Source organism: Haemaphysalis longicornis, unplaced genomic scaffold, assembly GCF_048455015.1.
Source record: "Haemaphysalis longicornis isolate Haplotype H1 unplaced genomic scaffold, Haemaphysalis longicornis Haplotype H1 scaffold_12, whole genome shotgun sequence".
Lineage (NCBI taxonomy): Eukaryota > Metazoa > Arthropoda > Arachnida > Ixodida > Ixodidae > Haemaphysalis > Haemaphysalis longicornis.
Genome location: NW_027526225.1, coordinates 6,524,123 through 6,594,959, shown reverse-complemented (window position 1 = coordinate 6,594,959; position 70,837 = coordinate 6,524,123). Strand labels below are relative to the sequence as shown.

The 70,837-nt window shown below is 48.3% G+C and overlaps 4 protein-coding genes across 5 annotated transcripts in view; 2 read left to right on the top strand and 2 right to left on the bottom strand.

Annotated features, from left to right (window-relative positions):
• The window catches only part of LOC144162224 (uncharacterized), a 21,041-nt gene extending 20,883 nt beyond the window's left edge, over nt 1-158 (top strand). Inside the window, exon 4 of the mRNA XM_077692688.1 lies at nt 135-158. Coding sequence (XP_077548814.1) covers nt 135-158 — 24 coding nt within the window. The remainder of the gene's footprint in view (nt 1-134) is intronic.
• A 25,014-nt stretch (nt 159-25,172) lies between these two features.
• LOC144162342 (uncharacterized) lies at nt 25,173-45,626 on the top strand. Its single transcript, XM_077692835.1, has 11 exons — nt 25,173-26,067; nt 26,676-26,837; nt 27,327-27,480; nt 30,397-30,511; nt 32,007-32,246; nt 32,365-32,535; nt 35,261-35,447; nt 36,401-36,643; nt 39,481-39,652; nt 41,878-42,026; nt 42,374-45,626. The coding sequence occupies exons 1-11, from the start codon at nt 25,578-25,580 to the stop codon at nt 42,592-42,594; spliced, it is 2,304 nt and encodes a 767-aa protein (XP_077548961.1). The 5' UTR covers nt 25,173-25,577; the 3' UTR covers nt 42,595-45,626.
• On the bottom strand, nt 45,595-47,973 carry LOC144162345 (uncharacterized). The gene is made up of 3 exons (XM_077692839.1): nt 47,489-47,973; nt 46,522-46,740; nt 45,595-45,777 (listed from the first exon to the last, which is right to left on the bottom strand). Exons 1-3 carry the CDS (start codon nt 47,656-47,658, stop codon nt 45,621-45,623), a joined length of 546 nt encoding a protein of 181 aa, XP_077548965.1. The 5' UTR covers nt 47,659-47,973; the 3' UTR covers nt 45,595-45,620.
• An 18,323-nt stretch (nt 47,974-66,296) lies between these two features.
• The window catches only part of LOC144162343 (uncharacterized), an 8,604-nt gene continuing 4,063 nt past the window's right edge, over nt 66,297-70,837 (bottom strand). Inside the window, exons 6-8 of one of the 2 annotated variants that reach the window (XM_077692836.1) lie at nt 70,659-70,837; nt 70,079-70,227; nt 66,297-68,720 (exon numbers count right to left, since the gene is read on the bottom strand). The exon at nt 70,659-70,837 is cut by the window's right edge and continues 5 nt beyond it. In XM_077692836.1, coding sequence (XP_077548962.1) covers nt 70,714-70,837 — 124 coding nt within the window. In that variant the 3' untranslated portion in view covers nt 66,297-68,720; nt 70,079-70,227; nt 70,659-70,713. The remainder of the gene's footprint in view (nt 68,721-70,078; nt 70,228-70,658) is intronic. The other variant, XM_077692837.1, reaches the window with a different exon arrangement.

Below are 70,837 nucleotides of genomic sequence, written 5' to 3'. Positions count from 1 at the left end.
GCTTTTCGACCGCGGTGTCTCCGTCGCAAAAGGCATTGCGCGCTTTAAGCAACGCCAATCCCACGTTTTGGTCACTAATTTAACGGAGGAGTACCAGCATTTAAACTAGGGAGCTGCAATTGCGTTCCTCGAAGGAACGCAAGAAGCAAGTGACATGATCGCGGTCACCGACTTTTAACGCGCATCTGGAGATACCTTCAAGCTTCCGCATCCCTTCGACGTGAACCCGGCGCTACCCCAAGAAAAATGGAACAAATTGAATTTGCTGCGTCGCTACAGCGAGTGTTTTTCGTCGAACTCAAAATTGCGTCAGACAGCGCTAGCGAAGCATAGAATAATAACCGAAGATGGAGCCCGACCTACCCGACAGTCACAGAACCGCGTCTCTTCACACGAGCGGGAAGCCATCCGGACCCAAGTCGACGACATGCTCAGCAACGACATTATACAGCCATCGAAAATCCCCTGGGCTGCGCCGGTCGTACTGGTGAAGAAAAAAGACGGCACATTAAGGTTCTGCGTTGACTACCGGCGACTGAACAAAATCCCCAAAAAGGACGAGTACCACCTGCCCCGAATCGACGACGCCCTCGACCACCTCTGCCACGCAAAGTACTTCTCATCAATGGATCTAAATACAGGCTACTGGCAAATAGAAGTGGACGAGAGAGACCGAGAGAAGACTGCATTTATAACCCCAGACGGCCTTTATGAGTTCAAGGTGATGCAGTTCGGGTGCGCACGGCACCAGCAACATTTCAAAGATTCGTGGACACCGTGCTAGCTGGCCTAAAGTGGCACACCTGTCTCGTATACCTCGACGACGTTGTGGTATTCGCGTGAAATTTCGACGAACACCTTGCAAGATGGGAGTCTGTACTCGAGGCTATTCGCACGTCGGGGTTAACGCGAAGCCTCAAAAGTGCCGCTTTGCGTACGAGGAACTCAAGCTTTTGGGCCACGTCGTCAACGCCGCGGGAGTCCTGCCTGACCAAGCGAAGACTTCAGCCATAGCGGACTTCCCAAGACCAACTGACAAGAAGGGCGCGCGAAGATTTCTCGGGCTGTGCGCATACTACCGGCGCTTCGTCGCAAGTTTCGCACGCATTGCAGAGCCACTAACGCGTTTGACGAAAGATATCACCCCTTTCAGCTGCGGAAACGCTCAAGAAAAAGCATTCTGCGAGCTACAACAATGACTGCAAAACCCGATCGTGCTCGCTCACTTCGACGCAAATGCCGAAACGGAAATGCACACTGACACCAGTGATGTAGGTTTGGGTGCCATCCTCGTCCAAAAGCAAAGTAGTTGCGAAAAAGTAATCGCCTTTGCCAGCCGGGGTCTGACGAAGGAGTGGAAAAACTACTCCGCCTCTGAGAAAGAGTGCCTCGCTATTATATGGGCCATTTATAAACTTCGCCCATACGTGTATGGTAGACCGTTCAAGGTTGTGACAGACCACCATGCGCTGTGTTGGCTCGCCAATTTGAAGGACCCCTCTGGGCGTCTTGCCCGGTGGAGCTTGCGCCTGCAAGAATTCGACGTTACAATCGTCTATAAATCCGGCAGGAAACACTGCGACGCCGATTGCCTGTCCCGCGCCCCCGTCGACCCACCACCACTTGACTCCGATGAAGACAGCGCGTTCTTTGGAGTCGTGACGGAGAGCAACCTTGCCACCCAGCAGCGTGCCGACCCCGACTTACGCATCATAATAGACTACCTCGAAAGACGCAACGTTGCCGTGCCTATAAAGCGTTCAAACGCAACTTACCAACATTCAGCCTGAAAAACTCCGTCTTCGTGAAGAAGAATTTCAGCCCCGGAATGAGAACAAATTACTTTCTTGTCATCACCGCGGGCCTTCGTGACGAAATTTTGGAAGCGTGCCACGAAGACCCGCGTCTTCCGGACATCTCGGCACAGCTCGCACTTGTGGAAAAATCAAGGCGAGGTACTAGTGGCCCCCGCCTTACCTTCAACGTCACCGACTACGTCCGGAGCTGCCGTGACTGCCAGCGACGAAAAACGCCGCCCGACAAGACCCGCCGGACTTCTGCAGCCGATCGCCGTCTGGGCCGGTTCCCTACGTCACGATCCGAAAACAAGTGGATTGTCGTAGCGACAGACCACATGACACGCTACGCAGAGACGGCCGCTCTTCCGAGGGGACTGCACAAGAGGTCACCAAATTCTTCATAATGCAAGTTGTGCCGTGACTTGTAGCCCCTGAAATCCTAATCACGATCCGCGGAACGGCCTTCACTGCGGAGCTGATGCAAGGAAACTTACGCTACAGCAATACGGATCACCGAAGAATGACGGCGTACCACCCCCAAACGAACGGACTTACGGAACGTCTGAACAAGACGATCGCGGATATGCTGTCTATGTACTTACGCCGACGTTGAACATAAGACTTGGGACGAAGTCCTCCCGTATATGTCACGTTTGCGTACAACACAGCGACCCAGGAAACTACGCAGACAGCACCGTTCAATCTTGTCTACGGAAGACGGCCGACTACGATGCTCTACGCCATGCTTCCGCACGTTGAAGACGACGACCTCAACCCCGACGTCCAAGGATACCTTCAACGTGCGTAGGGGGCCCGCCAGCTAGCTCGAGTTCGTATAACGGACCAGCAGCTGGTGGATGCCGGACGCCACAACCTCCGACGCCGAGACGCCCAGTACCACCCTGGGGATCGTGTGTGGGTTTGGACTCCCATCCAACGACGCGGACTCAGTGAGAAGCTTCTGCGACGGTATTTTGGACCCTACCGGATTCTACGACGTGTTGGCCAACTTACCTACGAGGTGGTCCCCGATGGTGATTCCGGCACATCACGACGACGCACGCGGCCCGAAGTAATCCACGTGGTTCGCCTCAAACCTTACTACACAAGATGATGGACATTTTTTTGTTATTGTTGTTGTTTGTTCGGACTGTCATTTTATTTTAGCATCGGGTCGATGCACTCTTAGAGGGGGGGGGGGGTAATGCCGTGAACCATGCGTTGGGCTTGTTTATTTATGGCTTGCTTTTACTGCCCGGCTGCTCCCGGCTGTGTTATCTTTGTCCCAAGCGAAGCGCATGTTCTATTCTTTATTTTTATGCCGCATGGATTATCTCATTCGGATAAGGAGAGCGTTTCGCCCTAAAGTCACTGGCCTGGAATAATCTTCTTTGATCTACAATATTCTGGGTGTAGATCGATGGTTCGAGAAACACTCGCGCCGAAAGATAAAAGCCTGCAGAGCAGACGCCGCTGTATTCAACTCGCCGACGCTCTCCTGCACACGTCGCTTTGTTGACTGCTGCTTCGCCGCCTGTGTATTCTGTGAGTTGTTATGGGAGCACAAGTTCGCGCCAACAAACGTGTTTTCCTTCAAGACAACTGCATCGTCTTTGACTTCGTGACAATATCCGCTTTAAAGCGGCCATGTAGACAAAATACAACTTTGCTCAATTCGAAAGGAGTATATTTTAGTAACTCGCACAGCTCCATCGCAGCCACAAGAGACGTTTTCGAACTGAGAAAATGCAAGAAATGTTGGAAAGTTTTCAAATTTTGCGCTGCAGTGGTAAATTATGGCCAGGAGTAAAGTAATATGGGCCAGAACTAAAACTTAGTTTCAGCGTGTTGACTGAACGGTAGCACTGCAGCAATACGATCAAACAAAACTAGAGGCCCCGCTGCAATCGCCCTGTCATGTTCTAAGGCGGTGGCATCGGTCGGCGCCCGCCAATCGCACAAACAAGATTTGGTGACGTCATGGAGAAATTGCCGGAAAGTATCTGTGGTGTCGCGACTGCTGAATCTGTTTTGCCTAATATCTCAATTAATTATTTTAAGTTTGCGATAAAATTGATATCATTGTTGTCAAGACGAAGCAGGTGTTTAATAGACCAAACTTATATTTTCTCTTTATGGTCTACTAGCGAACGATCGCTTATAACAAAGTCAGTTTCCTGCTTTGATTCGATGACGTCGTTGTAACAAGGGTTTATTGCTGAAAAATAAAGGACATTTGTCGGTTTAGAAGTTCACAGGATTTACACCCTCCTTTTTTCTGAATTTGATACATAAGCGCTCGCCCACAATTATTTCTTTTTTTTTTTTTTGCTTCAAGGAAGCAAACCATGGCCAGGATTTCGGGACACGGCGTCGAGTTTCGAAAAACTGACACCACGTGGCGTCGCGACCTGAAGACACAATTCCTTCTCTCTTGTTCTCTCCCCCGCGGTGCGAGAAGCAGGGCCTTCACACAGGGTCTAGCCGCTCGCGACGGTTTCCCAAACAGGCCAGCTTTTCGCCTTTGAAATTCGCCGAACCAGGAAGGAAAAAAAAAAAAAAAAAAAACAAGAGGGGAGCCATCACAAAACGACCCCGCATGGGCTGCGGTTCCCCCGTGTGTAGGGTGCCTCGATGCGCCCCCGCTCTGCGGGCGCGCATCGAGGCACCCTACCCGTGTGGACGGGGAGGGCTCGCCCCGCTCGGACGCCTGCTTTTTTCGTGGCGCTCGTGCCGCATTTCTCACTCGAAGGAAAGAGCCGGGTAAAATTTTCTTTCGACTTGTGAAACAATGTGCGTTAGTACGTATCGAGCAGGCTCGGGTCAACTGCAGCGTCGCTAATGAGTTAACTTTCGCCAGTGTCGTCTTGTCGTCTGCTACGGACGCATCGTCTGCTCACCGCGCCGCTCGACCAGCCCGGTGTCCTGGCTATTTCACGGAATGAAACGTGTTGTTGGGGGACGTCGGTTCCGAAAGCCTTTCAGGTCCCATGGGTCACCTTTTCGACATTAAGGGGTCATCTGTTCAATTTGTCACAGGGCATTTTTATTTCCTTCCGCTTGCATGATACTTGTTCGCACTTGGCACATCCCGAACTTTTTTTTTTTTTTGCTGTTGAACAACTTGCACAAATTGCGTTGGTACATTGATTCGTACATTAGAATTAATCAGGTGTCTGATATGTGGGCGTCTTTTGAAGACGTATGCAATTAAACGAAACGAGCTTTTCTTTTTCTGCTCGCTTTTAATTTCTACGCGCGAACATTCACACCCGAATTCAGGAAAATTATTTTTCCTATGCTAATATCTGCATTGACAAATAATTTGCAGCACAAAAACATTTTGCGTTATTGTTGCAAAGCACAAGCGGTAGAGCAAGATCATAATCTATTATTTCGGGGTTCATAAAAAACCAAAAATCAAATGCCTCAACCCTTACCTACTTTGCGTTAAGGTTGAGGTGCAAGTATACTAACATTATGAGTAACGGAAAACAAAGAAATACGCAATTAACGCGACAGTGTCAAAACAAGCAGATGAGCATATGCAAGTCTTCGGCAAGTAAAAGAAAAACACGTTATGAATGTTTTCTATTGCGTGGGACGCGTCCGCTCAACGGGCTTTCCGGTGCCTCCAAAGCTAAAAAAGACGCACGCCGGCCCGACGAGAACGCTTCTGAAAAGAGCACGTGCTGGATCGACTTGCACGCGCTAGCCCCTGAGGCAGCTTTGCTCAAGAAGAGAAAGGTGCTACTGATTGCGGGTAGGTTCTTCTTTTCTTTTAGACGTACACTAAAATATTTTAATACTCCCCGCCCCAACCACCGGCTAGTGTGCGACATGATCAGTGAACAATATTCTTGGACTAGCGCTCTTACGTGAAACGCCCTGTCCGTCATACTACCTGAAATGGGGTATGCTACCGTACTGTAAGTAGTATTTTTATTTACAGTACGTTCCCCGGGTATGTGCCGAGTCATAGTCACGAGGAGAAGATAAGAAATTGGCTGCGTATCTGGTTGCTTCGCTGCAAATGTATACCATAGCCTTCGGCCGCCCCCGCCTCGTAACATCCTCCCCTCTCCCCCTCACGCTGTTCTTCTCCCCCTGCCTCCCCCATAATTAATGAAATTGAAGTTTGATGAATTCGATTCAATTTTCCTTCGTTTTCTTGGTTCGCGCCCCACCTGTTGGGACCTTTTCTTTCAATTGTTCTTGGAACAGCGCCTCAAAAACCTCACCCCGCCTGGGTTCCTGGCTTCTCTACCTACGCTTCCAAGAGCTGCTGAGGTATTCGTGAACAAGTGCCACTCCCTAACCAAAGCTGATCTGCACCACCTCATTTGGTTTTGCCCCAAATTAACTCGCTATAGAAATTTCTCTGCCCCCACCAACGACCCCGCGATAGCCATAGACCCTCACTCCGTGGGCACTCCCATCCTTCACAAGATTGCTGTATTCGCAGTCACAAGCGGTCTAGCACGAGCTGTATAGAACGGCCGGTCTGCTCCCCTTCCTTACCCATTCCTTTGATCCTATTCCCCCAACAGGCCTAGGGCCAGCCTTGCCCCAAATAAAGGTTTCTCTCTCTCACTCTTGAGGAGACATCTTTCTTTTATTATATTTACTTTTATCTGGCCTGTTTTTGACACCGTCTTTTACCGCATTTTTATTAAAACCAATCGCACGTCTATTTTTGAATAAAAGAACGCTGCTGCGGCCAGTTATGCACTAATGTTTTGCCTCAATTATGCCTAATGCTTTTTTAAAGACGATAGTCTTTCTTGGGCTACTTAAACGCGATTGATTGATTGATACATCTTTATTTGGCGAGCATGAAGCGCAGATGTTAGGGCGCCCGCCCGGTGGACGGCACCGATTCAGCCACCGGTTCAAAAGTTATAAATATTATTAAACAAGACGCTTATATACGCAAAACCGTTCCAAACTTCTAAAACTGCCAAGATTTGTCATACATGTCCCAATAATATGGCGCGAAGGAAACCCCAGGTAAATTTGAGGCAAAATGTAAGCACATAACCGGGATTACGCGCGTTCTTTTAAATAAGCATAGACATGGCCTTGGTTTTCACGATAGCAATTCAAAAAAGAGGCGTTAAAACAATGGTTTGACCAAAAAATACGAAAAGAAGCTGGCGCCCGAGCCTCGAGCTCGAGCGCAACCCTAAGCCGAACAGTAGCAAAGGTTCCAACAGATGGCGTGCGAGCTCTGCAGCGCGGGAAAAGTGGATTTAATTTAGCTAACCTCCATCGCGTCAGACGCGCGAGGAGTGAGAGAGGGGGGAGGAGAATGTATGAGACGGCAGGGGCTGCAGAAGACTATCGCCTTTCGACGACATTTGCAGCGAAGCGAGCAGATACGCGGCCAAGTTTTTCTTCTGAACAATATTGACACGTAGAAATATATGCACTCCGCCAGGTTCAGTAGCTTGGGATGGTTTTGCCTATATATACTCCTTGTTCCAGCATTGTTTCATGTTTGGCCCAGCGTCTGAATCGAGTGACAGACGGACAGATAGACAGACAGAAAAGAAAAAAGGACGATTGAGAGTGCACGTTCGGCAACTGGACACTAATGCTTTCACAATCACTGTATCATAAAAAAGTGCTTAGGTGTCCTCGGAATTTACACCTAGGAAAGAGAGCTGCAATTATTGTGTGTGGCACCGAAGGGTGCACAGAAAAGGCACAGTTCAGAAGCTTGGTGCGCAAGCTTAGCAATAGACGTCTTTTTTTGGAAGTGCCTACGTTTGAGCAAGTTTTATTTGTTACAAGTCTTAATGAAAACCGTTTCTTCAGCTCATTTACACAAAGTTTCATGAACGACAGCATAAAGCTTTAAGAGCTGCATAATTTGTCCCTTTCGACGTCAGTGTAACATTATATGTGCCGTAACATCGTTAAATATCTCTTTTTGCGCAGATGCAAGGCGCCACACAAGGCGGCAAGAAGCTGCTCTTTTTGTGACTTTCTGAACCCTCGCCCGCGCCCCTAGAAAAAAATAAGATACATAATAATTGGTATTGCCTAAAGGAGTTATTAAATAAAGCTCTAAAAAATCTTCAATTCTGACCGAAAACTTTCAAAGCATAAACACAAACGATGCAATTAGTGCGTAGACAGTCATCCATAACCTAATACCTACGCAAATAATAAGTTGCCGAAAGTTTCACACAAATAAGCACACAAATCCGTTCGCAGAAAAGTTGGCGTACGAAAATGTCGGTGCACCGGAATGCTTGCACCGTAACATCCCGCATTGAAATGTTCCAGTACATCGAAATGTCCTAGACCCGTCTAAAATGGGCCGTTCATAGGCGTCTAAATAGTAGTAACTTGGAATCCCAAACATCAATGCTCAACATTGGGGTTAATTTCAGGTGCAGCGCTACCATTGCGTTCGTATAATTCACGACACTTTAACTGTAACAGTGTGCTGTAAATGTATAATTGCTTCCATTTCGGTTAAGCGCCATTGACTTTTTCACGTATATGTATGCTTCTTACGGCGTCGTTTATACTTTTTATAACCGTTTTTAACGCATATCAGTTTTTAACTGGTGCTGTTCTGATGGAAGCGCCTTGGAAGCAGTGGAGCGCGGCCACAATTTTAATATTTACAATTAACAAAATATCAAACACATTCTCTAGAGCGCACACAAGAATGAGAAAATTCGCAAAGCTTAAAGGCAACAAATATTGAACAAAAAGCTGCGGGAAAAAAACTGCGAAACTACGGCAATATACTGGGAATTTTTCAAAAGGATGAAAAACAATTAATTAAACTTGAACACACCTCTAATTAATATATTCCCTCTGGTAAAAAGCGTTTAAATAGCATTGGGATGAATGGTACATAAATTGAATAAAATAACAATTTAAACGAAAAAAACCAACGAACATTGGTGAATTTATAAACCGGCATTCGAGAAAACGATTTTTGATAAAACGGACGCCGCTTCGATATAATAGCGTTAAAAAAGCGGCGCTCGTTCAGCTCTTGGCAACCCCCCTTGCGCCATAATTTCAGTCTCAGAAACTTGAAGATAGTGCTTTATTTTTATTTATTTACTATTTATTTCATACTTCCAGCCTGAGTGCCAGGCCTTAGGCATGAGTGGGAATAGATATATACAGTAACAAGTACGGCATGATTACCTGTATACATAAGAAAAACACAATACAGCAAAAGAAGAGAAAACGCTAAACAGATTACAAATACATTCATACTAATCCGTATGTAAAAAAAGACAAAATGGCATACCTGCGCGCAAACATATACGTTTTACACCATTTAACGCATCACTGCAGGAAACCGTGCGGATAACTTATTTTCACATTTGACACCGTACTAACATAGCGTTATTTGCCACCTCAGAAAAAAGAAAGAAAACGAAGAAGCAAAAACTGTACACAGTAGCGCGTGTGGACACGTCGTAGGTCCTTCAGGCACAGTTCTTGTGCTGGAAAGTCTTCCCCCCCCCTCCCCCCCCCCCCCCCCCGCGCGAAAAAACCAGGGGAGCACGCTTTGTTTGCTCTGCGCAATCTAAAAATGAGGAGGGGGGACAGTCAAGTCAGCCAAACCTTTTCAGTGGCAGCAATTATCTCCCCCACTTCCTTGGGATAAACCAGGGGAGCAGGCCTTGTTCGTACTCGTGCACACTACCGACTGCCTCTTTGTTACTCTCAGCGACAACAGATGGGAACCCTCCCTGGTTCCGCTGAGGAGAGGCGAGTGTTCGGGTGGAGACGGTCCTCCTCTCCACTCCTTCCAGGAAAAAGGAGGGGGACGGGGGCGCCACGTAGCGTCAGTTTTTCGAAGTTTGTGGGGATACGCCTCACCCCGGGCATGAAAAGTGTTGCAGGGAACCTACACAAACAACGTTGCAAAAAATCTACAATAACAGATTTGTAGCCCACAACCTGAAGTACTCAAACCCGGGAGTCGTTTTTTCTATCTGTTTTCTGAGCGCCACAATTTTGTGTTAACTAGTGCGGAACGACCTGAAATCCAGCCTGTTCTCATAGGCCGCAGCAGAAAAATTTTAGACGGCCCGGGAACCTCGTGAGTTAGTCGTACAAGCCCAATATTTTGCCACGGCATGCCGCTAGAGCCGTGCTACGGATATCCCGGAGTCGCTTTTTCTAGCTGTCTTCGTTATTAAACGGCGGCCGTTTCTTTTTTCTGCCCCATTCAGTTACGCCCCGGACGGGCGAAGCGCCGGGAGAGGGGCGCAGTCAGGTTTCCGCGGCGCGTGTCCCTCAATCCTGGGGATGCAGTTATGAATAACACCAGGAAAAAAAAAAAAACTCAGTTCAAAACTCGAACTCAGGCCAGCAAACACACTGGTCAGGTGTGTAAGCCCGGTGTAAGGTCCACTTATGAGATTAGCGGCCAGGTGCCTGTGCTGCGCGTGAGAACGCGCCGCTCTGTCTGACGACGTAGCACTGCCGACACTGCGCTGCAACCACCGCTAATTCGTCGCGGCGTGCGCGGGAGACGGATTGTCTGGCCCTCCGCATTCCTAAAGGGTAATCCCCCATTGAGGAGGCAGACTGCGGCGCCGGATTCCAGGAACGCCTGCCGGACCCGCTGGGATTACCGGCGTGTCTCTATTGTTGTCGCGTCCTGGTCAGCATGACGCACTGTCGCCGCCTTTCGTTTTCACCCCGCGGTGTCACCCGAACTTGCTCGTCTACGAGCGTGCCGTTGACCTGAGATAGCGGCGTCTCATTGGATATTCCGTGACGTGCTGAGTGACAGCTGTCTACGTGAATTCGGGCACTCCCATACGCGTGCACGAACGCTACAGGGGCGTTCCCGAGAGAGGGCGATCTCGAGGTTTTAAAAGGCCGAACTTGGCCGTTGGAAAGGGTTCTTGTCTGAGCGCTGAGCTGGCAGTTCCCGGCGAGACAAGGAGTCTCGACCGTTAGCGCTAGGTTGGGATTTGTGAGCCCCCTAGTCGAGGTTAAGATCGCGTCGGAGGTTAAGGGTGCAGCGCCGCACCGGGCAACTAGACGGATCTTGCGGCGAGACAGGGTCTCGGCCGCTGTTTCTCGAGCGGTTTGTGTACGCTCCGAGAGTAGGAGAGTTAGACGAAGCTGAGGAGCTCGAGTGATTTGTGCGCACTCGGAGCTAGCGTCTAGCTGAAGTTTGCAGTTTTTCTTTTATTATTCATGTAACCAGTTTTCCCACTGTAAATAGCTGCATATAAACCATTCGTCTCATTTAATCAACCCCAACGCCTTGAGTTCGTCAATTGGACCGCCGCCTCCAAGAACTTCAACACCATCACCCAGCCAGCCTCCTGCCAAATCAACCGGAGCCCGGGCGATTGGGTTCCTGATCGACACCGGACTTCGGGGAAACGATCTTCACTCCCGGTAAAAGGAGGTGTCAGGTAAACGACATTCCATTTCGTCAACTGTACAGAAGTGACCCTTCCTGCACGGCTCAAAACATCAATTAGTAATTATAAAAGGCTGCACGCTGCCCCCGAAGCAACGTAAAACATACCACATTCATTTTACGAAAATAGGTACAAGTATTCGTTTAAAACATTTTTACAAGAACATTACTCGACTTAAATTTATTTAGGACGGTTGGGGCTAGAAATCAGGCCGTTGAAATAGGAACCACAGATACTACCTCAAAGCCACAACTTTCGAACCGTGGGTCTTCTTTAGCAGTTGGCAAAAAGATTTTTTCTGGTGTTGAGAACGAACCAGTAGATGGCGTTAGGTGCTTTCAGTTCTGTACAGTCTAGGAAGCAGAATTTTGCGTCCGGTTTCTATGGCTATACTGTAGATGCGCGATATCGCTAAAACCGCCTGCGCTGCCTACCCCCGCCGCCTCCTGTATTTTGTCAATGCCAAACACCTCAGGCCCGATCGCTCGACCACATCCTTTCCTGCTACTCCTCCCCCTCTCACATAATTTCTAGCCTTCCCAGTGCTTTGGTAACGTCATTAGTGAGGCTTGGAGCGACGCCTTATGAAAAGCGGCATCGTAACCATTTACGCGCTCCGACACGGCGCTGAGTTTTCTATCATTGGCCAGAGCGCCGCTACTTCGGCAGTCTCGAGCATCGGTTGCCTTGCCAACCAGGCACAAGCCGCTCTCGGAATCACGGATGGTCGCTTTAGCTTAGTTAGGGTTGCGGCCCCACCTTACGGCATGTGAGAGAAACAGGCGTCTCCAGCACTCCCATTGTTAAGCGGACGATGCGTTTAGCATTGAAAAAAAAAATTAACAGTGTCTTAGCTCGGCTATGCCAGGATATACGTAGCGTGAGCTAAGGTTCAACAATCCAATCCAATCCAATCCAGTCCACTCACTGCTCCCCGCGCATGCGGAGCACGGATCTCCAGGAGCCCCGCGAAACGGCCATCAAGGGGCTCCGGCGCAGCGTCAGGCTACTGCGCAACGGAGGCGCACAGCTGGGCACGCGTCGGCGCCAGTGCGTCTGCCGCAGCTATGACGTCACTCCTCAGTAATGCGCAGACCGGCGAATGCGCAGACCCAATTCTCTACACACCCGTACTCCAATTGGATAGGATTTCCACTCCAATCCAATTCCAATCCAAATCCAAGCCAAACCTGGCCAAGCCAAGACAATCCAGTCCAATGCTCCTCGCGCTCGCGCAGCACGGCCCTTCAAGGTCCACGCGAAACTGATCAACCTCGGCCAGTGTAGCTACGCTACAAAAATACACAAAGCGATGCTAACACTTACCAACGCATTGTGCGCGTCCCTGTCTTTGTAGACATAATCAGGCTCGCCTGATTTCATGATGAAACTTTGGTGGCACAATTCTAGTAAACAGGACCCGATGTCATCCTTCTTTGCCTAATCCGCATCCTCATTTTTACAGCAAAGAAGAAAGTGCGACTTTGAGCGATGGCAGGTCAACGGCGTTACGTGTAACGCTCCCGGAAAGGGTGCATCACTGCAAAAAGACCACCATAGCGGCGAAGCACACTCGTAGGCCTTCTAGGCACTCGTAGTCGTAGGCGAGCTGAAGCAGAATGGTGCGATCGCTATCATGGCCTGTCCCAGCTCGCCTACGAGTGCCTAGAAGACTGTGGTTGGGAGTGGCCTTCACAAAAGCCTACTCCTTCCTCATCCGGATGGCCAGCAACGCCCACCGTGACGCCTGTGGGGCGGAAGAGACTATAGAACATGTGCTGTGTCGCTGCCCTGAATACTCGTCGGAGAGGAGCGTGCTTGCCACCGCGCTCAGCCGACTGGACAATCGGCCATTTACAGTGGAAACTATTCTAAGTCATCGGTCTTTACCATCGACCTCGCAGAAGGCGACGAAAGCCCTTTTACGTTTCCTGAGTGAAACGAACTTGCGTGGAAGACTATACACCATTTTCCATAAGCAGCCGGGAAAGGGGGAAAATACTCTCAAACCAGTTCTCTCGGCGGCCGACCAGCGTTGCCTGTGCGCGCTGGGCTGTTAAAATCGCCCGGCGCGGTGTGCTCCGCTGCGTAGTTCAGGAGTATTTCGCACCGTTGGCTCAGTTTTTGCGGAACTTTCAACTGTTTTAGTCAATGCTGCGATGCAGTTCAAGGCGCAAACGTCGCTTGGCCAGCACTGCGCGGTGGTGGGTTATTGAACAACCAGAGAAAGCGAGAAACAGTCACTGACAGCACGCATGTGCACGACACTGCCTGGAGAAAATGCACTGCGGTCGCGGCATGTTTTTGTTGCATCGCTTCCCAACGCACACCGAGTTGAGATATCGGTGGATGCCGTTGATAAATCGCAACGACTTTGTACCAACGACCAACTCCAGGGTTTGTTGGGTGCACTTGGACGGCAAGCAGACGGAGCAAAATCCATTTATTACACGCAATGCTCCGACAGGGAACGGAACCCCCTGAAATGTTAGAAGCAACTTTATCTTTTACAATACAGCATTGATTGATTGGTTGATTGATTAATTTATTCATTATGGTGTTTAACGCCCCAACGCTTCATGGGTGATGAGGCGCGCCGCAGTGGAGGGCTCCGGGTTAATGTTGACTACCTGGGGATCTTTCACGAGCGCCGATACAATACAACATTACAATAACTTCTGGTTCCTTGTAGTCAATTTAAAATACCATATATTGTTTGTCATTACAGCCGATTGGCATTAAACAATCCCCTTTTCATTTAATCTAACCTTTAAAATCACGGCGTTTTGTTGACTTTTTTTCAGGCCAACGCATTACACTGCCAAACGATATGAAAAGATAACTTTCTCCATCGCACACTGCTGGTCGATAGCAGGATAAGCAGGCAGCCCAATGTGGAAACGCAGCTCGAGATACGCGTGAACGCTGCATTTGGAAAATAGCTCAACCTGTTCACAACGCGGTCAGAGGAAAAGCTTCTACTCCTTTTGCGTTGGCACGGCATCTAAAGTATTACAATTACAAAACAGTTACTGCTGCTCGCGTAAAGCATTTGTGGTGCAAGCAGCGGTTTTACAAAGGTGGGCTCCGAGAGACAGGCCACATGCGCTGCGCAGAGTTAGGTCAATCATGATCACGATCATGATCAACCAATATTAACTCGCCCGAACTTTGACCCTTCTGCTCAACCTTCGAATAGTAAGTTGACTGGTTGTGCGGTCGTGTTATTTTTCCGCCCAGGTAATTTCGTTTTGTCAGTAACCTTCATAGGTCTAGTTAAGAAAGATTATATTGCATTGCAATGTCAACAGCGTAGCAATCGCCTCGTCGAAAGTCCATCGCGAGCACGGATCACCGTGACCCACATATGCTGTGCGCGCTCCGCATTCGACGTCCGCGCTTCCGTAAACATGACTAATCGGTGAACATAACAAGCGCGGTGGCATTGAAAACACGTATTTACTCCCCGATATCGATTTCAATGTCAGTCGGTGCCATACCGGAACGTTTGCATCGCGGAACGGCGGAGCACCAGCGGCACCACAACCACACTGCTACTACTGCTTGCAACAGCCGGAGTCGGCATTTTCCACTCTGGCAGCACATTAGGACCTAAAATCCGTACGCAGATGCTGAAAACAAAACAGAACACACACACACACACAAGCACTGCAACCGCTAACTTAACGCCAAACCACTACGGTTCACTCGGTAATGCACGGGTACCGAGCAGACGCACGCAAAGAACGGAGCACTTAACAGCCCAGCGCGGAGGTTTCGGCGGTCGCTTCATAGACGGCGCTAGCGGTCCGGTCAGAAAAAGCAAATGGCGGCGCCCACCTCTAGAAAGGAAAATGGTGTATAGAGAGAGAGAGAGAGAGAGAGAGAGAGAGAGAGAGAGAGAGAGAGAGAGAGAGAGAGAGAAAAGACTTTATTGAATGTTCGCCTGCAGGAGGGACGAGCAAAGGCTCCGCGGAGCCAGCCCGTCTCTCAACGCTGCCTAGGGCGTCCTCGAAGCATTGCCCCGCAGGCGTCCGCCGGTTCGGCACGCGAGGGGCCTTCGGGGATGTCCCCTCGAGACCTCCGTCAGCGCCTCCCGCGCTTCTGCCTGGCGAGAGCCGCCTCGAGCTGCTGGACGGCTTGCAGCTGCTCCGTCAGGTCCGGATCCGGCAGCCGCCCCTGTGGCGCGGCCGCTTCCGTTGGGTAGCGAGAACAGTCCCATAGGATGTGGGTCAGAGCTGCTCTGGCACTCGCGCACACACTGCACACGTCACTTTCATAAATGTCCGGGCACACGTGACGCGCGAGCGCCGGCGTGATTACCGATCTGGTCTGCAACTGCCGGAAGAGCACTGCCTGCGCTCTCGTCAGTCCCGGGTGGGGTTGCGGCATATCTTGCCCGAAACGGGACTAGAGTGCGTACTTCCCCACTCCTATCTCTTCCTCTTCTCCCGCCCTTTTATTCCCTGAGCCCCATTCCCCCAGTTCCGGGTAGCAAATCGGGCTCTACACCTGGTTAACCTCCCGGCCTTTCCTTTCCTTTCTTTCTTTCTTCTTCTTCTTCTTCTTCTTCTTCTTCTTCTTCGTAGGGGAGCTTAAAGGGACACTGAAGTGAATTTGTCAAGCTCCCGTTTTTGCTTGCACTGCGTAGACTGGCTCAAATTAGCACACTTTTCATCGTTTATCCGGTTGACAAATCGGTAATTATTTTACAAAGCGCGAAAGAAGAAAAACTACCATGCGCGGTTTGCGGCGGCCGCACCAACTAAGGCTGTGACGTTGAGAGGAGGGGCGCCGTGATTGGACGATGCCCAAGGTTAGCAATCACACAAGTTTCGGTTTCGGTTCTGTAAAACATAACCAATGGCTTTGTTGGATGGGCATTCTCAATATCTCAGTAATCATCGTACCGCGCTTCTGCCATGTTGTCGGCTGTAAAATGCACAAGATAAGCCTCCCAGGACGGCTTGTAGTCGTAGCATTCACTAGCCGAGACCTACGCAGTGCATGAACGCCCTCCGCGTACCCGCAGACGCCCAAATGTCATGCGCTTTTCCCCCATATTTGGAGCTTGCCTCCCTCGTGCCTGTATCGTAAAAAGCGTGTTCGCACCAGGCCAAGGGTCTGTTCATTCTGGCCTGTGCCCACTGCCTGCAAGCAGTCGGTGCTTATGGCAACAGCACGCCAACGAGAACTCGCTAGCGCGCCACTGCCAGCCTGCGCGCGTTTTGTGAACTAGTTCGTGTAGCCATGAACGTTGCGGCCCCAAAAAAGGTGAACTCAATATAGAAAACATCGGCGGAAAACAAAAAAGTTAACTTACAAAAAAAAAAGCACGTACCCGCGGGGATTCGAACTCGTGACTCGCAAAATATTTGCGGCTAATTCCTAGCGCCCCAGACTGCTAGGCTACGGACCGGGACGCGAATGCCTTGCTAATATAGGGTATATATTGTACAACCGGTTTACACTTTTATTTAGTTTTGGCATTTCAAGCCGCTTAGGTGACTATTTGTTGTACTGCGATCGTGCAGTAAGCGTCGCCCGAGTTTCCACAGTAGCTCACGTCTAGCAATTGCATTTCGTAGACGGAAAAGCGTTCGCAGATGCGTAGTCGTGCTGCTGACCGCTGTGCTTGTTCGCCCAGCGCAAAAAAGTGCTTCCCGCGCCCTAGTTTTACGCTGTACGGTAAAAATATCAGTTGATTTTATTTGCCTAGTACCTATATTGACTTCGCTGACTCTTCTCCCGCCTTCAAGAGGCCTTATATTTTCCTACTGGCGTACCAGTCAGCGAAGCGTCGCATGTGCAGCGCTTGTGTGAAGCGACCTTGACTTGGAGTTAGATACAGTGTACAAACAAACCAAGTAAAGAAAGGCACATTCTTCCATTCACAAACGTGTCCTGGCTTCGTTTCAACTAAGCGAACGAATTGCGACCAAGCAATTTTTTTTTAACCTCCTTGATTGCGACGACCCGCCGGCGGCCGGCGGACGAAACGCTGGGCCGACTGACTCTGTCGGCCGGGGAGCCGTGCAGTAGCGCAGCCGTGGCGCAGCCAATTGCCAGCTCATCCCCTCCTGACGTCACACGAAAACGCCACAGAAAATGGGCGAGCGTAAAGAGAGGAGGACAGCGTTTTCGAATTAGTTTTTCTACTAAATAAAATCGCGTAAACGCGCCTAAAGTGGTCGAAACATGGCCTGGGGACTCCGGACTACAATTTGCGCTAGTAATCCCGCAATGTTTACATATCACTTCAGTGTCCCTTTAAGTTCTTTCTGCTGCTCAGTTCTTTCCTGAATTTAAATACAACCCGCGACAAACAATGACAGAGAAACTTTAAAGGATATCCGTCAGCCAAAAACAAAAATGGCAGCATCTTCACTCTGTGGATGTTGGCGAGGGTGCGAAGTACGGGGACTCGAAATGACATCAAATTTGCGCCCCGAGTGACATCCGATTTGCGCCCCCACTGCCACTCGATTTGAGCCATGAGTTGCATCTTGATTATTCCCCAAATGAAACTGCAACTAACGGCTCAAATTGAATTTTGCTTGATCATTCGCTTGATGGTGGTGTGCGCACGGATGGACGCAGACGGACGTTGGGAAGTCCTAAGGTACTCCGCACCGTTACAGGCGAGGGAGTAAGCCGTTTGACTCTCGGGTACTAACTCACGGTCGCAGCCCAATGGGTAAGACGACTCACACTGTCTGGTCTACCAGACACAGGCTCGAATCCTGCCGGTGCCTGCGTGATTTCTTGCGATTGTATACAATGCTATGCGCACGGACGCGGACGGACATTGTGCGGTCCTTAAATACTCCGCATCCAAAAATTGGCGCAGCTTGCACTAGTGGTACAAGGCTGGAGAAAAATCAGAGCTGGCGGCCCCTCTCCGTTCGTCGGAGACCCGGATGTTGCACCTGACATGGATTTTCTAACTTGCCGCTGAAAGTTCCCCATGAATGGCAGGCCCGGATCGTTTTGTCCGCACGCTTTCACATCTCTCCCCAAATGGACCGCGTTAGCGCGCGCCACAACCCACCGAAACCGGCTTCGCAAACTCTGCGTCTGTAGCGCGAACTGGTCTGTGCTGCCAACTTCAGGCGCGAACGCAATTGAACTGGCAAGGAGAAGCGCACGCGAGAGATCACGCCACAAACGCTGGGCAGAGTGTTCTCGGAGGTCGAACCGGCCGACACCGGGCGCTCCTCACGAAAAGCGCGCTGTCGTGCGCTCGGTTTTTTTTTTTTTTTTTTTGTAACGTAAGCTACACTGGCCGAGGTTGAGCAGTTTCGCGTGAGCCGTGAAGGGCTGTTCTGCGCAAGCGCGAGGGGCATTGGATTGAATTGGATTGGCTTGGCTTGGCTTGGATTGGATTTGGATTGAATTGGAATACAGTGGATTGTGTTGCATTGTGTTGCGCCATAGCCGCGGCAGACGTAATGGCGCCGGCGCGTGCCCAGGTGTACGCCTCAATTGCGCAGTAGCCAAGTCTGACGCTGCACCGGAGCCGCTTGATAGCCGTTTCGCGTGGCTCGTGAAGAGCCGTGCTGAGCATGCGCGAGGAGCAGTGACTGGACAGGACTGGACTGGACTGGACTGGATTAGACTGAATTCGACTGGACTGGACTAGACTGGATTGTACTGGACTTTACTGGACTGGACTGGACCGAACTGGATTGGACTGGATTGCTGAACCTTAGCTCACGCTACGTATATCCTGGCATAGCAGAGCTAAGCCACTACTAACTTTTTTATACGCCTCGAGATTCGCGATCGCTGCGCCGCCTGCCGCCGCTTCTCCGCGGCGTTTGCGGGATTAGCGCTGCGTGGCTGATAGGTGGCATGCAGTGTTTTGGTTCTCTTTCGCTTATCTTTGCCTTTCCGCGCACTAAACAACTTGTTATGGTGACGTCTGTAAGCAAACTGCACGTTTAGGGCACTTCAAAAAAAAAACAGCTGCGTCTTGGTAGAGTGCTCTAACGCCAACAAGAGCTACCCGGGGAGGCGGTTCGGCGCGCTTCTTGGCCGCTCTTGCGGGCGTCGGCGACGGCAGCAGCATATCACCGCTGTCACCTTCGAACACGTCAGCACAAGTGAATTCTATTTATTGTCGCCTCGTTTAGACCTGATATTGGCACTGTAAGAGGTTGATTCGTTTTGCAGCGCAGACAACAAATGCGGCTTTGCTTCGAATATGTACGTCGTAGCAAAATATGTTTCGGGGATGTGATAACCCAATAGCTGACAAAAACTTGTGCCTTTTATGGGAGTATAAGCCACGCGAAAATGTTAAGTACACTCGAAGGCCATGCGTTGTCAATGTTTTATCAATGTAGTGTTTTGTTGTTGTATTGTCAAAGTAAGGCAATAAAAAAATTAGTGCCCTTCCACTCTGTGAAGAAATATGTGCCCAATGAAGCTTTATAGCAAGCACCAAGATATAAGTTAATGAAACCACGGGAAAATGAATGGTCCGCAAGTCAGGAATAAATAGAATAGTCGTACGGGAATGAAAAAAAAAACCGAGTGCAGCCTGTGAAATACTAAAGACGTTTGTTTGAGCAAGGTAGTATTCACCAGACCACCTAGATGCGAAATGCGCTATTTCGCTAGACATTCGGGGGGGGGGGGGGGGTGAGGAGGAGGACGCTCAACTATCGTTGTTTACAAATGCGGAGCGAAATCAACGAATGAACGTTTTAGTAATCACACACACAAGCTGCGTGTTCACTTTTAGTTTGTTTTTCGCCTTCAACGAACGGCTGATCATTCGGCGGACGCATTTTTTGAAGAATACAGGGTAGGCAGTTCACAAGCGATACGAGGTGTCGTTGGAAGAGTTGATTGATTGATTGCAGGGTTTAAAGCGCCGACGAAACGGAGGCGATGAGGCACGCCGTAGTGGAGGGCTCCGGATTAATTTTGACCACCTGGAGATCCTTAACGTGCGCTGAAATCTCGTACACACGGGCTCGTTGGAAGAGTGTCGTATCTGATAAGTAGAGACCGGAACTTTAGGCAAAATGCCTATTTTTTATTCCAGTCCGTATCGAGCCTATTTAACATATAAGCATGAACTAAAGGAAGGGGAACATTTTAAGCAATAGTTGATTGTGCCTATACGTGCCTATTTTGAGGTTCGTGCCTATACAAGCTTTTAAGCGCCTATAAATGCCTTTTTTGTGCTGTCGAGTACAGACTTTGCCTCAATCAGTCGTATATCTCGATGGAAAAAAAGGAAATCTATTGTTGGACTGATGGGAATGCATGAGCATCTTGTCTCTCTCCATTGCTAACTTGAGGCCTCGCCCGATGCTCATTCCTTTCTCTTCAGACATCCGCCACGCAGAGTTTCTTTCACCCCACTCAGTAAAGCGTATAACCACAAAAATATCATAATCTTCTTCCTACACTATGCCAACCATGCTTAGCGTTCTAATAATCTCAGCGGTCTCGTTTTCTCGCTCTAGCAGCGGCTTTGGCTGCCTGTCTTTCCTTTTGTAGTCTGCCAGTATCGCCATTAGCCGCAGTATTTTTCATTTCTTCCTCGTTTGCCACCCTAAACTGGCTGCGTGCTCGATAATTATACAACGCGGGCAATCAGTGGCAGGAGTCACAGAGACCCGCCGAGACTCCCCGTGACTGACGGGCACGTCTGCAGAGGCAGCTGCCGCTCAGTCGCACTCCTGTTAAAGTATTCTTAGCACCGTCGCTCTCGTCACTCACGCAGCCGGCGATCTCTAAGCGCTATCTCACTTTACCGTTTTTGGGTTTATGTCGCTGGCTGTTTGACAGAGTGACGCGTAGCGACGGAAATATTACCCGAAATGCCCTATATATTGTTCGCGCAATAATACAGTGCTAACAGTGGCATAAATTGTTTTGTCACAGACAGGAGAACACGTGTTTTGAGGAATGGTCTCGTCGAATTTAGTCTGCAAGGCATGCAAGGTGAAAATAAAGAGTACGCGTTGTCCCCCAACCAGTCGGCGTGCAGCGAGTATAGAAAACAGTATGTTTGTGAATGGGGGTATGAAGTAATGAAAATGACGAGGCGCGCTGGCGTTGGAAATGGGTTCGCACTGGCTTGTTTGGAAGAAAACAAGAGAGCAATTGAAAACGTTGTATTTAGCATTTTTAAGGGTTTTTATTGAATGCTAGCGGCATAAAAAGATTCTTGCGGGTTCCGTCGGCGCGTCGTCTGCTAGCGCCCCCAACGATAGCGCGCAAGCGCCAGCCTGCGAGGGAGCCGGCCAATGGAAGCCCTACCTCTCAAGGCCAGGACGGTACTGCGGGAAAGCACAGCTACTCTCTCGGCAAGATGCGCAACATTGACTTTCACGCCTTTCCTTCTGCTTAAAAAATTGCAAATAAATCTGAACCCTTTCCCACTTATTTACCTCGGACGGGATTTCGAAAAGCCTTTCTAAACAATGCAAAACAATTACAAATTGCTCGCGAATCCCTCCCCCCCCCCCCCAAAAAAAGGTCGGATTTGTTTGGTGTCGAGAATATTGCAGCGCAGATTGCACGCGGGCGAGGCTAGAGCGTGCCCTAGAGAGGCAGCGCGAGGCTAGCTTGTGGCAAGATTAAGAGAAAACCTATTGACCCTATCACTACAGCCAGCACGTCAGCGTAGTTGGCGTTTCTGCTCTCTCCGTAATCCGTCCGAAGCCTGCCGACGAATGCCGAAGATTAAGACGCCGAAAAGTGTCCTTATCCGGCAATGGACCAGTGGATCGCAGTGCTACACCGTCGACGGAGAAACAGTATTCTGCCAACCCTGCGGAAAGCATGTGAGAATACAATACTTTCCTCTTGATCTTAATTAACGATATCATGCACTTGACGTGAACACTGGACCAACCGTAAACGTGACGCCTCCAACAGTGCTTACGCTAAATTTATTCTGAATGCTCAGAACTTGCCAATAATGTGCGTTTTAAGAACTTTTTACGGTAACTGCTATTCATTGTTGTGCAATGTTTGCAACCTAATTCGGGAACTGGCTTCCTTATTGAAAATTTCCGGCGCAGTGTTGGTCGGATTGTTGTATAAGCATCATGATTTTAAAAACGGTTACCTGCTATTGCGCAGCTGGCCAACTTCGCCATTCCTTGAGCTATTGTCAGGTTTACAACTCTACATGACTAAAAGCAAAAGTACACTAGCAACGTTTCACGTGCCTTACGCAATATCTTAGTTTTCGTTACTGTTTTCTTCGCGCAGGTACCCTGTGAAAAAAAGTTCCACTTGCAGCAGCATGAAAGAACAGCACTGCATCAAGCCAATGCTCTGCGCAACCAGCCGTCGACATCAAGACAATCGTTCCTGGCTGAAAGTATTGCTCAAGGAAAAAAAAGTGAATTCAGCGCTGACCTGTGCGAAGCATTAGTCGCTGCTAACATCCCTTGGGCGAAAATCGAAAACAAGACTTTCAAGAATTTCTTGCAAAAGTACTGCAAACAAAAGGTACCATCAGAGTCGACTCTTCGCAAGGAGTACCTGCGACCACTGTACGAGAAGACGCTACAAGAAATTAGAAGAGAAATCGGTGAATTCCACATTTGGATTTCTGTGGACGAGACGACAGATGTCACCGGACGAGTACTCGGTCACTTTGTAGTCGGAAAGCTTGACGCAGAAGAGAAAACAACACCCTTCCTGGTTTGCTCAAAAGAGCTAGAAAAAACTAGCGGAGAGACCATCGCCCGCTTCGTGAACTCGTCATTGAAGCTTCTGTACCCCTCCGGAGCCCACGACGACCGAGTACTGCTGCTCTACACAGATGCAGCAGCTTATATGCTTAAGGCTGGTGCACTTCTCAAGGTTTTTTACCCAGAACTATTGCACGTCACTTGTCTTGCTCACGGGATTCATCGGGTGTGTGAAGAGCTACGAAAGTCGTTCAGTTCGGTCAACGAACTGATAGCTGTAGGGAAGGCGGTGTTCCTCAAGGCTCCTTCCCGCGTTCGTGCTTTCAGGGAGCAGCTGCCGGGTGTACCTCTTCCACCGGAGCCTGTTGTTACCCGCTGGGGAACTTGGCTGACGGCAGTGGAATACTACAACCAACACTTAAACGGTGTCAAGGCTGTTGTAAGCAGCTTTGCTGAAGATGAGAGTGTCGCCGTGAGAAGGGCCCAGAAGGTTCTACATGATGTTACACTTGCATGTGACTTGGCCTATTTGTGTGTCCATTTCACGTTCTTGGCAACAACAATACAGAAACTTGAAAGTTCGGGCACAACGCTGACTGAAAATATTCAGCTGATTTTGGACGCACAGGAAAGGTTCGCTAGTGCTCCCAGGGGACCGGTTGCTGACAGAGCTATAGAGAAGCTTAAGTCTGTGTTGGACAGAAATCCCGGATTTTCGACGCTGACGGAACTGTCTGAGGTTTTGAGCGGCGGACATACCGCGATTCCAGATGGAATCAAAACATCCAACGTGCCAAAGTACAAGTACGCTCCGCTAACCTCAGTGGATGTGGAGCGTTCTTTCTCTGCGTACAAGACGATATTGACTGACAGAAGGCACAACTTCAAGCCCGAAAACCTGGAGATGGTGCTTGTTTGCCACTGCTTCCACAGCCTTTCGCACAGTGTTGCGTCACCCTAGATATCTTGAAATCGTCACCCTTGAGTGTTTTATGAAGAAAATAAAATTGCATTTTCAAAATACCGATGTTTGTAGCCTGTGTTTACTCTAAACCGAAAAATTGCACTGAAATACGCCGCCTGAGTAAATATTATTCGAGCCTATATATGCCTATATGGTAGTACTTAGTGCCTATATATGCCTAAATTTCAATTTTGAGCGCCTTCAATAGGCGCCTAAAACCCGTTTTTTTAGTGCCTAAACTTCCGGTCTCTACTGATAAGAGTCTCTGATTTCGGTTTATGCTAGATTCTGCAGTCTCCCTGTGTCATATGACGATGTTTCGAAGAAGAGTTTGGTCATGGACGCGGATTACTCTATAAGCCCATCTTCGCGCTTCTGCGGAGGATAAATGTAACAGATGAATCTTTGCGAGCGCTCACCTCGGGACAAGACGACACAGCATTAAATTTGTCGTCGTGTGCTGACTCCGGAGTGTAATTTTGCATTATCCATCGTACTTCTTTGGTACAATGTTTGTGAAATTTATGCCGCATTGGCTTGTTCATGGTACTGATCAATATCTGATTTGTGATATTAGCAGGCGTAACTTGCGTGCTGTCAGGTATGAGTGCTCCGCTGGATTTTCTAAGTGCACAAAGTCGATTTACATCATAGTGTGTATGGCCGCTACATGACCATCGGAGGAAACACTGCTTACGGAGACACTGCCACTAAATTTCAGGGCAGCGGAATTGCAATCAGCTGCATGCAAATGCTGGCTTCGGGACGCCGGCCTGTGACACACGCCCGGCGCTCATATACATCTCACTAAGATCGCGTCATAAACGTTTATACTCCCGTGAACACGCCACGCTTGCAAACAGAGTGCCTGCTCCACGTTATTCGGTATTTCGAACGCGGAAAAACGGTAAATCGCTGTCTTGAACGAGCCCCAAAAGCAACGGCGACAGGGGGGAGCGGGCCGGGGACTCGCGCGCCTGCTTTCGAAACGGGCCGCTAGGGGGATTTCAATGGCGCCCCTACAGGCCGCGCTCGAGGCGTATATATTTTGCGAGATCATTACACGGCGCAACCCTGGATGACACCGCTCTACACGATCCTTTATACCATGTGTTGTTCAATGACGTCACGACTAGATGGGCGCCAGTGATGCTCGGCAGAGCCATGCGTAGGCTAGCAAAGCGAGCGCGAAGCTAGGCACAGCGGCGCCAGGGGTTGTTAGGCAACGCGAGGTGACGTAATCGCTCCGCGAGGTTTTTTTGGTGCGACAGATGGTTAAGGCTTGGCTTAAACAGCTCTGCCGTTAAAGGAGTACTGACACGAAATTTCAAAGCTGAGATAACTATGTAAATAGCTTCCTCTGTATGTGGAGATATCTCCCAGCAAGTTTCGACAGTAACTGTTGAGTATAACATATTTTAAATGAATTTTAAACTTTGCCCTCATGAAAAAACTCAAAACGGCCAGCCTAAAGGAATCGGCATCAGCATGATGTCATGTAATACAGACCTCAAAACTGTCGACGTCACGGAGGCTGTGACGTAGCCCATGCCCTGCGTGTAGCTGCTCGGCGCGCAATCCTCCCTGTTCTGTGGCGCGCACGACTCTTTTGGCCGCTGCTCACTGCGCTTTGTGCGTCGTTACGAAAGTGACTGCTGGAATTGTGCTGCAGTCTCCTCTGACGCCCAGTTCTGCCTGAAGTTGTGCCTCTGCAATGTCGAGATACTGCGCGGCCAGCGACTGCCAAACGAAATCGAAGCAAGGCATAACTCTTCACCGCTTTCCTCCCGACCCGCAACAGCGACTGGGGTGGACTGAGTTCGTCCGTAGGAGCGGACGCGGAAACAGCTGGACGCCGCATCGGCAAAGTCTGCTGTGCTCGCTGCATTTTGCACCGAGCTGCTACGTTCATAACCAAACATTCCTGAGCCAGTACAGCCCGCAGGCGTTGCGCATACTCGAACATGGGGCCTTGCCGACAATCTCCGCATCGCCGAGTGGCACCACGTCGGGGAGTGAAGCAACATCTCCAAAACAACGTCGCCTCGAGGTTGGGGGATTTCACGACGCCTACGAGGCGCCTGCCGAAACTCCGCAGGCATCCACCAGCGCAGATTCTGCGCCTGCTCATTCAGATGCTTCTGAAGACGTGCAGTACAGTACAAGCTACGAAGTACCTACGGCGTCCTGTTCTACGAGCTCAGGTATGTGCGCTCTCACGGCGCTGTTTGTATGGGCTTGGTCAATCGCTCACACAGCATACGAGGCAGCGTAGGCTGTGCAGGAGCTGTTGCTTCTCGCGCTGCGGTGAGCAAAAGTAAATAATGGTTTTCTTCTACCACGATTCGACGTGCTGTTAGGCGAATTTAGCGTTGCCACTTCGTCATTAAGTTTAATGCTTCGTTGGCTTTGGGTTCCAGGGAACTACGCTAACAGTATAGTGATGCTTTTTTAGCCCGAGTGGCGGCATTTATCGAGTGCCAAAATAAAGTGGCCATTGCAACAAGTGGCCCACCGGTTACCAATTTTTAGCGCATACGCAGATGTTCATGCCAACAGTACGCTCGTATTAGCTAGCTAGCTGAGCATGAGTGCTGTGAAGCGAACTTGACAGCATTCACTTGGGAATGAAGACTGTTTTGTAGCAAATCCAAGAGGGTACTAAAAATGAACTGTTCTGCGAATGTCACAAAGCAATTAAGTATTTCACTTTTCTGTAATTGCGGCGTTGGCCGTACGAGTACATATGGGACCTGAGATATCAGATAATCCAGGTATCCGGGCTCATTACTCGTTTTTTTTTTATTTCCAGGCGCAGATGTTTCTTTGGGAGCTGCTACTTGCTTGCCTGTGCACGTGCCATCAGGAAGGGCAAATTCTGATGCCCAAACTCGGTCCACAGCGACTCAAGCAACACTGAAGCCCCAGATCAGGAGCGTTCGTGTTCAGGCAACGCGCACGACGAGGGAAGTCGGTACGTACCATCTCACAAATAGCAAGCAAGTTTTTGACAGAAGTGGTTGGTTTATTAATGCCAGTGGTCCATCCTTACGGATAGCAACTCAGAGATCTGAATGCTGGAATTTCGTTTCAGCTAGATAGGTAATGCAGATTGTAGACACCTTATCTGACAGCAAAAGTGTGTAATGCAGCTTTTCTGTGAAACCACTGTGTGTTGCTCTGCTTTGATGTTTTCCATTTTTGGTTGAGCCCACCTGCAAAGGCTACACTTATGTTGCATTACTTTGGCTGTATGATAGACTGCGAGGTTATTGTTGCATTCACTGTGGTAATGACAGTTCATCACTTGTGAACCACTGCTCTCTCAAATACATTGTGATCATCACATTTCCTAAAGCACAGCATGTGTAATAACTACCGTCAACATTAGTGCTGAAAACCTGACATCACACACAAATGTGCATTAAGTCAATGTGTTATGATGACTTTGTTTTATTTTCAGCATGCCAGACTGAAATAGGCATCCCGGAGCTTGTCCTCATGAAGGAACTACGGGAACAGTGCTCATCACCGGTGCCATCTGAGCCATCTTTTGCATTTGAAGATGACCCGTGTGATTCCACTTTCGAAGCACCTATTTCGGACAGCTCAGCCAGGTGAGTGCACACTTGAAGGGACACTGAAGAAAAACTACAATTCAAAAACACTGATATATCGCTCTTACACATAGATTTTGTTAAATAACATAGAAAATAGTGAAAAAGTGAAGACAGGCATCACCGCTAGTGGCCACACTGCGCAACTTCCACTAGAAGGGGTTAAGACTATGGGACTGATATTTTGACAATACGCCTTCACCTGGATGTTTTTTTAGGGTAACGTTTGATTGTCGAAGAAAACAAAAAAGAAGGCAAAAACCACTATCATAAGAGCCCAGCCAATAGATCGTGGGGGACCCTAAATGCCAAGCAGTTAGTTTGTTTTGGTGCAACACTCGCCCAGATAATTGTGCAGCCGCTGTACATTGCCTCTGTGCATTGCTACCTTCATTGTGACCCTCTGTGTGGTTTGCCTGCGCTGCTAAAAATACTGTGAATGCTTCTTTCGGCTAAGTACAGTATTTTCAAGCGTATGCACCGGCTCCCCTGGCTGCCACTTGATGGCACTACTTGTCCACACTTACGGCGGTACCACTATGTGAGGAGACAATAACACCAACAGTCGCCCGCCCTAAAAGGACAATATGTTTTTCTTCCACCAATCATCACTACTGATCACGGGTCCCATGAAAGAACATTTTGCATAGTGGTCCTGAGCAGCAAAGGATGTGCCAGTTGGAGAATGCATGACTGATTTGACCGAAACTGACCAAACTGCTTGGTACGTGGTAGCATTATAGTGTGCTATAGGGACCGGGCAGCTGGACGGGTGGCACCACCACTCTGCACTTCCCTCGTCAGTGGACTGAGCCGGTGCATTGGACTGCACCGCCTCCCATTGTTTTTGTCATGTTTGCTTTGGTGCTTTGAATGTTTTGGTGGCGTTGTAAGCCGACATGTGTGATGAAACGAAGTCTAGCCAGATGTGTTGGGTTCTTAGATGAAGTAATCACTACGTAAACTTGTCGGACGCTTCTAAAGTTGGGTATCGGCTGCAATGGCATGAGCGCTTTTTGCAGCGATCTGCGCTTGGCTCCACCCGTTCTGAGTACACATAAAACAACTATTATTAGTATTATTTTCTCCTTAAATACACTAACGGCTACGCAAACTTGTTGGATGCTTGGAAGGTTGGGAGTGGGCTACATTGACACGAGCGCTTTTTGCAGCACTCTGCGCCTGGCTCCGCGCTATCTGAGTAGGAATAAAACTATTAGCAATATTAGCATTCATTTCTACCACTTTAAATTATCTTCACTGGTTTCAATGACTACGGTACCCACGCCAGCCTTAGCGCTGGGATACCTCGATACGTGTGCTTTGAAGAGAAAGGCACCTGCATATGAGATGGATTACCGTGTAGCCGTAGAAATGTTGCGGCAGTTTACACTTTCTGTGACCGTGAGCTTTGTGCCTTCGCTTTTGGTAAGCGACACTGTGACAGCATGGGAGCCTGAAAGCCGAAGTGGAAATCCCACATTTGTGGTGGTCATTTTATCAAGAGCCAAAGTTATTCACCAACTCAACAGCCCAAACTACAACCCATCCCTCCTCCCCTTCCCGTTTTACCACCTGCGTAGAATAAAGGCTGGCACCGATAGTTAAAAAATGTGGCAGTGTTAACGTCAGCCGGTGTTTTTTAATGCTTAAGTATTCTTTACAGAGTACCTAAAAAAATCGTGTAATGCCTGGTGAAGACACCAAAAACGCGCAATTAGTTGCCTCAAATATGGGTGCATCAGCCAGAGTCCTCCAGCAACAGACACATTTCCGATACGCTGGAAAAAGTTTAGATTTGGAGAGGGGGGCATGGAAGTTCAAAACTAAACAGCAAAATCATCTAGCCATTTACCAACTAGCCAGCAACCATTGAAATTCTTGTAAACTAATGATTCTCCATGACAAGCAATAACGTTCTACTATCATGCGGTATTTATTCTATCAACGATTCCCGATGACTGTAATAAGAGCATTTCTGTGAAATTAAACACGTTTCAGCCGTAGGCAATGAAGTTACGGAAGCGTCGTCCATCACAATTTCTCTTTTGAGGTAAATCTTACAAGACACCCCCCAACTTTGTCTTTTGCTTGTGCACGACGTCGACGCTGTTTCGTCATCAACTGCCAGAGGCCAGCGCTGCAGTATTCCTAGATCGGTTGCACACACCGGCTTTGTGGGAGCATTTAGCTGCAATATACTCCTCGATACGCGAAACTGCATGCAGGCATGGAAAAATTGCATGAAGCAACGAACTTTCACTTCCAGCTTGACTTCCAGCTTGGCGCATTGAGCGTCGTCTGCTATTTGTAAATACTGAGTATGGGCGCCTCGTAAACATCACATCCACGCCCAAGATTTACCGATCTGAAAAGCGCACGTGGGGTTACATACGCTTTGCAAGCCGCTCCGCAGAAAAACGACAGAAAGCCATGCACAACTACGCTGCGCTAAACGCCACCGGCATTCCACTGACGAGCGGTTCGCCACGGGCGGCGCTGTTCGCTGAAGCGACGGTGGTGCCATACAACGGCCGCCTGGTCCCTATACATCACTGCTGCCGCACCTGCTTCCGGTGTATCATCACGTCAACAACAGCTGCAGGAGCCACTGTTTGCGTCATGGAATTGCTGAGAGGGGAATTGGAAAAGGAAAGGCGTTGTTTCATTAGCAATTGAGGCATCTTTTGGCACTGAATCAATGCTAAACTTGCTATGGAAAGGGCAGACTTTCATTTGAAACCAACTTGCTCGTTGCCTACAGTGTCTAATAAATTTGTTATGCTTTTGTGCGCATAGTGTATACAAGTGCTGTATGTTTGACAAAGCTTACAAACCCTTCAAGGATAACAATATATATGTATGTGTAAGATGTACAATTTCTTTTACTTTGCTTTATTTTCTGCGGTTTTTCAGTGCCATCCCTGACAGCCGCCAATCCGCAAGAAAATTTGTGGTGTATGAAGACTGCCTCATACAGCTCTTCACCTCGTGCAAGCACTGTGGGTTTCGCACAGTTCCAAGCTTGACGGTAAGAGACAGCTTCAGGAAGGTTTTTTTTCTAACATGCCCTTGCAATATTGCTGGGCACTAGGTGTGTGTATGTGTGTGTGAGAGAGAGAAAGGGAGAGAGAGAAACCCAACAGTCTGGAATGCCAGAGTTTCATACAGCAATAATAAAAGAGGAATGTGGTGTAGCGAACGTGTTCCACGATGGACATCATGGGTATAAGTGGGCTCAGACTGGCAGACTAGGTTGCTGACGAAAAGTGCTGTTGGTTGTATTACGCAGCCAGTTCAGTTTTCATCATGGTTTTGTTTGCACGTCTTTGCCAGTCTAGGTAATATGCGGCGTGTTGGAAAGGAGCGGTCAGAAATACTTTTGATTTTGAACTCACTGTCGAACGCATGCCAGCAGCATGGCGAGGGGAAATGTTCTGCATCCGAACATGCAAGCGGGGCGGGTTGTTATTTCATTGACCACAGAGCATGTGACAACTTTGACTACGAATTGGAAGTTGCAATGCCACTTGCGGGGCAGGGTGTTTTATTTTCCAAAATGACAAAAGCTGCAAAACATGCTTGCCAGAGTCAAACTTTTTCATCTGCGGGTTGCAGGTTAGTTGAGTGTTCCGGTTTCGGGCTGAAATTACTTTTCCAAGCGTAAGGATTTTCCTTTTTTTAGGAGAAAAACCTAATGGAAACATATATGCACATATACACTTCGAACATAACATAGTGAACATGTCTGGCAAGATTCCACTCCACACATCCCTGACAGCCTCAGAACAGAGAAGAAAAATGCCAACAAACACATTCTGCACACAGAGGTTGTGCCTTCATCTCGCGATTGCAACTGATTAATGCGAACTTTTGGTCCGTAAATAGACATGTGAAACGGTTCATAAAGCTCATGCGTTAATATTCTAGCATTCTTGACTAGCTCGTGTAATCAGAAATATACAGTGTAGGTGAAAGTCACGGATCATTTGTTGTCAATCGTTAACCTTTGTCTCGTCCTCGTCACGATGCGTAGTCAGGGGTACGTTAAGGGACCGTGCAGATAAAATACAAGTTTGTTTTATTAAAAAAATTTCGTGTTTTGTAGTGCCCCCAGTGCTTGTCCAGCAGCAAACAATGCCGTATTCACTGAGAAAATTGATCTAGGTCTAAATTTTGATTCTTCCGCCAAATCGTGTGTTTTCGTGACGTCTGCAATAAAGTCATAAGTGTGCATGTTTAAAAGAACTTCCATTGCATCATTCGCCTCCGCACTGTGGGAGCAGGATGAGCAGATGGCGTCATGCTGATGCCAACTGTGAAAAGGCATCGGTTCTGAGCTTTCTCGTGTACGCTGATGAAAATGGATTTAAATATGTTGTACTGAATGGTTACTGTGGAAAGTTGCTGGGAGACATCTCCATATACCAAGGAAGCTTTTTACCTAATTGTCTCGGCTTTGAAATTTTATGTCAGTACTCCTTTGATTTCCCTGATGCAAAAGAGTTGTGGATATCTCTTTTCAGACACTTGGCTCTCTTGCCATTGTTCGCACCATGTGCCATTGTGGTGTGAAGGAGTGGCGTAGCCAGCCGATGCAGGCCAAATACGCCATGGGGAATGTGGAGCTGGCTGCAGCCATAGTGTTTACTGGCTGCAGCCCCATGCAGATCATACGATTCCTCCAGAATGCTGGAATATGTTGCTTCTGCGAGAGGACGTTTCATCGCCTGCAGGCTCTATACCTCCTTCCGGCTGTAGACCAGGTAATGAGGTCAAGGTGCAGTCGTAGCCATTTCGTGAACTCATAACTGCAACCATTCTGTTTTTAACCTGTTGCAAATGTGCGGCATTCTTTAATGGAGTGCTGCTTTGTCAATCCAGGTTTGGAAAAAGCAGCAGGTGGCACTTCTGGAGGCTATGAAGGCGTCGGGAACCGGGGCCAAGCTGGCAGGAGACAGCCGGGCAGATTCGCCGGGACACTGTGCTAAATTCGGAACCTACTCGCTGCTTGACACTACCCTGAATAAGATTGTTGACGTCAAGCTTGTGGAGGCAGGTGGTCAAGTTTTTCTGAATCGGCTTACTGGTGCTTCTATCCAGCATGCCAAGTCTTTTGATGTATACAGCTGTGCACTCTCCAAACACTAGTCTTGCATGACAGCATCACAGCTAGCCAAGAAGATGCAGGCAGTCAGTTAAAGCAGATGTGCCTTTTCCGATAAGGCACAGGACTTTTGAAAGCGGTTAAAGGGACGGACAACCGATTTTTGTCTTGTATATGTTCTCTAGCTCATATGAAAGCCACCGTTTTATATAGCCCGGTAACCACAAGCAATGTTTAAACAAATTGGCGGAAATAATTTTAATTTGGCACCAAACTTTCTGAAATAGGAGGGGTGGTGGTTCGTAGTGTCGAAACTTGACACTACAAACCCGCCGCGGTGGCTCAGTAGCTAAGGCGTTGCGCTGCTGAGCACGAGGTCGCGGGTTGGATTCCCGGCTGCGGCGGCCGCTTTTCTGAAGGAGGCGAAAAACAAAAACGCCCGTGTGTACGAGATTTCAGCGCACGTCAAAGATCCCCAGGTGGTCAAAATTAATTCGGAGCCCTCCACTACGGCGTGCCTCATCGCCTGCGTTGCGTCGGCGCGTTAAACCCTACAATCAATCAATCAACTTGACACTACAATATGTGTTCCTGTCACGTGACCTGCAAACCTAGCAGCTACTGTAATTGCTGAAACGTTTATACACTTATTGAAAGCCTTCTAACACAAGTATTTGAACAAGTTAAAATTGTATATGTGTTTTGAAACATTATTTTGAAAATTTTACAGACACGTCTCCCGCTTGCGCTGGGTTGCTCTCGGTGCTGCCAACTGAGCCTCCGTGCCCGGAATCAACGGCAGCGTTCAGTAAACCGACCCAGTGAAAGAGCTTTGACGATTCTGCCTGAGTCAGGGGCGTTTGTTCTGCCAAAATATTGGATTTCAGTTTCCAAATACACCAACAGCAGCAAAAAAAAAAAAGATCGTGTCTGGGGAGAATCGAACTTCCGACCTCCGCAATGTGAAGCCAGATTCTGCCTATCGTCCGTCCCAACAGATGGCGCCTTCGTGCAAAATAGACTGGTGAATTAAAAAAAAACCGCACACAAAGGAACAAGCAACCTGCGATTGTTTTTTTTTTACCTGGGCACAAGTTTTTAAATATCGCTTTTCATCTCTCATTTAGACAAAAGTATGTTGCCGCGCTACTGTATGTCAAGGCTGCCAGCATGATTTTTTGGGAAGACACATACGGCTCGTAGATCAAACAATTCGATTTAAAAAGTTCTAGAGTGTTATCCGCAAAACCGTTTCTCGTGTAGGTGTTTCAAGTGATGCCCTTTCATTTGGGATAGAGAATATATACTCGACAAAAATCGGTTGTCTGTCCCTTTAAGAAAATGCATGACGAGATGAAAAGCAGGCTTGGAAATGTTTTGAAATATTGGGACATTTAAAACATATGGTGGAATATGTGAAAATACAGTAATACCTCGTTAACTCGAAATAGTAAAAACCGGGAAATATTTTGAGATAAGCGGATTTTCGAGATAAGCAAAGTTGCACGAATTACCACGAAATGTCGAGTTCTTTGCAAAAAAGGCACTACTTAGCAGCTCTTCACCAGCGGCTTCCAATTTTGCTTTTCATAAAGGTTTTAAAGAGAAAAAGAACACACAGGAGACGATCACGGGCTGGGTTTTGTAGCCCTGCAATTTTACTTAGCATAAAAGAACTGCGTAATGCTGGTCTGCTTTGCGGTCGCACTTGGGCCTAGTAAGAAATTTTCTAGCTGCCTGACGCATATCATCAGCCGATCTTCCCCGCCGCTGCACTCCACCTTATTTCACAGCAAGCGCAGCAAATTCCCCTTTTCGGCAGATGTCGGCACCTCTCGAGGAGGTTTGTCGTCATCGTCCCCCCGTCTTCGCCGTCCCCTCCTTTTGCGGCTATTTCAACGATTTCGGCGTCCATAAGTTCTCCAGTCACGCGCGCATACTGCTGTACCTTTGCGCATGTCTCTACCGTCACATGACGTGCCGCAGGGTTGCGTGACGAAGTTCATATGCCTCTAGGCTCAGACTTCACGCTTGGGGAAAACATCGGCTTTGTGATAGGCGTGGCTAAACCAGAAAGAAATCGAGGGACTTATGCGCGGCAGCATCGTACGAATCTTGTGAAACGGTCGGCGGCGGCGAAATTTTCGTTCCCCTCTCAGTAAAGATTTCGAGATATCCGCAGTTTGACCCAAAAATACTTCGAAATAAAGGGCTACGAATACATGGGACGTATAGGAAATGGTTCGGTGCCTCGGAAAATTTCGACTTAGCCGATTTTTCGAGATATCCGAGTTCAAGTTAACGAGGTATTACTGTGCTTCTCTCACAGTAACGTTTCGCAGTTTGAGAGCTCTATGTAACGCACAATACAAGCTGTAGCCCTTGCTGCGGGCACTTTAGAAGCAATAGAAAAAAACGGGCTTCGTGGTGAATAAGGCCCACCCTTTCCGTCTTTATTGCAGGTTTATTTTCAGTGTTTATTGTCAGTGTTTATTGCAGGTTGGCAGTGACCAGAAACATTTGAGGTGCCAATGTCTAAGAGAATGTTCTTATTTGCTTTGAAATGGCAAAAAATAAGAGATCAGTGCTTTTTTGAGAGGTTAGGGGTGTGTGACAATATGTTGATGTTGTGCCTGTCTTGCCTTCATGTGTTACATTGGTAACATTCCACAGAGTACGGAGGTGCCATCAAGCAACCACATGGAGCTCGAGGGACTCAAGAGGGCTCTGAAAGAGCTCACTGACCATGGTGTTGTTGTCACTGAGGTAGTGACTGACCGGCATCCCCAAGTACGGAAGTATTTCCGGACGGAGCAGCCTGATGTTGACCATCTTTTTGACGCATGGCACGTCGCCAAAGGTTGGTTTCACTGCTGTTCTTGTGGTTTAAAATGGTGTAGGCTGGTACAGCGGTTGGGCAGCCTTTGGTAACAGCTTTTTTTTTTATCAACAGAGAAAAGGCTGTTCATCTAAGCAGAATTCATGCCTAACTCTTGCTCAGCATCTTTGCTCTGGAAAAGGCCAGCTAGGAATAATGCAGGCTAAAATTTTAGGAGATGAAACACCATCTCAAACATGAAAACCTTGTAATTTTAACACGAAAGTGTTTTATGCCCGGCTACACAAAGATTTTGGTGACGTGGTATCCGTCACGGTAGTGCCGTCTCCAGAAAAAGTGGCATTGATGCGGCGGCGCCCGGTTTCAATCCCACGACTCTCTGGCCGTTACGGGAGGTACGCGGTGCTCTTCCGACTGCACTACGAACAGACGCGTGAATGGGACGACAAACGCACCTTATAGCCTTCCTTTCATAGGGTGCTGCGTGGTCTCTGCAATCTGCTGCCTGCGCCGCGCCAGCGCGGCGCCGGCAGCAGATTGTGGAGACCATGGGTGCTGCATCATGACACTAATGAGCGCCGACAGTTGGTGGCTGGATGCCAGCGCCTACGTGTACGGGGGACGCGCATTGTAAGCTGCGGAGAAGCCGACTTGCGCATGTCGCGCTCGTCACCCAGTCCGCTGCTTCTTTGCTCCTTTCACTGCAGCGGACCGTGTGTTCAACAAACGATTCGCTGACAACCCGTTTGTTTTCCTTCGCAAGGACGATTTGCGAGCACCTGTGGTTTCAGTCGGATTTATGCAACGCTCCGGCGCGTCTAACGGTGCCATTCTGACGAAATACAAATAGCAACGTGCAAGTTCATATTGATGCACAGTGAACATTCAGCTGGTCCTGTGAATGCACATTTCACTTTCATGTTTTACTGGTTCCTATGGAAGAGGAAACAACCACATTTTTTTCTGTTTTCCAGGGTTGAAGAAGAAGCTTGCGGCAGCTGCAAAAGTCAGGGGCTGTGAGACCATAGCCTTGTGGTCGCACTCCGTTGTGTTGCACATGTACCATGCCGTAGTGGTGGGTGCAGGTGATGGCGAGCTGGCCGTTGCTGTGTGGCTGTCCATGCTCAATCATGTGCAGGACATTCATGACGGGCACAGCGAGCTGTACCGCACCTGCCAGCACGGACAACTCCAGCCACGCAAGTGGATTTACCCAGGTTTGACTTCGTTCCAATTCTATTTCATGACTTTGCCCCTACACTATTCCTCCGTGCACATGAGCAACGAGTGTTTGCTTTTAGAAACAGAAAACCATAAGCAATAAGCATAGCCTCGTGTATTTTACAAAGCCAAACGGATTGCGTGCTTCCCAATGCGAGTGAGTGGTACGCCTGCAGTGCCCACATGTCGCAAGGTGGGGCCCTGATCTGAACCGGGATCACACAACCTTATCTGAATTCGAAAAAGGCTTGTGCCTGGTTGCCAAGGCAACCAGTGTTTGAGATTGCCAGGTAATGACACTTGCACCAGCGTTGAAAAACTCAGAGCCGCGGCGGAGCACATTTTGCCAACGTTGCAGCTTTCCACCACGCGTCGCCCCAAAATGAACCATTCACGTGACTAAAGCGCTGGGAAGGCTATCGATTAGGGGAGAGTGGCCTGAGTAGGAAAGGGCTTGGTTGGCCGGTCCGGGCTGATGCGTTTGGCATTGTAAAAATACAGGAGGCGATGCAATAAGTATGGGTCTCTAGGCTGCTGATGAATCGTGTACAGTCGAACCCTGCAATAACGAAGCCGCCGGGGAAAGCCAGAAAATTTGCTTTTGTGGGAATTTCGTTGCTGCGAGAATGAAACAAATGACCGGAAAATTGGCCACAAACCAAAAATGTATTTCCCGAAGTCGGTTATATTACTTCGTGAGCCTTACCTTGCAGCCAACGTCACAGTTCAGCTCTCACTGTACAAGTGGTTCATTGCTAGTCGTCGTCCGCACCCAAGAACAACGAGGTTGTGTCAAACGAATCCAAAACATTCCATGGGTTCACCTTCTCTGCACATTTTTTGCCCTGGCCCTCGGCACCGAGTATGTCCGATCATGCAAGCGAAGCCCAGCTTCTTCTGTTTACAAACTTTGCTAGACAGAGTGGCACCTCGTTGCACCAGTACTGTTTAGAAAACTAAGTGAGCACCGCTTTGTTGACATCCAGAAAGGCCACATCCGTCACTGTTTTGTCTTGCACACGTGCGCTGTTGAGAACTGGTGGGATCCTTGCTTTTCAAAATGGTTGAGCTAGCTGCAGGCGTTTCCAAATTCGTCGGCGCTATCCTCCCTTTATACTCCCTTCCTCCACTTGGGCCACTGACTTGGGCGACGATGGCTGCATTATCTCGTAGCGATAAAAACCTCCACTTTTGGGCTGGCGAAGGCATTTTACTGAGAGCAAACATGCCAATCGCCGCACACAAACAACAAACGCACGCGCGCTGTTCAGCGGTAGTGGGCTAGCGTAGCCCAAGCCAAAGCCGCGACTTGAGTCACCATGTGTCGGTGGTGCCGCTGCGAGGCTGCCTCCACGGCTGCCACCACAGCGGCCATGCAAGCGTGCTCAGGGTTCGCACAGGTCCTTGAAAACCTTGAAAACCCTTGAATTTAGAAGTGTCAATTTCAAGGCCTGGAAAGTCCTGGAATTTTTAAAGGGTCCTTGAAAACCCTTGATTTTTCTGGAGAGAACCAATGGCCCTATCTTTTCACAAGAGTTTATAGTGTTTGTCGTGGATTTTAGGTGTTAAAAATGTAAAGAAACATTGTAACAATCAAGTTTCAGTGTATTGCATGAAATTACGAGTTTGGTGGATTGTCATTATTACGAGTCAACATTGTGAACAGCATTCCTCAATAGAATCCATGTCATGATACAATCCAGTGAAGGCCGGCTTCTCTTCTCTATCTTGCATGTTCTATTTAGTCTGTGGACGGCCGCTCATTGCATGTTTGCTGTGCCTCATACGCTCCATCTGCGTTTGCTTTTACGTGCAAATGGTGGACGTGTACATAGTTATTCCTGCCTTGCAGCAACACTTGCTGATTTAATTTCAGCTCATATCCTTGCTGACAAAGCAGAAGATGCAGGCAACATTATGAAGTTTTGAAATCAAACAGCCTCAGCAAAACACCAAGAAAAAAGAAAGACCTCTAAATGCCAGCTGTCAAATAAAAAATAAAACTGGGGGAGCATTCACGAACCCGTTAGCGCCTATCTAAATGTGCACTAATGTGCTTGGGTATTGGGCAATAACGAAATTTCGCACTGTGTTGAAAAAGTTGTAAATAATCGCAGATAAAACATTAGACGGCGGCCTTGAAAATGTGTTTTGTGGTCCTTGAAAACCCTTGAATTTTTGCTTTTGGAGCTCGTACGAACCCTGGTGCTGTGGCAGAAGTTTACGCACTTTGAGTACAAAAAGAATGCATTTGACCATTTATTGAACACAGTTAACCTCCAATGGGTAGGTAAAATGCTGACCTAACTTGCACCGAATTTCGTTAACGCGGGATCAGTTTCCAAATTTGTTTCATTGCCTTGAGATATAAAATACATGGACGTCTATGGATGTTCGCCGGGGATGCGCAAATATTTTGTGCCGCGGGATTTTGTTATCGCGGCGTTTGACTGTAATTGGAATTTTCGGTTCATTAGAAGTGGTGTGCTGCTCCAGGCAATTTTGCCTGCAAGCCAGTGGGAGGAATCGTTTGATCATTGTAAGCTAAAAGCGAGTATCCTACCACTGCGCTACATTTTGAAGTCTTGCGATCGCAGTGCCCCTAACGAATTTTACCCGTTTTTGGCTTCACTTTTGATGTATCAACGGGGTAAGCGTTTGAACTACTCTGTGTTGCAGTTCACTCTAGCGATAAGTCCCAAATACCATTGCAACCCGCGCTGTCTGCTCAACTTTGCGGCTAGTTATTGAAAATGTCTAGTTATCGAAAATTGTTTCTGAAACTTGATTTTACATACGTGGAACTATCTTTCATTTGGTTTTATTGCTGCAGGAACAGATGCATATGACAAGCTGCGTTCCATCGTCAGCACGAAGCGACTCCTCGACGACATCCGCCAAGTGTCGCCGAATTTTCAGACTTCAGGAGTGGAATCGTTTCATGCGATTATTAATCGCTTTGCGCCAAAAGCATTGTCGTTCTCCAGCGCTGGAATGGAGGCACGGTAAGTACAATAAATGTAGACTGATCATGTTATCTGAAATGCAACGCACGTAAATAGGTAATAAAGTGGAGCTGGCCAGCACGTCCAGATAACATTTATAATATCTGAGCAGTCAGCTGTGGGAAAGCCAGACCTACATGGTAAAGTTGACTGCAGCTTAACAAAGTTAAAAAAATTAAGCTCTTTAATGTGGGCAGGACTGTGGAGGCACAGTAAATGTACAAGCATGCAATGTAACCTTTCATCGTAGTGTCGTACCTGACTGACCACGGAAAAAAAAAAAAAGCAATGGTTCAGAGTAAAGCCATGGACACGAAATCATGCGTCGCGTGAGTGTCGGCATCGTTCGCCGGCACCACGCCAACCCGCAGGAGAGGGCGAGTAACTGCAAGAGACCGACGAAGTCACACGTCAGCCGCTGCGTCAATGTGTGTTGGGGGACACATTTGTATGAACTCTGTCATCATTTAATAGTTATTTTTGACCGTTTATGAGCAGTTATTCTGGATTGCTTAAATGCAGTAATCAGGACCCTAGATTTGCCCTAAAAAATACACTTGCCTTATTTTATTTATTGCTACGAATGCTTGCGGGCCAATTTTGAAATCCTGCAAAATGCATTTCAAGTTATCACCGTCAAATCTGAACATAATAAGGGTGGTGGATAAACAAAAACGAACTTCGGACCATTTATTTCCTTGCAACTTGGTGCCCTACCTTGATGTTATGTGTACCCGCCGCGGTGGCTCAGTGGCTAAGGCGTTGCGCTGCTGAGCACGAGGTCGCGGGTTCGATTCCTGGCCGCGGCGGCCGCTTTTCTGATGGAGGCGAAAAGCAAAAACGCCCGTGTGTACGAGATTTCGGCGCACGTTAAAGATCCCCACGTGGCCAAAATTAATCCGGAGCCCTCCACTACGGCGCGCCTCATCGCCTGCGTTGCGTCGGCGCGTTAAACCCCCACAATCAATCAATCAATAATGCTATGTACGGACTGCGTAAGAAAAACAAATTTCAGCGCTGCCTTGCTACTGAGGTTAGAGCCGAACGTCAGTTGTAGATGAAAAGGCAAGGTACTCTGGCACCCTTTGTTTACCCTGCAAAAAATGGCTGATAAAATGCCCACAGCAAAAAAAAAAAAAAAAAAAAAAAAATTACAGCGAGGCCTTGCCAAGATTCGAACCATGGACCTTAAAAACAGAAGCCAAGCTGACAGCCTCTCAACCACGCCAGGACACGGGCCGGATGTCAAGAATTCGATGTACTAAGCTAGGTTGCTATCGAATATTGTCAGGTGTGTTTTATTTTGGCCGTATGTAAGCAATATGGGCAGTGATAACGCTTGCTTCTTATACACAGATCTCGGAGGCGGGCCCAATTATGCTAGTACTGCAAGCGATGTAACCAAAGCTCCCTTATTTGGGTCAAGAAGAGCTATCGCTCTCCTACGCTAGCCACGGTAGCCGCGAATGGAATGGAATGCGCGGCTAGAATTCTGGCACTGATAACGCTTGCTCGTCATGCACCGTTCTTGCAGACAAGCCCCTTGATGCTAATACTGCAAGCGATGTAGCCAGAAATCCCTTATTTAACTTGGAAAAGGTTATGGCAAATCCCCGATTTCCCCGATGAGAGCCAAAGAAGCCACGAATGAATGAGCGCTTTAGAAAAGAAATAGCTTGCAATTTGTCTCAAGGAAGCCGATTACCGCATGTTAAAAAGAAATTGGTTGTTTTCTGCTAAAAGGAATGACCCAAAACCAGACGGACAAGAAACCCGGACGCTGCTGCCCGCTTTGCGGTGCTTTCTCGCACCGCGTCGACGCCGATATCTGGCGAGCATATACATCGGCCTTTTTTTTTCCTTAGTGCTGCCACAGCTTATACTTGCCAACCTGAGGATTTTAATCATAAAAATCCTGTGACCAAGTTTACATGCAAGGATTTCTAACTTGTCTTGTTAGCCACACAATAGGATTCCAGATTGTGCCGTTTGTATGTAATGCACTTGGGCAGAAAACTTGAATTTATATCACCCCGAAATTCATATCAGCCACAGCCGTAATTGAGATTCTACTGGGTACCAAGGTTTTTTGCACACTACATTTTGTGAAATCTGTGGCGGAATTTCTGAAATTGTAAAGAAAATCTAAATTCGAACATTTCACTAAGAATTTCAGAGACTTAATTGGCATGCAATGTGCTGTTTTGCATGACAATTTGCCACAGGTGTACACTGGCGGCCCTGCACTACAACGAAAATGCGGGTAGAGACCAGGCGGTGACCAAGGCTGGGGAGCCGCGGTGGCAGCTGAACATGCCCAAGGCTGGAACTGGGGACTGCACTGTGGTTGCAATCAAGAAGCCACCCACCTACAGTGCGTATATATTGGCATTCAAGTTTTGAGGGTGACTGCAGTGAAGTGCAGCCACTACCTGGCTATAATAACGTTTCCCACTCTGCATGGGGTCATACATTGATGCTACTACCCCTTCAGGACCTGCATATCTGCTGTTAGAATGGCCACTTGCAGTAACCATTGTTTGAAGGTTAGCGGTTCATTCAAGTCTATCAATCTACAAAACTCTAAAAAGGTGTCATTGAGTGCTGCACTATAGCTCAGCTGTAATGTAACACTGGAGTCGGTGTTGGGAAGGGTACTGACATTGGCTGTTGGCATTAGTGTCTCTCTGTTACAAAAGCATCTACTGGCATTCTGTGCAGAGTATGTGGCACGTCTTCGGGAAGCTGTGGATGACATCCTCATCACTGGACCTCCACCACCTGATGATGTGTTGGCTGGGAACTGTGTGCTACCTGATGAGAGCTCAAGTGCCGCTGCGCTGCTGGGTGAACCTGTGGAAGAACAGCCAGCTGTACCAACCACTGCCGAGCTGAAGAAGGCGCTTGTAGCAGCCCGCATGTCACGATATGGATCAACATAGGCAATCGACAGCGTCTTCTATCAGAACGGGCACCATCTTTCAAAGTCTCCTAACAATTTCCATCATGTTGAAGGTCCAGAGGATTGAGGCCCTCAGAACATTCTGGCTGTGCAGAGTCTTTCCACGAAGCCCTTGCTCATGTGCAGCCAAGTAGCCGGTCCCTTTGTCAAATCGGCAACCAGGTACAGACCGACACACCGTTCGCACCTCCAGGTGCGAACAGGAGGTGTCTGTTGGGGCAATATCATCGGCGTACATCAGGCTGGGTAGGCGCTGTTGGCTCGTCCTCCCCTGCCCTATATAAGTCCGTTCAAACCGAAGGGATGTTCCACTTCCTTGGGGATGAACATCGTCTGGCTATGGCTTCCTTTTCCAGGTGCCTGCCCCTTCTCAAACATGGTGTCAAACCTATCTCTCCATGCCTGGCACTGCATTGGGCTTAGGCGCTTCAGTAGGATTGCTGTAAAGCCGCCCAGACCTGTCGCTGTGCGAGTTTGGATATGGATTAGGACACATTTCGATTGTTTCACTTACCGACCCAAGGCGCTCCCCGAAATCTTCTGTATTATGCGTTCTGGCCTGCCCTTTCCCATACGTGCGTGTCTCTGCATGGGTCCTGCAGAGTGCATTCATGCTGCATGTTGCCTGAAGCAGGTTCTTTGTTGATCACAGCTCCAATCCCACACAGCATGGGCTCTGTGCTGTCCACCTCTGCAAAAGGATCTGTATCTCTTGGTGGCCATATTGCTGCTTAAACCTGGCATGTTTGTGTAAGCGTTGTACATGTTGCCAGAAATTATGGAGTGCCCCCTGCCTACTCTTTTCGAGTTCTCAAACAAATTCATGTTTACTTGTCAGATTCTGCCATTTTCTCTGTAGCCGTCCCACGGCTGCTTGCAAACTGGCTCAGGTTGTTAAACCCGTACTGCCATGTAATCTTGTCGGCGTGCTTCCTTCCTCTCCTGTAGTGCAGATGGGAAAGCTGTGTTCCACCAGCTCTCCAGACCATTCTTGGTAGGTTGGTTTTGACCTTGCTTTGTCTTTTTCAAAGTCTGCATCTGTTTGACCTACTTCAAGTACTCCACCTCAGGACTTTCTTGAAGCAGTTAAGCAATCTGTTCCACCAACTGCTCTTGTCGGAACACTAGCACTGACCCTCCTTCCACATCTTCTCCCGAATATAAGCCGCAGCCGGTTACTTCCTGGACTTCGGGTTTCAATTTTGTCAATCGTCATTCTCGTAAGCTTCTCATGAGGTCTGGTGACATCACTGCGAGCTCAATGGCTGATGATTGCTTTCCTGGCGACCAGGTTTCTTACCTCTCACACTTGTGTTGGAGGTTTGTGACGACCAGGTGTCTATGGTGTCCAGCAGCTCCTGGAAATTTCTGTCTCGCATCATTACGGTCTACTGGGTGGCTGTTGCAATTCCCTAAGAGCAGCACCTGGTGTTCAGTTTGAAGACACTTCACGTTGTCTCTTAGGCACTTCTACAGCTTCACATTTTACTCCCTGTCGGCCTGTCTGCACTACATCGACCCATCAAGACACCTGCCAGCCACAGATGATACGGCATTCTAGGTGCGCTCTCAAACACCAAAGGTCCCATCAGAGCAGTACTCCGACTCTTCCTCCTCGATACGGCATTCTAGGTGCGCTCTCAAACACCAAAGGTCCCATCAGAGCAGTACTCCGACTCTTCCTCCTCATTTCCAGCCCTCCTGTTGCACCCTTACCAACTCTGTTTTCACCAGGTAGCTCCCAAAAGTACGATTCTGCCACTGTGCATAACCAAGTGCTCTCCCTCCAGAGCTTAAAAAGTCTCCTCCGATTTGCTTAGGGATCTGCCGCCCTCCTCATCTGCGTCTATTTCCGGTTGTGCGGACAAATTCCACTTGCAGTCCCAGCTGCCGATTCAAAGCCTGGACCAATGCGTTCCACTGGTGAATTTTGCTTTGGGTATCCTTTCCTCCCCTCCATACTTGGGATTGCATAAAGCAAGTAGTGGTTCTGTGAGAACTGCTGTACCCTCTGGCTAACCTTTCCCCTCAGCCACTCACCTACACCATCAGCCGCCGCCTATTTTTCCCAGGTGCCGCTCCTGATTACTGTGCTCCTGTTGTCGTGTGGTGAAGTAGTGTGTGTGCCATTTGCGTTGCAAAAGTGGTGTTCACATGTTTCCCTGTGGACATGGCAAGATTGGTCTGTTCTGGTGACATGCTCTATGTTATTGCAGTATGGGGTATCTGCATGTGCAAATTTTGTTCACGTGGGGATGTGAGTGACCTTGTGGGTTTTTATGAACTGCACAAAAGAAAATTAACATGTGGATAATTATTTTTGCATTCTACTAATTGACTTTTCAGTGAGAGCTATGTTTGGGTTATTATCCTTGTTTATGCATTTCCAATTGTTTGGAAACCTGCCACAGAGTTCCTAAAGTGTGTGTTGTTACCCAGTTTATTCTTGCTAAGGGGAAGTGGGTACTTGGAAGAAAGAATGGAACGCGCGAGTCATCTCTGAGGTTAACTTGGCCTGCATAAAGTACCACCAATGTTGGCAGTATTTGTGCATTTGCACCTTATCTCCCACTTTCTGAGAGGCTTCCTGCCATGTTTCTAAGCCATTGCAGCTGTCTGTCACTTCCTGCAGCCAGCTTTATGATCAACACCTGTGTGTCGATGTGTGCACATTTTGTTGAGTATTGCAAACTTCTACGTCACCTGTTTTTTCTTTTTCTTTTGCTGTAATAACCAGTGGATCAGGACTGCGGGGGCTTTCGGGTCTGTTGTGTTTTTTTATTACTCAATGTTACAAAGTGAGAGATGGGTGTGGGCCTTTTTTTTACAAAAGTAGAAATAAACTGGCCAATGAGTCCCAAGAAGCCACCAGCACCTGCTCCAAAATATAATACCGCTGCCATCACTGTTTCGGTTATCAGGTTCCTATTGTCACCTTGATACTGATATGCAATTTTGTTATGAATGATCACACCAGAACTTTGAATAAACTTCATTTATTTCTCTTCAAAACTCGGGGTACTTAAATCCCGTGTATGCTTCCGATGGGAAGGTGTCCCTGACACTGCTTACCACACAGCTGGGCAAAGGGACCCGGCGGCCCGCACCCAGGACGTGCCAAATCCACCGCACGAACTGGCGGTACGCGGTGTACCTGTAGCGGCTGAAATGAAAAACACGTTGCAGCAGTTGCCGCAAGGCCAGGAAAACCACACTGCTTTGTTCGCAACAAACCAAGTATCTGTTGTATTTTCTTTGCTTCCTGAGAAGCTCTTTTCAATGGATCCTTCTGATGGGTGGCATTTCCACGTAAAGATTGCGAGTTTTCATTTTCGAAGGTTAGTGAAAATTAAGCAGTCTTTAAGGCGACGGTATGTCAGCGAGTTGGCCAGGATCTATAGCTTCTGTATAAATGTACTTTTGCTTGGCCGGGATAATTCTCTGTACATGGATGACAAGCTGGCGAAGCTTCCTGCACAGTGCACGGCCTTCCTAAAGGTTTATCTTTCATGCATTCATGTTCCTAGATTTTATTTTATTGGTTTATTTTTATTCGTTGTAATCATAACTCCGAGGCACACATACCCCCCAAAAAAGACACAATTGCATGCGCCAAGTTCCTTTACACTTTATTTTTTTCCAATGCACGCCGCTCCCAGTGGGAACCGAGTGCTCCCCGGGAAAGCCAATGAATTTTTTTAAATGACAGACGATAGGTGTGGACGCCAATGACTTTGCAAATTAATACTGCCGTGAGACACAAGCCTTCCGCCTGAATAAAGTTACACGCACAAATAAATTGGGCGTCTAAATCACAGGAAGGGACACAAAGAGCTTTGCGCCTACATGGAAGTGAATAGGCGATAATAAAGCAAAAGCAAAAAAAAATGCAGAAAAGCCATATTACCTGTGGATGTCCATGCCGTCCAGGAGTGCTGGACGGTTCTCCATGAGCGCATAGTACGCGATTTCCAGCGCGTGGATGTTGAGGCAGCCGTCCCGAAAAGTCTGGTGGGAAGTTATGCACTTCTCACCCTCCGGCACCCGGGCATCCACGCGCGGGATTTCGCGGCAGCACCGCGATTCTGAGGAGCTGGACATTGTGCGGCACAGACCGCACTGACACCTGCGAAGATTGCATTTGTATACCTTATCCAAGTTCAATGCAAGCGCGCGAGCGCACTATTTGGTGTACACATGCTACAGCTGCGCCGATATCTTTATGCACGATTTTCTTTTTCGTCTGCTTGTTTACATCCCATACGAAGTCTAGGCCGCCGTGGCAAAAAGCGAAAAGAACAAGAATAAAGCACACCCGTTTTGCATGCGGCACGCGCGCACGCGTCCATTGTATTGCTCCCATTTCATAAAATCACACCTGCTTGAAAAAAACAGGCCTCGTTTTTAAGAATGTGTACGAAGTTGCTGCGCATCGACAGCCGTGGGACGCTACCAAAAGGAAAAAACATTTCAAAGAACACGCACAAAGGTACCGAACGCGAAATCACCGGAGTGACTAGTTAGCATGCACTTGAAATTCAAATAAAAAAGATAGGACCTACAGGAAAGCGGCGTTATGCTGTTTTTTTTATTAGTATTATTATTGCCGGCTGTACATTTTGCGTGAAATAAATCAGCCTACAGGTTTCGTATAACCGCGAGTAGCTGACTTTTCGTGGCAAATAACGCTGCGGCGCGGATCGGCAGGCATGTAAACAAAGGCTTTGCACACCGCGTCACAGCTTATTCTACGGCATCACGTAATTGTCTGGTCCAAGCAAGATTTGTTTTTTTGTTCAGCACAACATTTCTGCAAAAATTACCAACGCTTCGCACTTCCGTATCTGGCAGTGCATAACGTAATGTAATCTTACCAGTCAGTGTTTCCGAGCCGCCACGCTTCCGGGTCGTCGTGCTGGACGGCTTCGTTGCTGTCCGACTCCTCGCTCGCCAGCGGGTCGAACTTAAAATGTTCGGCCGCGCGTACACCTACAATGTCAACGTCGTCCAACGACCACGAATCGTCTGAGTCGGAAGACGACATGCCGGTGAATGCGCGCCGCGCCGCTCGCGCTGCGAACGTCACAGTTTCTGTACTTACGTCATGGGCTCTGGGCGCCTGCTACCACAACAGTGACGTCAAGTACTAGGTCCTGTCATGGCGGCCGCTTCGCTGGTGTTTGAGTCGAAACCGAAACTGACACGTATAAAGAAGGCTGTAACTAATTATTTACGCTGCTGCAGACCATTTAATGTACCATTCTATGATCACTGGGGTGGTAGCCACCCATTGCAGCAAAAAAAACGCAACACGAAATTTTCGTGTCAGTACTCCTTTAAAAATCATGAGCCATTCCGATCCGTGAGGGTGGGTGACCAGCGAAACTGATGTGAAACAGTGTTTCGAACTCGGGGCGATGGTAGGTTTTTGTTTTTTCTAATACTGGAGTTGCAGTTGTGGAACGACCCCAGGCCGTTACCGTAGCATTCGAGCCGTACTGGTCTGAAAATAAGTAGTGACGTCAACGCAAACAGTTCGGCGCCGTTATGGTGTGCGCCACCCGTAGAGTTAAAGTGCGTGTCCTGGCGGAGGCCTCCTTTGACAGCAGCCGCCAATAAGCAAGCATGCACGCCCACAAACAGACAAACAAACGAACGAACGAACGAACTATAAACAAAGGAACGAACGAACAAACAAACGAACGCCTTACTTGCTCCATGGAATGCCTCGCGCTTGAAATACACGCAGAGCCTTGGGATTGTGTTCCAGAGTGGACGACTTCCGCCACCTGGGGGAAAGAAGCAACGCACGTGATTGGATCAGGCAAAGAGAGGGTGCACTGTGTATTTGTTGACTCGAAACAAAAATGCGTGGAACCCTAGCCATAAGCAGCTTCAATGTAAAAAGACGCTGCCTTTCAGTCGGTGTCTGGGTTTCGGGGAACAACTGTGACTAACTACGCTGCACTGGCTAAAATCACGCGCATTTCTTTACACTCACCGACACATCGTGGGTCCCAGTTTTTGAAGATATGATCAACCTTGTTAATCTTTTTTAATTGCGTTCGTGATAAAGATTTGCTCGCACACTTCTCCCCTTTCTCAACTTCATCCTAGTTCTTACGTTTAATCAAAAAGGGAGTGCGACTTTGAAAGAGTTAAGGTTGCTCAGAATTTCATACTAATATGTACTAAAGGGAATACTGCCCCTCAGGTGTCGTGCCGCCGTGAAGGACACTGTAAAAGTTGATAGAGTTTCTTCCCTGGTCTGCTTGCAACATTGCTGCTACTTCTGCAGACAAAAGCAACAGTAGGGGCAACATTTTTTTTCTTCTTCGTCTTGCTAGAGCTTTTAAAAACCCCTGGGTATTTTAGGACCTATGCGTTCATAGTGATAATACAACTTTAAGCAGTCGTTTAACAAAAATATATTTTTTTTGCGGCTACAGTCAACTCTAGAGCCATTACAAGTAAAAACGGAACGCTAGAAGTGGAAAAATGGCGACCAAGTGGGTCTCTCTTATTTGCCTGCCCAGAACAAATTTGACCAGCTCAAACCTGTTCTGCCTCAAAAAGATCGTAAGCAGTACAAACCTGTCTGTCTCAAACCTGTTCCGGCTCACGACTCAAAAACTGCTCTCGGAATAGATATTATACGGGCAAAAAATACAGAACTGTTGCGGAGCAGTTCCGAGCATCCCAAAATGAGAGGAAGAGATAGGGAGAGCGAGAGAGAGAGAGAGGTGGGGGGGGCTCTTTATTACAGGAGAGCAGAGAGTTCTGCCGGCATGTTGCCCCCCACATGCTACTCGTCGGGGATGGGAGGAGGGAATAAAGGCACTATAGGAAGAAATGCGGAAGAGATAAGAGAAAGGAAAAAAAATTAAAAGAAGAAAAAAAAGTGTCAAAAAGAAAGAGTAGCTAGTGGGTTTGTGTGTGTCGCGTAAAAAGTCCAGGTGGTTTAGGATATTTCGTTCTATAACGTGCCAGCGACAACGATGTCATGGAGATGCTAGTCAGGTAGTGCGGCTAGCACTTTCCGCCAGGGTCGAGAAAGTGCTTTTAGACTAGGGAAACTGCGGTTAAGGCACTCAATCTTCTGTGCGATATTCTTTATGCACTTGGTCGTGCGCACAAGACCAATAAACCAAGGGTACATGCGCCACATTTCCCTCCAGTATATAGCAATAAACCTCTACGAGGTCAACGGCATTACGAGTGACGTTCCCGGAAAGGGTGCATCACTGCAAACCGACCCTCAATGCGGTGAAGCATAGCCAAACAGCTTACACTCGAATAATTTCACGCGGTTGCAGCTTTGAGTGACGGCGAGCCTAAAAGCCGTTGCTGTTTCCTTCCCAATTTTCACTCCTGGTAGCTATTTGACGTGACGGAAAGCTTTGAATTAGATCCGCCAGCCAAAAAAGCGTTCGACTTCTACCCTCGATGGAGGAGGCAACTGACAGGCGGAATACGCTCGACACTTCGATTCGCATTGAGACGTAGGCTAAGTTGTCCGCCGTAGGCTTTCGTCGATCAAAAAATGCAACCTTTTAGTGGCATAGCTGAATTTCAAGTGACACCTCATGGCTTGGCTAGAAGCAGGTAACAATTGTGCCGATGAGGGGTGTCTCGTGGCTGTTGGAAGTCGACCCAAAGCCGGGAAAGTTTGCTGCGTACGGTATTAAACAATATTTGTTTATGGCGACGTTTCACATATGCAGTACGCTTCCAATTGAGTTTAGAAGCTTAAAAGTGCCGCCGTGATTGTAAACAACCGCCGAACACTTGGGGTTCTAACGCAAAAGATCACGCCATAAAGGGAAAAAATGCAATACCAAGGTTTGTTTGTATTCGTAGATTATCGCGCTTAATGAGAAGTTGAACTAGCCGGTGGCTCCTCTTTATGGTCTAGAAAGTGGCGTTGAAAAGGGTATTGTCCGGCACAGGCAAAGCTTTCCTCGCAAATATTTGTGCTGACTGCACTGGCTTAATTGAATTTGGAGAGCTCGTGCTAAAAAGGCATTCAATAAAAGTAGGAGGGGGAACGCATCTATTAAGAGATGATGAGGTCGATGTGTTGGTTTTGGAGACAAATTTCCTCAGGCACTTTAGCCTGCTTAAATTATTTGAAGCCTAAATCCACCGGTTATAAAAGAGACCTCCATTGCTGCATCGTCTCTGCGTTTCTTTCTTCGCTTTAGTTTTAACAGCGAAGCAGTTCTTGGTTCAGGCTTTCATGGGACGAGGCGTGGTAACGCGGTCACAGCGATGTGGAGGGGGCATAGCCTATAGCCGGGGAGAGAGCAAGTGCCAAGAACACTTGCAGCGCAGTGCGGGAGGGGGAGGCCAGTGCTCTCGCGAGACACGTGTCGCCACCTGTCGGGGGCGCGGTATAACTCGTACAAGCACGGCTTTGGAGACGAGTCGCGAGACGGCGGGCTCTGTCGCGCGCTCTACGGAAGAAAAAGCCGTCTGTCGGGAGCGACAGCAGACGCGCGAACAAGCGTGAAATAGAATCGATCTGCTGCCTTTGAGAAGTTCTACGAAAGCCTTGCGGTTAAGGAACGCCAACCAAACAGCTTCGCTGTTAACATCAGCATTCGCGACGTTAAGACAGTGAAGCTGGGCTTTTTTTTTTTTTTTTTTGTCTTTCGACGCCAGTTACTCCGACAAGCACACTAGCCGCGGGTAAAGCGATTTATTTGCAACGTTCGGGTGTTAGGGTCCTCCGGGAGAAAAAGCGGCCAGAGACTACTTGAAGGGTGCATGCTGACCCGCGTACATAGCAGCTTTCTGGCAGCATATAAAACAAAATTCCGCGTGTACACATGCATATATAGTGTGGGGATCACGACTTTCACGCGAACCCCTTTCTGGCTAGTTTCCCATCGCGGCCGGCGTGCACACGCGCCTCGCTCACGCGACGGGAACCATACGGGAGGGCGCCAGCGATTGGACGGTTTGTTGTCGCCCTGGTGGAGGCGTTGACCCTTTTCCCCTCTGCCTTACCCGAGAACCAGTTCTTCCTCGATACTAGCGCCACCGTAAGGCGAGGTGTGGTGGATTGTCGGATGACGTGAGGACGCTCTCTTGTCTAGGGGATCCGGTAGCGCGCGGACGTTTCGGCGCGCTGGTCCTGACCTGGGGAACGCGCCACAATGGGACGCGTCCGGGCGAGCTGGGAGTCTGCAACCGCGCTCGCACTCCGCAGCGCTCCGCTGCTCCGGTATGCCATCGGTGAGTGGAACCATCTCGATCTCTAGCGTTGTTTAATGTCTCGCTCCCGGTGTTACCGTTATGGCCTACGATTAGTCTGTATGCAGTGTATTTGATTTGCACTTTGCAATAAATGCTGCCATTGATGTTTTGCCCTCGCCGCCTCCTGCCTTTGTCTGTCTCCGTAAGGAACGCACCCGTCCGCAGCCGGCGCTCGCAAGGCATGTTTGCTGAGCGCGGATGGCTGCGGGGTGGGAAATCACTAGTGTGTGAAATGTAGAATCCCACAATAGATAATCAGACAGGCCATTGAGGGGCTCGTTGAATTAGCGCAGAAATAAGGGTAGGTAGTTAAGAAAGCCAAGGAAAGCAAAGAGGAGAATGTGGTATGCTATTTATTATCATTGAAACGGGTACAGGTTTTTGAAAGAAAGAAAAAAAAGAGGAGAAAAACATGCCCGTCAGGTGGGATCCGAACCCACAACCTCAAGAAAACGCGTCTGGTGCGATGACCACTACGCTACCGGCGGGGCTGTGCTCTCCTGCACTTTCTTTCTCCGCTTTCTTTCTTTCTTTCCTTCATAGATCTGCACCTGTTTCAACCATAATAAATGACATACCACTTCTTTCTCTCCTTTGCTTTCTTTGGCTTTCTTCACTGCCTGCCCATATTTCTACGTATATAGATCATCATCATCCCCAGCCTATATACGCCCACTGCAGGGCAAATACCTCTCCCATGGATCTCCAATTATTCCGGTCCTGTGCTAACTGCGACCAATTTATCCCCGAAAACTTCTTGATCTCATCTGCCCATCGAACTTCTGCCGCCCCCTGCCGCGCTTGCCTTCTTAGGGATCTACTCTGTTACCCTTAATGACCAACGGTTATCCGGTATGACCAACATATATACATATATAAAGTCAAATTCTTTAATACAGACACGTTAATGTATACCTAAATTGATAGACGCATACACATGCATACGCTCACCTATGTACAGTCATGAACAAATTAAATTCGATCACGAAAATATGAACCAGAACACACAAAAACGAAAAATACTGTTCGTTGAAGTCCAATTATGAGCGCTGTTGGTATATTTGGAAAGCAACATTTCCCAATTTTGTTTTTGTAAGTAAGGCAGGCGTCATTTTAACTTGCATGAAAAAAGATCGCGCTATTTATGTGTTCTGCATGGTTCATATTTTCTTGTTCTCGTTTCATTTATGCCTGACGGCCGTTGCTTGGGGGAGTGGGGAAAAAGATATTTGTTTGAAACCGGGAAGTGAAGAAATATATTGTCACGCGATGGCAGGATGAAGGCGACACGACCCATGGTAGATGATGAGATGGATTTAATGAGTGTCAGCACTCCTGACACTACTACGGCTACGTCACACTAAGGTCCTCAACTTCTTCGCAGATTGATGATCATTGTGCGATGTGGAATAGTCCACTTCTTCCTTTCGTGGTAATATATATGTCGCGGTACATACGCGGACAATCCCCCATGGAGCCATGGCCTGGTATCGGCGAAGACGAGTGCGTGCGGGGGCAGCCGGCACGGGCTTCGTGCTTGTAAACAGTTCGTCTCACCATGTAAATACATCGCTTCATCGTCAACCGCGGTCCCTGTCATCTGTATTGCCGCCACGTAACCTTTGAGCAATGCCGCAAGCGTAATTAACGCTGTCAACGCTGCCTTAACAAGCTATTTCAATGCCAGCTGCCGCTGTCAGCTGCTGCAGCGCTCATCCCTCATCATCATCATCAAACCACCATCTGTAATCCTCATCGTCTGACCGTCGGAAGAAGACGACGCTCAGACGATGACACGGCAAGCAGTTTCAGTCGTCAGAGGTCTTGACTTCTGCTGAAGAGGCCCAGTTTCTTGAGCATTCCGCTACACGACTTGCGGTTCGGTTTTCTTCTCGTTGGAGTAACTATCGCCTAAGAAATCCTACAGAAACGAATTATTTTGTACCAGTCTCATTTTTTAAGTGCAATGCACTTTATAAGCGACCCCAAACCTTCCACCGCCGGCGGCGCCGTCCGTCCGCAGTCCTCCTATCCCCTAGCAACGGCGTGGAGCGGAGAGGAGCGTAGGTAGCAACGGCGCAGTGACGTCACTCACCACGTGACGACACGCCCCTCACCGCTCCTCGCGGCGCGACGGCGTGGGCCGCGCGCGTCCCTCTCCCTTCCCCGCGCCGTGACGTCACATACTCCACCTCCTCTCCCCGGCAGCTGCCGTGCGCCGCTGTGTGTCACTCTCCCTCCCCGCGCCGTGACGTCACGCACCCGCACCTCCTCTCCCCTCGCTCGGCTGCAGCTGCCGTGCGCCGCTGTCCCTCTCCCCTTGCGCTCGCCTCCTCTCTCAGCCACCTGGCTCGGCACGCTGGGCGCGGCGTACCCCCCTATATATGCAGCGATAAACCGCCAGACCTCCGTGGGTCGGCTCGCACGCGCTCTCTCGCTACAGTCTCCTGCTCGCTCTGCTCCAGTTTAGACCGTTCGCTGGCTGGGCGCCTCTCAAGGCGATGTCAGAATTACTACGCCGTGTACTCTCGGCGCAAGAAATGCATTCGCACTTCCTCACGATTCCCTTCGGGGAGGTGGGGGCAATTTTTTGATCTTGCGGAGGCCTTGTCCATCACACGATCTGGGGCGTCGGGGCTTGACGGCGTGACAGTTGGGGATATTAAATTTTGGCAGAGGAATTCGAATGGGCTCTATTAAACGTAACAAATTCATCCCTCAAGTTTTTTTGGATTCCGCAAAACTGGAAATGTCCAAAATAATTTTGCTGCAAAGAAAGCCAGGTCAGGGTTTCGATTTAGACAACTTAAGGTCGATTTCTCTTGCTTCTCACATGATAAAATTAATAGAGCGAATAGTTTTTAAACGGATAGCTTCTTTCATGCAGGACAGGCAAGTGCTTAGTCCTACACAGATTGGTTTTAGGCGGGGATGTTCTTTTTGGAACGCTCACGTGGACTTGGAGGCGAGGATCCGCTTAACACAAAAAGGAAAAATGGTGTCCGCATTAGTGACCTTAGATGCAGCTAAAGCTTATGACAGTGCCGAGCATAGTATCTTACTTAACAAACTAGCCCGCATAAACCTGCCTGCACACCTTTTTGCTTGGATTAGGGAGTTTTTGGCCGATCGGGAATTCTTTTGCACAAACGGAAGACTATTTTCAAGAAGATTTTTACAAACTAGAGGTGAGCCTCAAGGATCGGTTTTATCGCCTATAGTTTTCAACATCCTTATGAGCGACATTCCTCTACTCCCAGATGTAACAACGTACGTTTATGCGGATGATATAGCGTTCTTTGCGGCCGCAGTCGACATTCATTCGTTATATGAACATTTGCAGGCCTCCTATCTCTGTTGGAGACATAGCTTGACAGCATTGATCAAGCTCCCGTTTTTGCTTGCACTGCGTAGACTGGCTCAAATTAGCACAATTTTCATCGTTTATCCGGTTGACAAATCGGTAATTATTTTACAAAGCACGAAAGAAGAAAAACTGCCACGCGCGGTTTGCGGCGGCCGCACCAACTAAGCTGTAACGTTGGGAGGAGGGGGCACCGTGATTGGACGATGCCCAAGGTTAGCAATCAAATAAGTTTCGGTTTCGTTTCTGTAAAACAACATGTTTGAAATCCGATGGCGTCGTTGGATGGGCATTCTCACTATCCCAGTAATCGTAGTACCGTGCTTCTGCCATGTTGTCGGCTGTAAAATGCATAATATTAGCCTCCCAGGACGGCTTGGAATCGTAGAATTCACTAGCTGAGGCCTACGCAGTGCATGAACGCCCTCCGCGTCCCCGCAGATGCTCAAATACATGCGCTTTTCCCCCATATTTGGAGCTTTCCTCACTCATGCCTGTATCGTAAAAAGCGTGTTCGCACCAGGCCAAGGGTCTGTCGATTCTGGCCTGTGCCCGCTGCCCGCAAGCAGTCGGTGCTTATGGCAACAGCACGCCAACGAGAACTCGCTAGCGCGTCAGTGCCAGCCTGCGCGAGTTCTGTGGATTAGTTCGTGGAGCAATGAACGTTGCGGCGCAAAAAAAGATGAACTAAGTATAGAAAACATCGGCGAAAAACGAAAAAGTTAACTTATAAAAAAAAAGCATGTACCCGCGAGGATTCGAACTTGCGACTGGCAAAACACTTGCGATGACATACCTAGCGCCCCAAACCACTAGGCCACGCGCGGAGGCTGCCAGGCGATCGAAATATAAGGTATATAATGTATAGCCAGTTTACACTTTTATTTAGTTTTAGTATTTCAAGCAGCTTAGGTGACTATTTGTTGTATTGAGCTCGTGCAGTAAGTGTCCCCCGAGTTTCCACAATAGCTCACGTATAGGAATTGCATTTCGTAGACGGAAAAGCGTTCGCAGATGCGTAGTCGTGCTGCTGACCGTTGTGCTTGTTCGCCCAGCACAAAAAAGTGCTTCCCGCACCCTGGGTTTACGCTGTACGGTAAAAATATCAGTTGATTTTATTTCCTTAGTACTTATATTGACTTCGCTGACTATTCTCCCCCTTCAAGAGGCCTTATATTTTCCTACTGGCGTACCAGTCAGCGAAGCGTCGCATGTGCGCTTGTGCAGCGCTTGGGTGAAGCGACTTTGACTTGGAGCTAGATACAGTGTACAAACTAACGAAGTAAAGAAAGGCACATTCTTCCATTCCCAAACGTGTTGTGGTTTAGTTTCAACTGATCGAGCGAATAGCGACGACCCGTCGGCGGCCGGCGGACTAAACGTTGGGCCGCGCGACTGACTCGGTCGCGGAAGGTCGGCGAGCCGTGTAGTAGCGCAGCCAATAGCCAGCTCCTCTCCTGCTGACGTCACATGAAAACGCCACATAAAATGGTGCAGAGAGGAGGACAGCATTTTCGAATTGATTTTTCTACTAAATAAATTCGCGTAAACGTGCTCAGAGTGGTCGAAACAGGGCCTAGGGACTCCGGACTACAATTTGCGCTCGTAATCCCGCATTGTTTTATAGTGTTTTATAGTGCCCCCAGCGCTTGTCCGGATACAAACGGTGCTTTATTCACTGAGAAATTAAACAATTTAGGTTAAAATTCTGATTTTCCCGCTCAATCGTGCGTTTTCGTGGTCCCAAGTGACATCACGGGAACCGACCGCTCTGCAGGCTAGAGTACCTTCATTCACGCATCCGCCGTACAGGGTAGAGACACGTAACGCTGGCGCCGCCATGTTCGGTTGCTCGCTCGCCGCCGAAGCAAGTCATTGTGCCAAAACCGCGCTAAAATTATCGCCGCAACGCGGTTTACTGAAGAAGTTTGAATCATATTGTCTGTTTCGCGTTGCTAGGTCTCGTGGGAAACGAAAAGAATAACGCGTTGAGCCCGTTGGCCCAATTGCGGCGGCACGGGACCGTTCAAAGGTTGTCTCCACCCTGTACAGCGGTGTTGGTTTGTTCCCGCGTTTCTTTACGTTCCGTAACCTAGATGGCGCCACCATACCGTGGCAAGCGTTTGGTTTGTTTTTGCCCGCATTTAAACCTGGCTTGTTTTTGTTCTGGGAGAAAATATTCGTTCCCTGAAACAGTACTCGCTCGACAAATGGGGTCACGTAAGACACCGTTGCTTGCGTCAATCGGCCAGTGTCGTCTGAGACAACCCCAAGCCCCGTAGTGCTGTGCAGCTAAACCAAAGCATGCTGTGCGCAGTACGAACAGCAGAACGCATCAGTACTTCTATGTTTACATGTGCTTTCGTAACTTCCACTGTTTGTCCCATCATTATTATTGCTTTGTAAAGAATGTGCCCTAAATTTAAGCGCAAATCGCTCGTTCGTCTAGTTTGTAAGCTCTACCTAATTTGCGTCTGCTTCTGCCAGCCTCCGCCAATCGCAGAGCTTAGCCCATGTGACATCACAGGTTCTGTTGCGGGAAATGAGCTGGTGGGTCGCATGACCATTCCCGTTTTTCCTAATTATGTAGCTTATTTGAGCGAAGTTTACGTTAAAAGTGGTGTCAGTATGATTCTAACGACACAATCTTTTGAATGAACCAAACTTGTGTTTTCTCTTCATGGCACCTTTAACGCTAAATGTGTCGAAGAGTTCCTGCCACCCTGCATGTTTATGTATGCGATCTTCAGTTTCCGCCCTCTCTTCTTTACACGCCGTCGTCGTCCCTTTCGTCTGCCTGCACCGACCCAGCTATCTCCTTTGGTCCTTGCAATTGTCTACGCCATCTTCGCTAAGGCCTGTGGCCCCCCTAAACAAGCCACAGTTCGCGCCGCATGTCATCGTCCGATGGCTGCTCCCACCTGCCCGCTGAAATGAACTCCGACACCCTGGAACGCCCTTTTCCGGCCCAACCATCGGACATCCCTACTGATGTCTACGACAGCGAAACTCAGCTCCTTATCCTTGCACAGCTCCCGCATGTCTCGGTTTACCGCTACAACTTCCCTTTCCACATGCACTCCTCTCCCAATGATCTCGGGTACTTGCTCACGACGACGTGCACATGTGGGCACAGCGCCCGAAGCTCCTTGTTGCTTGCGCACTCCCGCGCCCCTTCCCTGCAGAACGTCGTTGGTTCCTCCTGCTATAACCACGAGGTTCTGCTCCTGCATGTTTTCCCACATCTTATCCTTCGCCTTTTCCAATACTTACCCTGACCGTCTGCCCCGGGAACACGCCAACCTGCACTCTCTCGTCCTCTCTCACCCGTTCTCTAATCTCCCTCTCGGAGTAGCGCGTGTTCGAGTCCCCTGCCACGATCACCATGCGCCTTTCTTCCTTTTCCCATAGAGTTTCTCAATAGTGAGAAACTCTATGCCTTTTACTGCCTGCCCCCCGGCGCGGTCACCTGCTCCCGCACCGGCTGAGGCACCGGGATCGTTTTCCGGCGTGGCGTCTTTGTCCTCCCGCTTTCCCTTCTCGGGGCCAGGCACTGTCGACACACCTGCCTCGTGACCTACGTCATTCTTCCTTGGGATGTCACCCTTCGTCGCCAGTTTGACCTTAATTTGCTCCAACCTCGCTTCGAGTGCTTTCCTCTGTTTTTGTTCATCTTTCAGCTCCTCCTGTAGTTGTCCTACCTGAACGCTGTTCCTTTTCTTCCTCAAACCGGTCGAGGCGCAACGCTAGCACAAACACTCTGCACCTAAAGTCCTGCCCCTCCGCGTCCTCGACTGACTCGAACTTCGCCTCCTCGAGCGGGTATTCATGCACGCACCTCGTGCACACCACACCCGGCTTCTTCTTTGGAGGCATGGTACTGCCCGGATCCCAGGCGTGCCCAACTCGAACTTACTTCACTGCCGCGTACTCGCGCGCTTCGCGCTCCTCTCTAATAAAGAAGTAAAACACAACGTTCGATTCGTTCCTACAGCATCAATTCTTCTTTCACTTATTACTAACTAGAATCACAACTATCATGCCTTAAACCACCACGTGCAACAACCGCGTGGCGCTCTGATTCCGTCACTTCCCTACGCCAACAACTCCTAAAAACTCCCGCTCCTTTCCACTAACCCCGTTGCCTAAAACCACATCTGCTCTCTCCAAGACATGGCCACTCTAAAAAAGGAATATTAAATTTTAAACACTTATCCATTTTCGTCGTCGATGGCCCCGCCCCGCCACGCTCTGTACGTCTATAGTGCCTAGAATATACTGGATATTACGTCCGCACACCTCGATGATGATGATGATGATGATTAAAGGTATCTCCTTTGAATCGGGGTGATGATTAGATGCTGATGATTATGATGCTGATGATATGATGATGATTAGATGCCCTCCCTTTGTATCTGGACGTCGGTTGTCACCAACCGACTTGCCTGTGTTATTCTACTTGTTTGCCCTACTACCCTTCACTTAAAGGGAAGCTGAAGCGCTTTCCAAAAAAATTGAGTTAGGTTAACAGTTCTATAGTTTCTTGCGCGCTGATTCCGAATATCACATTGAAATTTATCGTACATGAGTCCAAGTGGCATTTATCTTGCAAAAAGCGCGGCCCCGTTTGAAAGACGCGCGCTTTTCGTCTTTTGACGCCCCTGATTGGTTGCGCCCGTCATGACGTCAAAGGAGGACACCCTTCGGCCGCGCGGGTTGTCGGAAGCATTGCGAACGATCGCACGTTTGCCTTTGCGGCAATTTAGCTTGCAGTTTAATTTTCGCACATGACTGGAAGTTTGTTTTATAATTTCCCGTGCTGTTGGTTCAATTATCTTAGAGCTTAAATTTGCTTTACACGACAGAAAACCCCAAAGCAGTGACTGTGACGTCGACTAGTGGGTTCCATCAAAATATTTTTGAATTAGGCAACCAGCATAGGGGGATTTTATACCTTATGTTAATATTAGGTACTGCCTTAACTGTTTCTTATTATACACAAAACCATTTATGCCGAAGATTAATGGGCGTTTTATAAACAATCTACCAGCGAAAAGCACGTACGTGCACTGCGCGAAAAAATAGCGTTCATGCGCTGTAAACGTATATGCGCGACACATCTTGCCGGTACAGGCATAAACCAACAAGCAGACTGTGCTTCCGCATTTCCTTTGTTCGTTGTCGCCCACCCCAGCCCCGTTACTCATCCCCGTACACAGACCCACACGCGCGCGCCATTTCGGCAGCGGCGCTACGGCGCCTCCGCGATTGCTAGCTGCACTTCGATGAGTGGCGTCTTACTGCTTCACATGCATTTATTCTAAAAACACTGCAGCATACTAGTGCCTGCTCAGCATTATTGGCTGTAGTAGGGCTTGATTTTCGCTTGTGCGTTGCGCATTCTGCTACAATATTACGGCCACCTCGTTATAATTAACAGACCAGTCGGACAAGGCAGTTGCGCTGCTGAGCACGAAGTCGCGGGTTCGATTCCCGGCCGCGGAGGCCGCTTTTCTGATGGAGGCGAAAAGCAAAAACGCCCGTGTGTACGAGATTTCGGCGCACGGTAAAGATCCCCAGGTGGTCAAAATTAATCCGGAGCCCTCCACTACGGCGCGCCTCATCGCCTGCGTTGCGTCGGCGCGTTAAACCCTACAATCAATCAATCGGACAAGGCAGTTACGTTGTAGTTACGTTACATAAGGTAACAATCACCAAACGTTTGTGATTATGAATCGTTGGCCTGTTACAGCATTTCTGGATTTAAGCATTTACCGCGCTAGTCGGACAGAGGCCGTATATTTACTCTTCGCTCCTAATTTTTTTAGTATCATCATTATATATATCACCGACTATCACTGGAGCACACTTGAGGTTCAGTGACAAAAAGTGCTTGACAGGTTATAATATGCAGCCACACGGAATCTTGGGCAAAAAATTAGGCCCCCGCAGTCAACACAAATTATGGCACGGTGGTGGTTCGGAGTGGTGTTTTTTTTTTTTAATTCCAGACAAACATCACCTTATCGTGACATGTATACTTGCAAAATAAGTAATCTGGTTGTCTTGGATCTTTTTCTTTGTAGGAATACTGTTTACCTCTTAGCCTGGAGAGAACTTCTATCAGGATTGGCCCCTTGTTTTAGTTTCGCCAAAAAATTGTTTTTTTGAACACTGTCCTGAGCCCATAGGGAAAGAAAACCGACGCGTTTAACGAAACAAGTATTTCCTGAACAAATGTGACTTGGTTTCTGGAATGGAACGAAACATCCCCGGCCAAAGTACAGCAGTATTCCCCATCCTTCCTAAATCTAGAATCTAATGTGAACATTCACGTCCGTCGCATAAAAAAAAAAAACGCATTGGAGCGGTTTACAAAGTATTTAACGTAGTGTAGTATATTCTCTGTCATCAAGCACAGCCACCTCGGCTGTCGCTTCCGTATGTTATCAAGCATCCCGGCGTGGCATTATTCTGCTTAGGAATACGGCATGATAACGTATGCGTCGTTTGGCGTTCGTGCATACTTTTTGAACACGAAAATTGTACAAACGAGTGCTATCAACCACAACAACAACAAGTATCATTCCCAAGGAAACACGGCGAAAAGAGCATGGCCGAGGCGGCCGATCCGGCCGGAAGTCCAGGTATGACGTTTTTCAGCCGGTTTTCGCCCGCGCTCTTCGGTCTTCCGGCATCGCGCGGCGAGATGGGGGCGGGGCATCGGGCCACTTTTGTTTGCTCATTGCGCCGCTTCTATTGCATGTATTGCGAAAATATTTCGTACACATGAACTATTCAATGTGTACTTGCTGCTAGTCAACTTTTCTTTTAATTCTAAAACCGCTTCACCTTCCCTTTTAATGGGTTATCCCCCTCCACCCCGGTTTTAAACTCCCATAGCTCCCCCCCCCCCCCCCCTTCGGCCCTTGCACTCCTGTTTACCTCCCCCCTTCTGATTTTATTTCGGCAAATTACTCATCCTACGTCCCACTATAGTGCCTGGAATATACCAGTATATTCTAGGCACTGTAGGCCCACATCTCTTCCCTACTTTTCTTCCACCACCACTCCAGCCGCCTCTTCGTCACCTGTTCGTCGGCGCTAGAGCCACTGCATGCTGGATTGGCCGCCGTGCGGCGGCTGGCAAAAACTCTCGCGTCGTCTGCTACACGAACCTCTGCGAAGCGGAGCTGTTGCATGAAAAATAATGCACCCCGTGGCTTGAAGACAACGCATAAATGAACAACCGAAAGTGAAGCGAGTAGTCCCCTGGCATGCACGGTAGCGCAGCAGTAATCTGTTTCCTCTCCTAATCTACCCGCGATTTTTCACGTTTGGTAAAAAGCGCTGCCGCACTCAGACTAGCATCTCGCTGCTAGAACACGCACTTATCGGGCAAAGATTTAGCAAATGTAACGTCTTATAGAACAAAAGCATGTATACGCATAGGGTTTCATACAGAAATATTTGTATGAAACTATTTGTACAGGTAGGCGCAAATATGTATATGACGTATCGGTGCTAAGAAAATTGCGGTGCTGTAATCGCAAACTACAAATTTGCCCGTGATTGTCTGTTTCAAGGAAGCACGAATATTTATTTCAGTGTCAGAGTATGACTATTGCATGTCGTGCCAAACAGAAAATAAATACTAAAGAACCATATATAGAACCGTGAAAGGGGCACTGACACAAAAAATTTGCATCTTGTTTTTTTTTTTGTTTTTTTTTGCAGTAACTAGTTAATGACCTATTTATCACGCGTACAAACCTCATTTCCTTCAGCGCACGACGGTTGTATAATTAGAGACGTTTTAAATGCGGCCACTCTCAGTTTCGGTTTCAGCGGCTGCCCCGAACTTCCGGATTTTAAATGCAGAGCATTTCTTTAACTCACGATGTCACCCGTCCGTTGGCGATCGGCGTCCGCAGCTAGAGTTCCTGTATATAGCTCCCGCAGGGAGCTATATAGAGTTCTTGTATATATAGTTCCTGCTGGCTGCAGATAGAGTTCCTGTATGTAGCTCCCTGCGGGAGCTATACAGTCAAACCCGGCTATAACGAACCCGGATAGAGCGAATTATGCTATATATCGAACAAAAATAATTCAGTTACGGAAATACATGGGAAACATATTCCTTATAACGAAGTTCACATCCGATATATCGAACTCTGGGCGCCTAGAATGGCCGCCGAAATGCCTGATCTCGGAGCGGCGATTGAGATGTGGATTGGCCGCGACCACGGGGCAAGAGCCGCGACTGAGACATTGCGCCTCGCATGGAGCGACGTGACGCCCAATACTTTCCGGAACTGTTTCCGATGCGCGGGACTCGCGACGGAACCCGCCCAGTCAGTGAGTGCGGACCAAGATAGCAGCATCGGTGAACTGTGGGAAGAGCTCTCCAACGTTCCCGATTATGTCGCCAGTGAAATCCGTCCGACGCTTATAATGCAGCGCTTTCGGCGGTCGATGTGCTCCGCCACTGCTTCTTAGATTTTTGAGGACACGGACCCGAACTGGTGCAAACAATGTTTCGTGTAGAGAATGCTATGCTAGTTGAAGCCGTCAAAACAAAAGTGACAACAAAAATCACCGTTTTTTTTTTTTTCAACGTGGGCAGTTAAGGCGGAAAGTAGCTTTGATACTTGCAATAAATGGATTATTTTGGTCTGGTAATGGCTACTGTACTGTATTCGTTTCTGCATGCGCGGATGGCGGAGTTGGGGAGGGGGCGGGGGCTCCCGCGGATTGCGAACTCATAACAATAAGCTCGTTATAGGCGGGTTCGGCTATATCGAACTATTGGATATATCGAACTAATCGCGGTGCATATTGCAGTTCGCTATAAACGGGTTTGACTGTATACAGGAACTCTATCCGCAGCCAGCCAGCACGTGCGCCCCTCCCCCGCTCCTCCTCGCTCTCAACAACAGGTGCGGGCGCGCATGCGCGTGCTCCGGCGCTAAAAGAGGCGTTGCAGCAGCAGGTGCTACCTCCTCTCCCCCTACGGATATAAAGCGGGTATCGGCGCGGCTCACTCCATTCTACACCTGCGCTCTGTTCTGCTACTCTCGAGTTTGGTCGTCGTCGAAGTTCATAAGCGATGGAAGCAACACCTTCAACCAGTACCGCGACGCGAGCCAACGTCAGCGTTGCAGTACCAGTTCAAGACATCGTGCCATCCTCTTCATCGACGGCAAGAAAAGAAAGAAAAGAATAATAATAAAGATCCAACCTAGTGTCACTATATTTAGTGACTCTAATCCAACCGATTGCCCCGCAGAGAGGGTGGGGTGCAAACGATGGCAATAAATAACACGTTACGTACTTACGTCTCTCGTCTCTCTCTCTCTCGTCTCGCAACCCAACTGCCCAACCCCTACGACAACAACTAACTACCACCGCCAACTACCACAACCTACGCCACGTGACCACCCCCAATGCTCTGCATTTACTCGTGTCCCTCGCGCGGTTTTTTTTTTTTTTTTTTTCCTGAACTTCCGTGACCACACAAAACTGTGACGTGCACAGCGCCTTGCAACCCGCGCACGTGAGCGCGCTGCTTGAACGGACCGTCTGGTTAATTCGTTCGCACGAATTCGACATGTCAACGCCGTCGTCTTCGTCCGTGTCGTCCTCGTCATCCATAGACGAGGATTTGTTGCAGGCGATAGACGACGCACTGTTAGATGTGGCAAACCACTTTCAGTTCGACCCACTTGCCAGCAGCGAATCGGAGCATGAGGCCCACAATGACAGCGAGGAGCAGCCACACCAAGACCCGCGCGTCGGAAATGTTGAATGGCAAGTATCACTTAACTCCGTGTCGGGCGTCGTAACATCCAGGGCGCTCAACAGCGATGTCTAATTGATATATTTGTGCGCCATTTTTTGCGAGACAGCGAAAAAAAAAGAAAGGCATGGCCCTGTAACGATGCATTGTAAAACATGCAGTTGGCTTGTCCGCTTTGCATGTTGTGCTTTTTTTTCTGTACAAATTTTGCAAGGATTATACCTACGATGCTGAATAATATATGCACTACGGATGGGATTTGTGAAACGCTTCTCACGTTAATCGCAGGTGTCAGTGCATGCGGACATTGCAGGGCAATGGGTACCGAGTTGGAGTCACTGTGCTGCAGGGAGCTGGATCGTGTGGATAGATTGAGAGGCGACGAAGACTGCATCACGGCACACGACATGTTCGGTGTTACTTTTTTGAATATACATGTTCTCCAGATCATGTATTTCGAACTCTTGGAGGAGCGCCCTGACGTCGTGCAGGCTTACCGTGCTCGCGACCCTAAATGATCGTCGGTTCGCAAGATTAGGTTGTCAGTGCTAGCAGTTAGCCATCGCACTTGCGTACGCTTAAACAGCCGTGCTATTGGAGTTATCTTTGCGGCATCAGAAAACGTTTCGACAGCGTAGAATATCTATTTTCTTCACTGGCATCGCACAGGCTCTTTTTTTGTTGACTCAGACGATATGCTACACGAGGCACCTGCACCCTCATGTCAGTGCATAATTGTGTGTGTTATGTACGCGTGCGTGTGTGCGCGCGCCTAGTCATAGAATGCAAATATCAAATGTTAAAAGGTACGAACAAGCTCAACGCCTGGCAATGCATCACGTTGTTGGGAATAATTTACATGGCTATGTATTGGGGCTGGTCGTTGTGCTGGTTTGCTACATACAAAAATTTGCATTTCATGACATGAACGCAAGTGATAAAATATTCCTAATGTGTTGCTTTTTTTTTTTCAGATGACACTGCGTACCGCATGTTTGCCCGATGGGTCTGGCGTCGGCTGGGACGACACAATAGAAGGTCCTGCCCAGCTGTGTTGTATGCACAATTAGGGACACCTTCCCCTCAAGAATATGCAGGTTTCCAGTACCCACAATAATAAGGCCTTATTGTGTTGGTATACGGTGCGATTTGACAAATTTATTTTTATGTCAGTATGTATGTTGCAAAGTGATATTTTCTGGCAAGACCGTGCAATTTAAAAAAGTTTATTTCTATGTCAGCTGCTATATGTATGTTACCAAGTGATGTTTTCTGGCATATTTTACTTGTTGAACAAAATGTCACTGAACTCCCATAAATTTTATTTCATGAGACTGCATGAAAAATGCATCATTTGATCACTCAGCGTGGCCCGAGGTGCGCTGTGGCTGCAAGCAATATACGTAAGCATGAAAGTGAGCTTCTACGTCAACACGATTCATATTGGGGAGCAGATATAACAGATTTCAAAGGTGCCTTAGGTTGTGGCAAATAAGAAATAGTAATAAGAAATGTGCATAAATGTGAAACTGCACATAGCATGGGCATATTACTAGAACACAATAGCACGAAGCAGATATGAGCCCGATTGGAAAGCACTCATGATCGAACAATAAACTCTCTGGTAGGTGTTTCTTTCTTTCTTCTTTCTTTATTTGGTACCCACAGCGCCTTTTTGGCATTACAGTGGAGGGGAATAACAAAAAGAAATACATCAACTAGTCATTGATAACAAAAAAAGAAAAATGTTCCAGAGGCCGCGAACCCCTTTTCAGATCCATTTGTACACACAAGGAGGAAAAAAAAAAGATGTGCCATGCTCTTCGAATTTCGGAACTAATAGTTGTCAGTAACAGCACAAGTGGTACAGAATATCAGCGAGTTTCAATACCTATACAAAGAAAAGGCCACAGCAAGTCGCTCCCTTGCTTTCCAGCAGTTGCTGTGGCACAGAAAATATAACACACTGCATCAAGAACACGAGCAAGTGATAGTCGAAAAAGTGAAAGTACAACTCTGTCCTACGATGTCAGGCTACAACGCACACACAAAAAAACGATTTTTGCATCACAATAAATTCACAGTGAACAAATGTGCATTAGTTCAAAGCTTTCAACAAACACATGGAAGCGTAAAATGCATCCGCAGACTGTTCCGTAACTATGGGCGCAGGTGATTCCATTGGTGTATTGTTTTCGGAAAAAATGAGTTTGTGAACACCAATGTGTTGCAGCGAATTTCACACACCTTGCAGGTGTGATCCATTCGCGCTGACACGTAATGAGGTGCAAAAATGTAATCATCGCGGGAAATGTCAATTTGAGAATAGTATATGGAGTGGAATAGTTTTAAGTGAACCATTGCTCTTCGATCTTCTAGTGTCTCCCATTGCAAAATCTCTTTGCAGTGACTTGCGCTAAACTTCGAGTTCCTAGGAGTCTTACCAACGGCGCACCGGGCTGCAAGGCTTTGTACCCTTTCTAATTTATTTTTGTCAAGAACTGTTCGACGGTCCCACACGGCGCAAGCGTACTCTAAGATTGACCTTACGTTAGACTTGTACAGTAATTCACGCATTGCCTGCGGACACTTTCTTGTATTGCGCCGCAAAAAACCCAGAGTCCTACAAGCTTTACGACGGTGTAATCGACGTTAACACTAGTTGATCTGCTAGGCACATCATCACAATCAACAATTGACAATCAACACTAGCAGATAAGGGGAGATAGCAAGTGCATAAAGTTCTGGATGAAGCACCAAAAATAATAGAAACCAAGGAAGCCTTTTTTTTCTGCATCTTACTCTGACCACCCCTCCCTGGCCTCCTCTAACCTGTATGACTACGTGTGTGAGGGGGGACCCCCAGTGGTGGCAACAGGCGTGCAAAGTGGCACCGGCATCTTGCAGTCTACAACACAGCTGGTACACGCATGGTACACGCTATGAACACTTTATTTAATACACCCTACTATCAAGTCAAGCATGAAATTATAAAGTAAATGATACGTGACATATTTTCAGTACAAAAAAACACTGAGAAGAAATGAACAATAGTGACATAACGTACTAACATGGATGATTGGACCTGCCCGTACATCTCCGGAAAAATGAGTGGTTGTTGTGCCTCTCCTTGTAAATTTGCCCAAAATAAATGCCACACACAAAAAAATCGAAGGCAGGCTTCAGTGCATACGGAAGACACGGGCGTGCATTTTCTTGGGTGTGAAAATGCACCATCAAACCGGAAAGGGAAGAACACATCGAGATGTTGCATGGTCTGCTTTCTGCCGCGGCGTGCGGTGATGCAGTGCACTCGGCACAACAGCACTGGGCGCAGAATTGACAAGTAGCGTCCACACAAGATCAAGGCAGCCGATTTGCAGCCCACGCCGCACGCAGCACAGATGCTGTGGCTAACAAGATCAAGGCAGCCGATTTGCAGCCCACGCCGCACGCAGCACAGATGCTGTGGCTATAGCACTGGTGGCGGTAGCGGCTGCGTACTGTCCTCCACCGTCATAAATTCACTTTTTCCCAAACCTCGAAAGGTGGGACTTCACAAGGGCTGCCTTGTCAACGGAATCAAGTGAGCTTGTCACATGAGGCGGCTTCACAGGAAGGGCATTTGGAGTTGCACCATTGACGTACTCCTCAAGCAGTGAGTAGAGACGAGCCACATAATCTGCATATCCAAAAGGCACTCATGTATGTTAGAGGATCAAAGTAACAAGCACAACAAAAAGGTTATCAATATTGTACTGGGTGCTCCAAAATTGTGGCAAATAAGTGCTACTGTCACAAACTCGGGCGTACGATGCCTAAAAGTATCATATAATTTTTTCATTTTATTGTACAGTGCCTAATTCTTGTTACAGTCGTCTGATTCATTCAGTTCGGTTCTATTCGCCCCGAGAAAATGCTGGAACTCTCTCGAACGAAGCGGCAGTAACGCGACCACTCGCCGGCATGCCGGCAAAAAAATACCAAAATAAAAGCTCCGCCGCTCAGCTTTCACCGAAGCTTCGAGTTCTTTCGAGGGGGCAACCGTAGCTTTGCCAATGCTAAGGCGCGCCGATGAATCCAGAAGGCAGAAAAAGGAGAAGTTGTGCGCTCGACAGCGGCGGGTGCGTTGTGTGTTGTGCCCTCTCTCTACGTGCCGGCGTAGTTATAAAAGGAGAATCTACGCCGAAGAAAATCAGCTACGTTTGGACGTCGTGATGTGACAACGGCTTCGGCCAGTTTGTGCACCACACCATCGGCGACCCATGCCCTGGAGGACTCCAACGTACTCCTGGGCCTCGAATCACCGTGATTGTCTCAGACAGCCTGGCCTACGACGAAGCCACGCTTCACAGGTAGCCGAATCGCCTCCGATAGCGGTGCATAGTCCGGCCCGGTCAATGAATATTGTGGGACTCTGTCTCTCGTATGCATTGAACTGTTCATTTTCTTTTTAGTTAACTTCTCTACTTCTGGTCGGCGAACGCCGCACATCAGACGGCCACCCCCTTCGTCACCTGTGCCCTGTAGATTCGGTGGGGTTGTTTACTCGCTTGAGTCGACTCCCCACATCTTCTAGCAGCGCACCCCACTAATCCTTACTTACCATTTCTTTAGTATTAAACGAAGAGTGTAAAACATAGGTATATTAGTTTCTGTAAATTTTTTTGGTGAGATGACGCGTCATCACCCTGCTACAAAGGTGATACCACTATCAATCATCATCAGCAGCAGGAACACCGTTTAGCAAAAAGGAATACAAAGTGGTGATGGAGGGGGGGAGGGGGAGAGAGAGAGAGAGAGAGAGAGAGAGAGAGAAGTTTCGAAAAGCGCTTTGCAGACCCCTGAAATGCCTTTGTGGACCACCTGCGGTGTACAGACCCACATTTTAGAACCAATGAGCTAGCGTGCTAAATCTGAGGCCGACAATAGGTGTTCAAAGAAAATAACCAGCTTTAGTGTGTTAAGCTGCTGTTGTGTGCAACTTGTGGGAAATTACTGAAATTTTTATAAGAGGAGGGGCACCAGCTTTCTCCATACCATAGGTGGGCGCTTGCTTGACAGAAGAGGCGGTTGCTTCCCCCTTCCGCGCTTTTGGGTTCTTCACCCTGAAGCGAGGCTCACCGCTGCGTGTCACTGCCTGTCCATTGTCGGCATTCTCAATGTAGTGCAAGGCAGCCAGTGCAGTTCTGTAGTACGTAAAGATGGCACAGTTATGTACATTCCATATTCATAGGTCAGCACATATCATTATAATGGCCAGAAATCCCAATTGCAAATCCCAATTCCCAACAACGTGAAGGTATATCGTCCTAAAAGGAGGTCGACTTGATGCATAAACAAAGACAATAATTTGATGTATTTCGATGCCATTTGTATATATACCAAGTCTAACTGCAGTGTTGTGTTTTCCTCACGAGTGACACTAAGTGTAAAAAAAGAAGCATGTCTCTGCCCCAGAGCATGGTCAGAGATGTAGTCCCTCTATGGGAGAAACTGGATTCCATGAAGGTGAAGGGCGCCAAATATACTCCATAACATGCCAAGCTTCGAACAACAATGAAGGTTCACTAATAAAATTATTCACACGTTTACCCAGGCATTTTTGCAACAGACTTGCCTTGCAAGCATTCCGTGGAAGGAACAGGCATACATACGCCTTGAGCGCGAAGCGATTAACGATGGAGTGGAAGGACTCCACGCTGAATGTCTGGAGCACGCTTGCCCTTCATCGGCTGACTGTGCCATGTGATGACGTGGTTCTCCTGGCACGTTGTTGTGACTGTTGCAAGGGAACCT

Excerpts from the sequence above, each read along its gene's own strand:
- LOC144162342 (XM_077692835.1), top strand. The coding sequence starts at position 25,578 with ATGTCGAGATACTGCGCGGCCAGCGACTGCCAAACGAAATCGAAGCAA. Across the intron at positions 26,068-26,675 it reads GTCCTGTTCTACGAGCTCAG|GCGCAGATGTTTCTTTGGGA; the intron begins GTATGTGCGCTC and ends TTTTATTTCCAG. Across the intron at positions 39,653-41,877 it reads AGCGCTGGAATGGAGGCACG|GTGTACACTGGCGGCCCTGC; the intron begins GTAAGTACAATA and ends AATTTGCCACAG.
- LOC144162345 (XM_077692839.1), bottom strand. The coding sequence starts at position 47,658 with ATGTCGTCTTCCGACTCAGACGATTCGTGGTCGTTGGACGACGTTGAC. Across the intron at positions 46,741-47,488 it reads CGGCTCGGAAACACTGACTG|GTGTCAGTGCGGTCTGTGCC; the intron begins GTAAGATTACAT and ends CAATCTTCGCAG. Across the intron at positions 45,778-46,521 it reads GACGGCATGGACATCCACAG|CCGCTACAGGTACACCGCGT; the intron begins GTAATATGGCTT and ends TTTTCATTTCAG.